This window comes from Colias philodice, chromosome 18, assembly GCF_061535455.1.
Source record: "Colias philodice isolate Cphi_HAF_F1 chromosome 18, ilColPhil1 Martin Lab GWU primary, whole genome shotgun sequence".
Lineage (NCBI taxonomy): Eukaryota > Metazoa > Arthropoda > Insecta > Lepidoptera > Pieridae > Colias > Colias philodice.
This window is the reverse complement of record NC_143103.1, coordinates 10,729,975-10,802,063: the sequence shown is the minus strand read 5'-3', so window position 1 is coordinate 10,802,063 and position 72,089 is coordinate 10,729,975. Positions and strand designations below refer to the sequence as shown.

The window sequence follows — 72,089 nt, the reverse complement described above, 5'->3', positions numbered from 1 at the left end:
TTTGTTCAAGAAATATGTTAAATAATTATATTTGTTTTTGATACCTTTCATAGATTGGATGAAATATTAGATACCTTATCTTTTTCTTATTAGCTATCTAGAGATATAGAGACAAGTAGATATGAAGAAAATTTAAATGTCTATTTGTTATTTTGTTATAATAGTTTTTACTTATTATATTTTAATTTTTTGGAATATCTGTATTTACATTTTTGTTTTTGGAAATGAGCTTTACATGGGGGCCTGTTTTAGATAAAAGGAACGTTATCATTCACAATTACTCTACAAGTTAGTTCGCAAAAGCTTTATAAAAGCTCTTGAAAAATACATATTATCTATATACACATATTTTAAAAATGAGTAAATTTCATATAAATTTTTCCACCACGGAAGGCGCCGGTCGGCGGCTCCTCGCTTCCTCATAACGTTATTATTTATACGCCAGAGCTTTGTAATTCATTGCAAATTAGATGCTATAAAAATATATCAAGTAGAATTATCGGTTAATAAATTGCTGATATATGCGACTGCCATTGCACGAGTGTGTTTGTGATTCTAATGTTGGAGCTTAAACACTAATTAAAAGTGGCATTGGTAAGGATATATCAAGGGAACTTGTAATTACTGATAGACCTGTGATAATTGCATTATTTTGTGTGTTGTGTTGAGTCAATATTTATTAAAGTCTAATGAATCATATCATCTTTAGACACAAACGACGCATTACGCTTTCACAGACGCATTATATTAGATTCTATCCACTTTTGTGTTGTGCTTTTGACACTCAGATGAATTGAGTGACGGCGGTGACATCTTAATAATTATATTTTTATATTATGTGTTTGGTTTTTTAACAAATCCCTTACTTTTAATTTTAACTATGTTGTTTATATTTAACTGCTACATAAAGTTCAATTTATTTGACTCCCATGTGAATTTAGTGTTATTTAATTTTCCTTGAACTACGATTAGATCGTGTACAATGTTACAAATATGGTTGGTACTTTCCCTCCGGGTGTTAACAAACGCTCCAAGAATGTACTAACATTATGCGCCCAATAATCAGATAATGTTTATCCATCGATCTATCGCTCCGAAACGGCGGAGCCAACAAAAGCGCAGACATTGTTTAGCTTCAAACAAAGAGGAGTTTTTAATTCTTATCTTCGGATCACGAGCGAGTCCGGGACGTAATTACTGAACCCACTGACAACAATGCTCAATCACTGCGCAACCTGCGACCTCAGGGAGAGAGCTTGTTGACAAGCGATAGCGAACAGCGAATTTTATATCTACTGTTACAACACAGTCACGTTTCATTTAATCCGATCAGTAATTTAATAATGACTGAATAATTCCATTCATTTTTTTTGTGTGTATAAACATATTTCTGAAAATGTGTCTCAAATAAATATTAAGAATATTTTAATCTGCATCCGTTTTATCTACGATAGTATTTTCTTAATGCAATAGGTATTTCTTTACTACTTTACCACTTTTTTAATACAATTTGGAACAAGACAATATTTGCCTTCCTATCGACATCAGAAAAACGAACCAACAATATTTCTTAAAGAACAGCTCAAAACTTTACTACGATACAATTTTTTAAATTACAATTATCAACTTATGAATCAGAAGATGGTACCAAGTATACAGTATACATACACAAACTGCAAATATTCATTACGTATTCTCTTAGTTCCCTTACGGCTAACATTAACCCGCTCTCGCTCCGCTCATCACAAGGCGCACCCTTACCGCGATGCCCGTACAGAGCGCGCAGCGGGACCCCGCTGACCGGCGACTATGCGATATTTGGCAACGGACGCGCCAACTAACACAAACTCTTGCGTAATATCGTTCCTAACAAATACTCGACATAGAGAATGTTTATGACTATTGGTTAACATATAGAGGTAGGAGGTAAAGTTTTTCAGCTTAGTTAAATTCAAAAGAATAATTTATGTATCGCTAAATTAATCATGCGCTTTATAACTCCATATAAATAGGTGTAAAAATTACGGGTTTTAAACAGACACTACATGTTATTTGCCTACTCGCGCTATTGTGCGTAAAGCCAATTCCAACTCATTGAAAATAAGTAGAGGCAGGATGAGTGACCTTTTTTATGAAAAGAACAATTTAAATTATTTTAAAACAGCAGGTGCAGGTGGTTGTAGTATCTATCTATGTAGTTACACATAGACGTAGTGTATAGTAAGTTCACCTGAAGCATAGCTGTAGTGTTGCCAAATTTATATTATGTCGTCGTCGTCGATACGACCACACGAACAATAATTAATTATGGTCAGTTGCATCGTATTCTAGATCAGTCCTGTTGCCTATATTTGACAATTCATCTTATTAAGTATCTCCTCATTTAGCAAAGGTATATTAAAATAAATAGAACAATTAACTGTTAAAACAGTTAACAGAGCAAGCTTAAATACAAATGCACAAAGCTGTTATTGACTGATTAATCTGTGAAGAATTATTAATGTTCTATTCAATTTGATAACACCGCAGGTACTGTTACATTCAATTATTAAAAAGAAGTAATCAATATACGTATTTGTTAAGAAGGAAGTCAGCGGGGGGCCTTCGTGATAAGAAAATACATCAGTCGTGATCGTTTCCCAATTAAACTGAGCCATAATTGATAGTGGCAATAAGTCAGGATTAATTTCCCTAAGCGCACGTCCGCACGCTGCGGCGGTCGAGCGCCGACTGGCGGCCATATTTCTTTCTCGATAAGGCTGTGATTACACTTGTATTACATCCTTACATGGCACGCTATCGATTGAATGCGCTTTGTTATAGACTTACCTTAATGGCTAGGGATAAAGATTAATCAATTCTAAACAATGTTCGAGTTAGTGTTAAAATTTATGCGAAATACATTTGTATTGTTAACGTATTGAAATTTATTAATGCCGGATTACATAATTTATCTAATAATTTGTTTATAAATATTCATTTGTAATTCATGTATCTAGAGCTATTTTATATCCGAGATTGAATGTACATTTGATAAATAATGCAACAAAACTAACAACCAAAATCTAATTTGTCGAATGGTACAGAAACAAATTTTATCCGTACACGATAAACTAATTAACTATTAAAATGCCGCCACGCGACAGAACAGCGTCACATAAAACGTGGGAAGTTATGGAGGAGATTAAAAGAGAAATCATGTTTTGTGCCCGTGCCGGTAAATACAACAAATTACAATCTTATACAAATACGTCTAACTTATGTTCTGGTGACACGTTCCAAGCCGCTCCAACCACTGAAGATAATCAAGCAAATAGAAAGTACTGTCTGATAACGGCCTAAGGATGGTAGAGATCCTGTAAGACTTGATGTCCTACGATTGGACTAGTAGGTATTGAGGTTTGCTTATGATGTAATCAAAGCCTGCATCCTTACACGTTACTTACCACCCGGTACTTGTTTCATCAATCCGCTCTATTTTCACTTTATCAAGCTTGACAGTTCGTGTATCCGGCCCATTACAGTAATTCTAATGAGAGCTGTGTCGTGAGCGCGACGCGGAGTCGATACATCGATGTAATTAACGCGATGTATCGATATATCGATGCAATTAACTCGCATCGATATCGACATCGCGTCACGGAATGAATATGCGATGTATCGTTATGGTGGATACGTGAGGTTCGTTTAGATAAGCTCAGAGGGCTGAGTGATGTTGCCTCCTAATTTGTAAGTAGCTGTAATTATGTACTTAGGGTATGCGATACGGTAGTATGCTGTTTGTATCAGAGCTCATGGAAGGTAGAGTTAATATAATCAGAGAGCTTCGTCATTTTGGTTGTTTTCATTCAATTGTATGGATGAAACCAAATGTTATTAATTGTCTTTTCCGTTGGAGTTCTTTTAATAATTTATGATAACTTAGTATTAAATTTTTATATAGTCTGAAGATGTTGTCAATGATTATATTTGCAAATATAATAATAATAATTTGTAGTGCAAATTGATTCACTATCACAAATGTTAATGATGTTCATGTTAATGTTCTTTGTACTTATCACAAATTAGATAAAATTTACTGAATAAAGTCAGATCATGTCTTCTGCAAATCTTGCGATTAATGTTGACATTTAACTGTAGCTCCGGGGACGAGGCCGCACACCGAGCCGCCACCAGCTGCTTAGTATGCTGTGCGAAATGGTAGGGCTGCCACTTTACACCTTTTAAACTATAAATAAAGTAAATAAAAAAAAACTATGGACTCCGGCTATAAATCCTGGACTAGCAAAAAGCGGAACTCAATATTATTTTTTAAATCAAATATCCTTTTTCAATCGATGTACTGATGTACTGCTAACTTTTCTAATACTTTTTGCAATTAACTAAAATATAAGTAATTTTAAAGGAAAATGTTTTTTTTTCTAACTACAAATTTCTATTTGTAGATAAAAAATAGTTGACATATAGGTAGGTAAATTGTAACCGGTTTATCTAGTAACATAAAATACATATTATATGTATCTACAAAAATTGTATCAATGTATTGTTTTGACTGGCAACCCTAGGCCTGGCCTGTACTGATATTCATCTATTCATCTCACGTACTTAATTGTTCAACTGCATCGAAAAATGCAGAGCCGATAAATTCACACTGAATCTCCATCGAATGAGTCTGTTAGGAAAAGGTGCGGATTAGTGAGATGGCTGCAGGCTGACCTGATTGAACCTCATGGAAAGTTGCTTAATGTTTTTGCTTTGTGCTTAGATAAGTAAGTGTAGTTTTATCGAAAGGGTGAAGTAAGTTGGTATATATAGATAGTTTTAGATAAGTAGGTAAGTTTAGTTTTTATCGAAAGGGTGAAGTAAGTTGGTATATATAGATAGTTAATTCTTTTTGTAAAAAATGGTTTATGAAATTTCAGAGTGCGATCAAATTTGTGATAAAAATGTGTGTTTTCCTTGTTTTTGCTACGAAATCAACCAGTTTTACCAACGTATAAAAAGTTCACTTGCATTGTAAGTCTAGACCCAAACAGTAATGTAAATAAAAATGTAATTGCGCGGTTTTGAACTGTAATTTGTACATTTTTCAGTCCTAAAAACACATAGGTACCTACCTATATAATAACACAAACTGACACCAGGGAATACCATATTATGATACCTATACCATATCTTATAGGATCCCTGGAAATTCGCACCCTTCATCAATTTCGCAAGTTCCAGGAATAGGTACCTACTACCCATCAATATGCAGAGAAGCGCTCATCCATCTCAGTCCAGTGCACACTGCGCTCCATTTATAACGCCTGCAGCCGTGATAAATGTCGGGCGACCTCGCTAGTCACTAGCAAGTAGGAGAGATGCAGCTATTGTTTAAGAATTTGAAGTATGCAAAGTTTCATCTGATTGACTGGGTCGCGGAAGTTGTACCCAGTACCTACCTATGTGTGATTCACACTAAGTGACGTATTTGTATTCAGGAAACAGAGGACACCACGGAACTATAAGATTTTGTTGGTTTTATAAAAATGAATAGCTAGCTCATAATGCCAAAATAGCATTATTACTTTTCACGTGATACACGTTCACGTTTACTCTTCGCATCATAGCCCTATCCTAATGTCGAATAACGAATATCATTCCAACAAATAATTGTCACCAAAGTCGTGGGCGGTAGCAATACTCTACGATTTCGGCTTTCCGTCCTATAACAAAAAACACACAATATACCATAAACTATCACATTACATGAAGCCCACAAATTAATGAAACGGAACCCGTGCCCGGGGTCACGTTGCATCCATTGTTCTGACCTGACCAAATCGCTAATCAAGTCGAAAGCACGCTTTCTCCAGCCAATCAGAGCCCAGCTCAGCCACGCCCCCCCGCCCTCCCCGCCCCACGCCGCCCAGATCTTCACGCTTCAGGGCACCTAGCATCAGCATGACTAACCTACAAACATTAGCTTTCTCACTAAATATTTCGGAGAGCAAACAGTAATTTACGGACTCTCTCCAACAATAAATAATGTTTTTAAACGATTCTATACAAATGTAAAGTTGATTTGGATATTTTTTAATAATTAGGGTTTATATTTTACATAAAGTAGGTAACTAGAAAAAGTATCAGCAAGATGGACCCTCGCAAGTGGACACATTACTAAAAAACTATGTATAAATATTTTCGATTTTTCTTGCCATTCTTATTCCATTCATTTTCAACCTCACAACAAAAAAGTAGGTACTTAGGTACCTACTTACGTTATCCCAAAAATCCTGTATACTATAGTCCATTATTAAATACTTACTTCGCCACACCTATTTATCATGATAACAATATTACCATTAACATTCACAATAATACAATGTTAATATAACTTCACAAAGACCCCCTCTCTAGCACACTGCAGTCCGCCTCACCACGCAGATGTCATGAATTAGCGAGGAGTGCCGCAGGGCAGTGTGAGAGAACTGGAACATTAGAATGTACTTATTAATGTAATCAATTCATTGCGGCCATAAGCCTCACGATTGCACATATTTTGATGAAGAAATGCTTGTACCAAGGATTGATATATTGTACCTACTATAAAAAATATTGATATCATTTCATACACCATGTAAATGTTAGATTTATACACCAATAATTCGTAATTAAAAGTTGTTCAATCATGGTTTGGTCTAACATACGGATGGTAAAACCCAATCGGAGCCACAGGCCAAAGCTTCAATAAAGAGTAGGTAGGTACATTGGCAAGCTATCCGTTGTCTATTGTGCGAAAATAGGAAAAACAATGTAATAATATAAGCGCTACATTGAGCGCAGGAACATGTTTTTAATATATGTATGTCTAATACTTTCTAAACTGAATTTGTTTCGGTTTTATTTGTTCTTGATGCTTTCCGACAGTAAGTACCTAGGTTTAGTCGCTACGAAAAAATTCTCTACCTATTCTTCCCCTTGTTAGAAAAACATTATTTAGTATATCGACCTGTATACTAAAGCTATAGCGTAGATATAGACTTTATACATAGACTTTATAGTCACTTGACTAGGATGTATAGCAGTAAAACACATTGAAAGGTCAGCTAATTAGAGTTCACGATATGAGGCGATTTCCGCGGCGCGGGCGCAGGACGGCTCTCCCAGACAAGTGGCCAATTACCTGCCGGGGTCAACGACTAGACTTAGATACGGCTTACTGACTGCTCAGTGGATATCGTAGTGATGTATGTTACTATTTAAAAATAATTATGAAAGAAGGATGTGCATAAATCAATAAAACGTTCGTATTTGAGCAAGCTATGTATAATAATCCTATGATTTTGACTGCCTAAGAGACTAGTTTTTATTTCAATAGCTATTTCGTTTTCACGAGATTCAACACAAAAAGAAATTGAAGCTAAACACAAAAAATACAAAATCCTGAAGATTCGTACTCAAATTCAATATCAAACACCATTCAGCCACAATTCATCTAGACTTCGTTTAGAAACGCTTTTGTCAGAATACAAGACAAAACAATCGTCTTGCAATACATCCATATGACAATGCCATAATGTCACCAACATTCAAAGTGATATCTCTTCGCAAATGCTCCGCACAGTCAGTAAGACGTGCGCAGGCGCATTTTCGAGCGGCTATTTTTAGCGGCGATATTAAACCTCTCATTTCTCGGTGATTGTTGACCGATAAATTGGCACTTCGCAAACAAGTACACCATCGCACTCGTGTTTGTTAAGCGCTCTCAATAAATAGGTACTTAATGGAATCACTGTACTTATGAACCATAAAACAATATTGCTTTTTGATTAAACTTTTAATTGGATTTGATTTTATAAATTAGAGTTGTTATAAATTTTGATTGAGAGAAAGCTTGATTTGTACGAGAGTTATAAAAACAAACTAGTTAGTTTTAAAGATTATAGAGTAAATATTTAATAAACTTCTGTATCTAGTTATTATTTATATTGCAGTCATTTTATCGAGTCACGCCACTCATTTCAGAAAATCGAGTCGAAATAAAATTATTTAAAAATAAAAAAGTGGCAAAAGAATTTACCAATATTTTCCTGTGAATTTCCATTATCGATGTTGTAAGTGAGCACCTATGTGATTTTTACACAGTAAAGAGTTGCATAATATCATAAGAATTTGACACAAACAATTAAAACCCTACATCGTCTGAAAATAACATAATATAATATGGATCAGATCTTCACACACGACACGTTCTGTTCAAAAAACAAAAGCAGTTTTAAATGTAAATAATAATTGCGTGCTAAATTGTATTCTCCCGTCGTGTTCGAGATCAGGTGTAAAGTGCTAGCTAGTGTTATCACATAAATCCAAAGACAAACGACGTCACGGCACGCCACTAGTGCTATCTGTATTGTAGTGGAACTGTTTCATGTTCTGATCATCTTGAACTGCGGACGCACGACGCAGTTACCTACCTTTTTGTAGAACAAAGAATTCACATGTTGCGATTTTTTTGATATTTTGCTTATATTTTGTAGTAGGTTCGATTTCATTTATCATTTATGAAGTACATATTATGTATAGTGCGTTTCACGAGAGAGTTCCCCTGCCGTTATGTTGGCATACCTGACTGACAAAAACGTCAAAGAGCTAAGAAGCGTTACAGAGTTGTCGAGATTTTCCGAAATTTATAAATGTTTTAGAGATTGGCATCATGCCGCATACGCTTAGAAGTGGTGAAAGAGAAATGGCTCTGTAACGCTTCTAAGCTCTTTGACGTTTTTGACAGTCAGGTATGCCAACATAACGGCAGGGGAACTCTCTCGTGAAACGCACAATAGAAAAGCTCATTTTATTAAATGTCAATATTATGACGTCAATTAATTTGGTAGGTTGATAAAGAATAACTTTTTAATGCGCGTAAATAGCTACAGGTCTGTAATTTAATGTTAAAGCATAGTTTTCCAGTGCACAGAACAACATTAGCATTAAACTGTTCATACAATAACAGCAGGTACCTACACGAAAATATTGTCGCCAATTTACCTTCATAAATTCATAATACCACATCTAAACTATCTCAACTCTATCAACGAATCGACATTTTCCTTATAAAGCGTGTTAAAGGAATCCGGGTGGAGCCAGCTCTAATGGACCCTATAATTGTTGCAGACTTCATTATTCCCACCGTAACTAATGACGCTCTTCCCGCGAACACGACGTAATGATAAACAGCCCTCCCCCCCCCCTCCCCCCACAGACCTCGTGAATACCAGAGATCGCAGAGATGGTATCAGTCAAAAACTACATTAAACTGAGAGGCATAAATAAAACTATCTCCGGTTGCAGAACGGAGTCCGCTTTCTGATGCCAGGATTTTAAGGCTGTTGTGCACGCGCGACCGGTCTTGGCTGTTTAATATTTAACTTCATTTGTTTGTGTACTTACATTTTTGTATTTCTTGTAATAACATCTAGCTCTATTGTACAACGTTGTGTCTTCTTTCTTACATATTTATATTTTCCATATAGTCGAGTATGGTTTTGACAAAAAATTACCATCGCCATATTATGTACTTGTAAACACACATCAAACTACATTACCAACTTTTGCAGCATATCCTAAAAATGCCTAAAACTCTAGCCTCTAAAATGAAAGCATAATATCATTACTAAATTATCCGTTATAATCTTTAAAGTAGGTAATCATTCATTTATTCATTGCGATTAAAGTCGCATCCCAGTCGCACATGCCTCACCGGCTCGGGCTCCCTAGCGGGCGCACGACCGCGCCCGCGCCGTGAGCCCAGCGCTATTACCCGTCACGCGGCCCATCGCGTAATATATCGCCGAACTGTTTCCATTTCCCTCCCTTCCCGCGTGATCTGCATAATGCGACCATCATTATGTCGTACACGGGAATGTTCTCTTCCAAACGTCACGTTTAATTCATAAAAGTGCACTAATGGGCGTTTCATTGCTTTTTGTTGGTTGGTTAGAGAATTTGTATGCAAATGCTGTTATGATAATGCTGCCTTGTTAGGTTGTATTTAGTAGATTTTAGATACGTAAAAAATGATAAGGTAAAAGCTCCCACATTCATTAAGTAGCTTTTTTTTATTCAAGTTTTCAGTTCATTTTAAGTCAAATCTGTAGTTTAAAGGATCAAGAAATCAAGAATATATTCTGAGTTAGTCTTATTTTTAAGAAGAAAAAATAATTTAAAACCATTCCCTTTATAGAAGAATATTTCATATATTATACTTGTATTAGAGCCAAACCATAAATAAAAATTAATGCCATTGATATATCCACGTAAGGTCAGAGGGAATAGTATCAGCTTCAGACAGAATTAACCACACTGTCGGCGTTTGAAATAATCGAAATATTAAATATTACAAATGCGGGGTCCTCACGACACGCCCAATCAAAGGGTCATGTAATCCGATATTCAGCCTTGTTAATACACAAATTATTGACTCGACAAGAATATTTTAAATTAGTCCTAAATTTCGGTGATTAACTGCGGCCGTAAACGGGCCGTTAGATTTAATGGACGGTTTATTCTCCGGCGATAAAGGAGGCAATAAAATGTATAGTAATCTAGTAATTACGACTGCTGTTGACAATGACGAATGAATGTGTATTGTCGGTATGCTGGGCGCTGGCTACTTTATCACATCCACTTTTTCCGAGTCTCGGCGTGTATGTTACGGTGTATTCTTTTTTCTGTTCTGCAATCTTCTTCATACTTTCGTCGGCTTTAGATAATCTGATCCTAGATCTGTTGACAACTTAATAGATAATAGGGAGACGCAAAAAATTGACATGCTCACTCAGTAGATTAAATGTACAGTTATTAAATACTCGTATTAGCTTTTTTCTTGCACGTTGTTTATGATTATGACCTCGAGTGCATTAAATTCAACGTGACTTTTATATTTTTTTCGACATAATAATTCAACAAATATCAAATATTTAATACAAGTTAAAATTAATAATTATCATGATGTCAGATGCTTATTAGTTACCTTGTTAAATAAGTACCTAGTTGAAACTCTACAATAATATTCTATACTAGCTAAGTAGTTTTATATTCAGATATTGACCTTGATAATAGTAAATAGGTATAACACTAAAATAAACTGAATAATAATTATAAGTATCAGTATATAATTCTGACTTTTTGCACACAACATGGTGTTATTAGCTCGAGCGTGGCGATCGTGGCAGAGGTCAGGCGGTCGGCCATCCGTCTCCGATCCAGACTGAACATTGCACAGTACTCCTGCCTTCTGTAGATTTTTGCTTATCAATCATTAGCTGTATATACCTTGTAATGGCTAAAAAAATGGCAATGGTTATTCATGAGATCGTGAGAAGTTTAATGTTTATAAAATAGGTAAGTACCCAGGGGTTTCAATATCGATTCATTAAAACAATGGTTATGAAATATGGATGTTAACTAACAGTCCGGGACTTAAAATGTTGAACTGTTTACTATGGGTGTAAAATAAGAATTGAAATCATAATATTTTGAAAATTATTTATAAACATTTTTAAAGAAAGTTATTCATTTAATCATTATAAACAATAACAATAGATAGGTACTGACAAAACCAATTTTCAATAAATGCCTTTCTTTTCAAATATTGTTAGTATCAAGTTACTTTTGTTGACGTTTGAATGTTAAATATACAAGATGAAAGCGATGCGCGTGCGCACACACATGAGTCTTGAAGATTAGCATTTTAATTCGAGATCATCGCATAGTTCGATTGGAGTCTGTGGTCAGGAGATAAGCGATTGATAAGCTCTTATTATAGATTGGTAAGAATAAACTTTTACAACCTCGTATTACTCGTAGTCTTAGAAGAATTCATAAAAGGTAAGTTAGCTACAATTAATAACCATTAATTGTGGACAGCTGTTACTAATATACATGAACTTTTGGCAATGGGTTGCAAAGCATAATTTTATTCTAAAAACTGTCACAGAAAAATAGCCAACATTTTGGATAGGTAGATTAAAGATTCATAGAATGAATCACACGGTTCTTGCTAAATAAATAAATGTGTAATTATATTATAACTACGTTTTACTTAAATACTCGCCCATATGTCATTATATTCACGACAGCGCACTTCGTGGCCGAACATCATGTTTATGTAAATGAAACCATTGTATCTCAACAAAAAGTTTCAATTACACGGCATGCCGCATTAATTACGTCCTCGGTCGGTCCGTCCGTCCGTCCGCAGGGATCACTCCGGCCGTCCGACGAACGTTCACCCCACCATACAGATTAATATATAAAATGTCGACCTCCCGGGGACTTAATTACGGACGTACGGACAAAAAATGTTATATATTGTGACAAAGGGACGCGGGGCGTGCCGCGTGATTGCTTTTCAAAATTATTGTCGTTTACTTTTTATAATAACTTGATGAGTGATATACTTCTGAGGGTCCAGTTTTTGAGCGGATTTTCGACCGCCTTAAAAGATGATTAGGTATGACAAATCGTTTACAGGATGCATCATGCATGATACTCGCGTATTTTATATTTTAAATAAATGCATTGTTTTTTACATAATACACTCAAATCGTTGGTTACACGTTTGCCGGTTAGAGATTTCATCAACATACAATAGTTAGGTGATACATAATAATTGTGTTTGATATTTAAAAAAAAATTACTGAGTACATATGTACACTATATTAAAATGAGAACCGTGCTTGCGTGCTATTTATTAATGTGCTAGGTATTAACTTCGTATCTTACATATTATAGGAACCAGGAAGATAGATTGTACGGGCACTATAAACGAAAGACTGTGCAGTCTATGCACAGAAAAGTTAATTTGATCTATAGAAAATATCTACTAACTTCTCAGGGGCCTTAGACAAAGTAACAATTAAAAAACGATAACGAAGTTAGAAAAGGCAAAAATGTATGGGATTGACATACGCCGCGTTAGATCACGTGGTCTATCTAATGTCAATCCCATACATTTTTCCTTTTCTAACTTCGTTATCGTTTTTTAATTGTTACTTTGTCTAAGGCCCCAGAGCCTTTATCTTCAAAGAGAAAGCCTCATTTATTTATTTCAATTGACTAAAAATGTAGGTACATATCATTACTTTCCTCGATCGGTTAGAAGCGCACAAGCCCTCACAAGTCAAAAGCTTTACAATTTATCTTGAACACCCAAGAACAAGGAACCTAATTTGTTAATATAATATGGGTAATATGCGATACTGGCTCCCTTCAAACCAATATTATGTCATCGCTCCAAGTTAAGTCATTAAGCTTTAAGATACGAAGCGATCCATTACAGAATCTCCATAGTTATTGTTCACATAAAAATGAGATTGTTTGTTAATTAACATTAACATAATTACCCGAGTCCGACCTCGTAAATTACTCCGGCGGCAGACCACCTGCGCTATGGGAACGGTACTTCTTAAATTATTCGGTTAATAGTTAATACGCGATAAGCCACTGTTTACACGGCTACTGTATAATATAGAAATGAAGATAGAATTAATGACTCTATTTCTAAATGCTTAATTATTCGGATCGACAATAAGACGAAAGATCACTTTATATTTTAAGTAGTCGGTACTTTCATTTGAAAAAGCTTTGATCACTATCTTTAATTGTCTGTGTTTTTCAATAGAGTATACAAAATGTGAAAAAATTACAATTAGGTAAGTATGTAAGTACAGCATCTAACCACACCACTGTTTACATAACATACACATAAATACGTCTTTTATTTACTATACGTATACACGCAAACCCTTAGGTATAATTTACATGCAATATAAACCAATCCTTTATTTAACACTAAGCACTAACCGATGCAATCGCTATCTAGATGCTTAAAAGGTGAATAAATCTAAGTAAATAGCTTATTAACTAGATTTAAGTGTACATGTCTGCGTCTGCTTCCGCAGAGCTCTAATTAGAGCGCAACGGGACGGTAATGTATGTGTGTGTCGTGTTATCGTCGCATCTGACCCGTGACGTGTGTATGGAGGTATGGCGGTGGTTTGGCTTCAATAGGTGCAACATGTAGCTGACACTTGGCACATGACTCAGGATGCTGGTTCTGCGATTTTGCTGTAGATAGTGTTGGGCTGCTTGCGAATGGATATAGTACATATATGTATAGATAGGATAGAAGGAACGGGTGTAAATTTAATCTTATTTAACTCTCATCTCCCAAGCAAATCTATTGTATGACGATTTAAAAGTTCTTCTAGAAAAAGTCTAATTAAATAAATGTTTGATTTTGAAGTATCATCAGTATTATCGTAGCCTATATGCTTCACGATTCAAGACTAGAATTTTCCATCTAATACAATTATACGCTTCATGTAGATTATATTATTTTAAGTAAGACATATTTTATTAATATTCTTTGTTATCTCTCACCTTTCTCACAACTGACCTATCATGAATATTTGTTGCGAAAAGCTTGAGAATTGTTTTGATTGATTTTCAAATTAAATACTTCATTGCTCAAATCACGATTTAAATATTACTACAAGCTGAAGATTGAAATGTAAGATTTTTATAGGAGGAAGTTAAAGAAAAAATTGAAAATATAAGTTTTGTAAATTTTTTAATTTTGTCTTTTCTTTTCAAACATAACATTAAAATCGATCAATCGGTGCAGTCACGTCCTCTAAAGCCCAGGCTGCGTCGTGTGAAGTAATGAGGTGCGATCTGTGATATCCCTCACATGCGACACGCGAGCGGTCAGCGGAGTCGCGGGAGATAACTTAGCGGTGATCAGGGACCCCGGACCTCGTGGCTCGTACCTACATAAGTTTTTGCTAATAGCTAAATCTATACTACCTAATATTATAAAGCTGAAGAGTTTGTTTGTTTGTTTGAACGCGCTAATCTCAGAAACTACAGGTCCGATTTGAAAAATTCTTTCGGTGTTAGATAGCCCATTTATCGAGGAAGGAGGAGCGGAGCAATGCGGGTGAAACCGCGGGGAACAGCTAGTAGCTAATAATGGAGGTTTACTTATTTAAGATAATATAGCAATGAATACAAAGGATAAGGTATATTTGATTTCAATAAATAAAAATAAACATGTACTTAGTTACCTAAGTAGTAATATGATAATATATTTTAAGTTTCGGTTACTTCAATGATACATTCCATAAGCAGATTGTTACTTCTGATAACTATTAATACCAACACGTGTGAATTTTTCATTTATAGCTTTCCAGAAAGCTTTTCATACAACATACATACAGTTGGCTTGAACAATCACGAACGTACTTTTGAAGATAACAAAAAATATAGGTATAGACCTACAATCGCGTTTTGATCACACAAAACGTTTATTTATCTATTTATACATACCTAAATAAGACATTATTATAAAGGAAGGGATGTATAATGTTTTTATTATCAAAAAAAGAATTGATTACCACATCGAATGTGCACATGCGGACTGCGGTGATAAACTATTAATTTAATCTATACCACATATTTGCTCCCCTAAACGTTTTCTAAACATCGCCCACTTGTTGCGGGCTTTCAATTGTGTACACAAATGAGCACATTTCATTGCTCCTCCAGTATAAATATAAATAAGTCTGCCTAATACATGGCGCAATGTAATGTAATGTATCCTGAATGGATCAGATTTCAATAGTTTTTATAAAGTTGGGGTCTATTCGTGCTTTGTTAATCCGATCGTGCGGGCAAGTTTTTTATCGCGTCAGCTGCACAAGTGCGCATTGTATGTGATCCCGCGACAGCCCGGATTAACAATTATTGTAATACATTTTTATTGCTCTCCCACTTGGCCATACGGCATTTTTTAGATTTTGCCACTTGCACTAGGGTTGGCAGTGAACAAATTATAAAGAATTTTGCTTACTGATTAATATGTGGGTTTATGTTATATTCCCCAATTCACCATACTTTTTTAATAATAATTTCAAGTTTTAAATTTCGTATGTTTACAACTTACCCATGCCTAGATAATGTTTTTAGTTTTTAACTTTTTACTATTAGGTACTACTTACGTGTGTTCTTTTTTTTTTGTTATACATATCATGTAAGGCACATGCACACGCGAATTCTTATTTATAAACTAGCTTCCGCCCGCGACTCCGTCCGCGCGGAAGAAATAAGATTTTTTTTTCTACGTATTTTTACGGGATAAAAAGTATCCTATTTTATGCCCAGGATAATAAGGTATAATTATACCAAGTTTCATCGAAATCGAACCGTTAGTTTTCACGTGATGCCTTCACATACAGACAGACAGACAAAAATTTTTTTTATCACATACATATTTGGGTTTGGTATCGATCCAGTAACACCCCCTACTATTTATTTTTCAATATTTTCAATGTACAGAATTTACCCTTCTACAGATTTATTATATATGTATAGATAAGGAAAAGTTTAGTTACCTTTATGTAAGAGTAGTATGAAGATTCATTGAATCAAGTTATTAAATTATTAATATAATAACAAATAAATTATTGCTTATTGCAAAACTAACAATTAAACTACAATCTGGCAACCCTAGCGGTTATTATATTCCCCATGATCGCTTGCCCCGAGGTAATTTATCTCTTTTATTCATTAGTTGTTGTTGTTTGGGCAGACGGCGTGAAATCGCATCAGATAGTCGAGATTAGAGCGTGCAATGACGACGTATAGCTTCGTGCTACCGTTACATCGGTGTCGTGACCAATTGGCTTTTAATGCATTTTACCAATAATTAACGGTGAATGTTTCGTGGTTTATAGGCTTTTTGAACTTATCGGTTGTGTGTTGGTTTATAGGTCTTTATTTTAAGTTGGATAGGGAAATTGGTCTACTGCATGATATAGAGCGGTGAATGCGATTGATTTGCAAAATGTAGACCGTATTAAACTAGAATGTTTATTCTAAGTGTTCTAAGTTGAAACTAGGTGCTGTGTTTAATAATTATTATTAAAATTTATAATATTTATTTCACTGGGACAAAATAGGTTACTAAGAACAAGTTCATTGCTGTGTATCTATAATTTCATACTAGAGTCTAATTAACAGCTGTTAACGCGTTAAATAACTTAGGTACGTCTATACAAGTAGTTATATCTAAATACAATATTACCAATTTCTTGTGTCTACAGTTGAAATTGCTTATAAAATAAAAATAATTCAAGGAAATGTTTCACAGGATAACAATTTACATGCGAGTTTACGCTCGAACATCATTAGTGTGACACGCGAGCGATACCCTGACCTTCCTATCGCTTCATTAGACGCTGTACTCTGTAGTCCATATTTCTAGTCTATGCTATGGACCGTATGGACCTTATTTGTTTAATTTTTGGCTATAAATGCCTTGCTATATAGTGCTACTAAATATTAAATACAACCATCTTAGTTAATGGTCTATTTCTAGATACAGTTCTAAAATGTACTACAGGTTGTCTGGCAGAAATCGATAAGAAGCGATAAGACCGCTTATTATACCTACTAGCTTTTCTCCTGCGTTTTCTAAACTAGACTAAATAAAATAATTAGCTGCTATGTTTCAGAGACCATTTTCGCTGTTCATTGATGAAAACAGAAAGAAAAATAGATTCAGTAGTTTTTGATTTTACTAGAACAAACAAAGACGTGGAGAGGACTTTGTTTTATTGATACGATTATTCGATTTTTTTATTTTATAAGGACTAATTTCTATAGAACTTTTTGATATTATATCATCAGATTATATTTCTACCCTCATATTAGCACGCATTTACTTTTCAAAAGTATTTAAAGTGAAACTTTTATTACATCATCTCAAACTTTTTGGTCTGTGTAGCGCATGTCGCGTGTATCGCGGCTGCCGAGTAGGTATACCTACTCGGCAGCCGACAGTCACGCGACATGCGCTACACAAAGCAGTGTTCGGAACCGTTCGAACAGTTTCACTTTTACCGTGGTTTCATAAAACCACACAACATTTTTTATTTATGTAACATGTGTATAAAATCTAAATATCTAATAGTAATATTATATGTAAATACCTTTTCAATTACCAACCTATACTAATGAATATGAATTATGAAGTCAGAGTGCAGGTAAAAAATAAAACGACCAAGTGTTATCTATTTTCTTTGATTTAATAGACATGTAGGATTACATATACATATTTATTTCATAAAACTATATTATATGCATTAATTTATCTGCTAAATGTGTTCTAATTGTGACTCAATGAACAAACAACAATTACATATACTCGCATACACTCTGTTACACAAGACACGAGGTGCGTCTTGCTGAAGCGACAGACATACAAACCGAATTATATTTACTATATATATCTATATATGGCAAGAAAACAAAGTTTGTACATAATCTTTGGCTGGACACTGGGAGCGTCTGAGGGATAAGCCGCGTCTACTTTTGAGGGTATATTTCAATTTGTGCGTAAAGCCGCTAGATGGAGAGAAAAGAAACAATATAATCTTGTATATATAGTTTATTTTATATATTTAAAACCAAAAATGATAAGATTTTAAACTGGGTATAAGCAGTGTCTCCATCTAGTGGTAACTTCAAGCGCTATACATTATCATAAATTAGTCTCTAAACAAAATTAAACATCAAATATAAAAAATACAAAATTAAATATAACATTATTATGCGTCAAGTATTATGTCATTTACTTTGAAAGCGAATATTGTACGTAAATTGCACTCGGTTTTGGCACAAAATGACCTAGAAGCACTTTCACAATATTGTAACAAAATAATAAAAACAATTACATATATTTTATTTTTATTGTGACTTACATTTATTCCGCTGGTGTAATATATTATTTTTTATTAATTTTACTTTAATATGTGCAAAAGTGCTCCTATATCTGCAAACTGCTAAAACTTGTGATTTAACATTATCAACAATTTCTCAACCGACACTCAAAATTAAGTAACACTCAAGCCCTAAGTGTTAGTTAACACTGAGTAGTCGAATAACTTTGCCAAAATTAGTATATTGTGCGATTTTATAAACATTTTCATATTAGTTACAAAACGTGGCTATAACGGGATTAATAATGAAATAACAATGTAAACGGAAGATCATTTAGGGTGACAACACACGGGCGATTCTGCGGCGCAACTGCGACAGTCGCAGCGAGTCGCCGAGTCGCCCGCTAACAATAAAATCATCGAAATTAGTCAACACATATAAAATTATCTTTCAAGCACCACTAGCAACGTTTTATGAAACTTAGAGAGAAAAATATTCTATCTGACGTCGACACACGAACGGTAAAATGCCATGACATTTCATATAAAAGTCAAGTTTAATTTATAGCATAAAATGTAGTACGAGTAATTTATACTTTGTGCGAAATGAAGTGAAGCTTTATTATAGTTCAAAATAACATTTTCATACTAGTAGCGATTTAAATTCGCGAAATATTCGCTCGTGTGTGAGACGCCTTACAGTTGAAGCGATAACACACCGCCCAATAAAATTGTTCTACTTACACAGCTATCGTAATACTTAAAATTAACAAAAGAGAATAATATTTAAATGTTAAAAAATCGATAAATAAATGTAAAAAGATTCCAAAAAATCGAATCGAAAACGACAATAAAAAATCGGTCGGAACGCAAAACGTACGGACGACGCGCGCACTAGCGCGCTGCTCATTACGATACACAATTATAATTCCCAATACATTATTAATATATTAATAATTAATTAATCAATACAAACAGACAGAAAATAGAATCAATTAAAGGTAACATCATAAATGTGTGTCAGCGCAAATCTAAAAGTTTCAGATCTCGAAATGGCCGCCCGTAAACGCGGCATCGAAACAAAAAAAGCACGTATCTAATAGTTCTATCCAGTCCAAACCGGTTAAATCTGGATAGAACCGGTTCAGACTGGATAAAACTGATTCTCTGTGTAGAGCTGACTGTTTGTGTGAACGTAAAGGCAAACGACAGACACACACACAACTAGAGGTCAAACAAATATGGCGGGAGGGTCGCGCGCCGCGGCGGCTTCTATTCGAGACATTAATACTACTCTCACGCGGACGGTTCCGCATTTGACCGCTTTAAAACATGTTAAAAAGTTTTATATTTTGTATCTTTGGTAAAGTTTAAATGTAGATCTTCACTAGTAAAATACATGAAACATGTTTTAAACCAGTCAAATTCGAACCCATTAATAAATAACTCCGTAAACCTAACACACATACAGCATACCGATAGGCCATTTCTTAGTTAATAAGTTCAGAAGTGCCGACGGCCACGCGACCCGCGACTCTACTTCTATTACAATAAAGACTACTCTAAATTAGTAAGATCTACTAAATAAACTTCACGATTACTAATAACGGTAAGATTCGAATTACATACACTGAGGAAATATGCTTGGAACGAACGCGGTCTTACTACACGACAGCCAATGGGACACCACCGGTGTGACGTCACGTCAAATGGCGGCTTCCTATTGGCTGAATTACGCTGTGCCACTCTTAGTATCCCATTATATATAACTAACACCACACTTCCTCTGAAAGACATTTTTACCCTATAATATAACAGGATACTAAGAGCGGTCCCACACTAAAGCACCAGTGTGATGCCTACAATGTTAAGTACATATAATCTCTCTCTTGTCCCACGTTCGCGCCAAGCGCAAGAGTTATAGAAAACTAATTACATGAGTAAGAAAGCGTCTATACATAAGGGTCGAACCTGCGCACGCGGCCGCAGTTCGAGACACCGAGTATCCCACGCGGTGCTACAACACGCCAGTTTAGGTGCGGTTGTGGCCTTATGGAGGACAAACTTACTAAAATCCAACAAACAAGAAAACATTGCACATGCAAAATTGCACAATCGCATTTCACTCACTTGCGCACATAACTTGCGCAAGTCTACGATAGCCACAAGCTCACAACCGCACCCCACCGACGTGCTCAATAAACCTATACATTAGTATCAACACCGAATAAAATAAAAATGTACCATGTATGTAGCCCACAAGCAACGTACGAAAAGACAACAATGCGTGGAACGCGGCCACTACTTGCGTGGCGAGAGACGATCATACCCATATCATTGACTCGAATTAAATAAAGTGGCATTTGAGGAAAAGAAAGAAAAGTCCAAAGTATTGATAGTAATATTATTTTAGAGAAAATATTTCTACCAAAATCTCATTGCCTTTTGAAATGTGATGAATCTTACTGAAGCAAAGTCGTTGTTGTTAACTTTCAGTGAACCTTTTATACAGCATGAAGATGAATAAAAACAATGTTTACATGCTTTCAGCTGATCTTTCATGTAGATGATAAAAACAATTAGTTTTTTTTGACCAAAGTGTCATAGAACTTTCTGGAAATATCCCCTAGCATGACCAAGTGATGTTCCTTCCACGCAAGTAGTGTCCGCACATAAGTAAATACATTACCCTAACGACTACATAAGCCTTAGCCGTGCTACCTCGCCGCTCGCTTACAACTAAACCTTTGGTATCCACTTAAACTATAATAAATAATACTTCCGATGTAAATGTTCAACACAACAACAGATCGCAGTTTCATAACAGCTGTTTAACACAATAGAGATTATATTATTTAGTACTCACAGTACCTACGGTTTAAATTGTTCATGTAACCGTTTGGTATTTCACGACAATATTAGTTTTTTTAGGATATTGGCACAGTATACAGATACAACCAGTAGGGATACTTCATACAACGCGTTCGAAATGACTCACGCACACAATCAAGCGTGTTTATGAGGATCGTAAGGGTCTCATAACTGTCAATTGTGATAATACCCTTACGATTCCCGTAAATACGCTTACGCGCTTAATTACTCTTAAGTCATTCCGGACGCGTTGTATGAAGTTTCCCTACTGGTTGTATCTGTATACTGTGATATTGGTGTGAAATAGCCAACAAAATACTGTATAAGGCGGACAGGACCCACTGAGTATTGTGAAATGCATATAGCTATAATATAACACAACTATGAGACTAGAAGCTGGATCATTCGGTCACGCGAATCAAACGAAAACGGGGCATTTTAGTTATTTGTGGATTTTAGTGTAACCAAGGTGTTTATGTAAGAAAGTTATTTTTTTCGCATAAGTTATAGCCTCAAATACGCTATTTATATCACACCATAAGCAAAATAAACTCGACGTACTGTCAAAACATTTCCCCGTTCCCGTTTGATCAGAGCGCGCCATAAACAATTCGTAAACGTAAATAAAAACCAAAGTCCAACTATAGTCCAAGAGACAATCACGAAATTGTCTCCCAAATTATAATTGTCTCTCCACGGCGCAGCAAGTGCACACACACACAGACACACACGCACAAACATACAAACACACACACCAACACAAATGGGGTTATCCGATTGCATCTTGCCCCATCACGTCGATACTACTACCCTATAAGGTCCATCCTTAATAAAAAAAATTTAAATTCAAAATATTTTTCTTAAATTCTGTTAACAGTTGAAACTATATATTTATTTATATGTTTTAAACCGAAAAGTGACCCCAAAATAGTGATATTTGTTCTAAAACGCTCAATAAAGAGAGACCTTATGCATTCGAGAGCGCATCCAACAAGATGTCCTTAGGTCGCGTTCACACTATGCGTTAAAATATTATTCAATATTTACAACAATCAATAATTGCTCTAACCTCTTTATATAGTTCATCTTCAGGGAAAATATATTTCTCAACAAACTAGGAGCTTAAGTTTTTTTTTCGATTTTTTATTTAATTTAATTTAATTTATAATCGCAATTATTAAGAATCTCTCGCTCGACGCGGCGGGTCGCGAAAGTACTTTCACACTTACTGACCGTACAATATATTGATAAAATTCGCAGTGTACATAAATATAAGATACTCCAAGCTGGAAGGCGGTCGCCTCCCCGACTACAGTTGAGGGAACATTATCACGAATCAACATCGAATACACCGGCGCGGGGGAATAACCTAACATTATACATCTCATACTTAACACTTATAAATACTTCATAAATTATATCTAAAAACAGATCAACGAGCAAAATATAATATTGGCTGGTATCCGCGGACAGAAACGTCATAAGAAACATATCAAGCGAACTGATTTGGCAACTCGTTTGTGAGGTATCGCGATCTTTGTGCGACACTTCACGGCCGCTATCTAATTTTACACTTTCCAATTTTTAATTCGATTATTTTTTCAACATTGGCAGGCAATAAACAACACTATTCCTTTTTTATAATAATAATAATTTTTTTATAGTAATAATATGGCATCTGTTCAGTTTATTTCGGAACAAACAACGCCATCTAGCGGCCGCAAGTGTCACTATATACATACTTGTTACTAAGAAAAAGTCGAAGAAAAAAAACACGGAAGAAGCGAGCGTGCCGACCGCCCGAGCGCTACACTAACCTACGCTACGACAGACAGACGTACATTTAGACAAAACGTACGAAACCAACAGAAATAATACTACAATAAACACCTGACTAGAACCTTCGAGAACTTTCGCACGTGACGTCACGTGAACCATCCAAATTCTTTAGTGCGTTACACTATGTTTATATTATATGACTGTTTTATCAAACTAGATTCTTATACAGTGTAGTTTCCATGCTTTGACAGATAAATGTTAAGCATCAACTCTTCTATTGGAAATTAATATATTTTGAACACACCACAAGTTAATAAGATCAGTGATATTTTTACGAATCTTTGTTCATCGACAGATTACACCACACCGCAAAACATTATCATAATTCCAACGATCATGTCAAAAAACATGTAACAAAAATATAAAATAAATCGTAAAACGGTTACCATGTTGGTAATAATAAATATAAAAATCTCAACTTATCCAATATAATATTATACTTATTCCCTTAAACATTGTGATGTAATATTTCGATACATAATTGTGATTTTTAACACAAATGTAGATTTTTTGTAAAGTGTTTAGTTAGTGAGTTACGACGATACGCAAGATTTTAGTCCAATCACAAGTCAGGACGTGATAAATACTGCGCTGCTATTGGTCGATTTTTGTCATGTGTTCGAATCATTTTTTACAACTTTATTAGTTGGACTAGCTTCTTTCGTGATTGGTTGATTGAGTTATAAGTGCATTGCTATAAGTTTAGCGAATAGTCTGTTATCCATGGAAGTTTTCTGACTATTTTTTATAACAACTTATATTTACAAGCAGCAAACATTAGCCTATTGTTCATTCCAACACTAGAATATACTTTAATATTTTTTTTTATATATGTGTATAGACGTATCGTCGTAACCCACGCGTGCTTACCCACTGCGCGTGCGCGATACATATTTGCGCGTGCGTATTACTCGACAGTACGATGGGCGCGTAGTGTGTAGTGTAGTGTAGTGTATAGTGTGATGTGGTGTGAGTGGTGTGTGTGTGTGTGTGTGTGTGCGCGCTCACTGCGGGCGCTCGTGCGGCTGCGGGTTGAAGTCCGGGTTCACGAACGAGAAGCCGCGGAATTCCTCCTGTAAAAGTAACGTTTGATTGAAGAAATCGTATTTGTATTGAAGAAAAAAAGACGGGTTGCACTGGGGGAGTGCCGGCAGAAGTGAAAACTTGATTATTAACGTTGAGCATGTTTGATATTTTGGAATGGTATCCGTCTTACGCTTTTTCGATCAGGTCGCGTGTCCTGACGCGAGTTTAAGATTTTATACCCATTACAGAAAAAGTGCTCAACGCTGCTAAAGAAGTTTTCACTTCAAAAATTATGCTGTGATAATGCAATCAATTTCTAAGGTACTTTGCTATTTTGAAAGATAATATTTAATGCGGATTGGTTCTGATTATATGTCATTAATTTTTCAGTGATTTGTATGTGATGGCTATGGGTTGGACTTGGAATGATTAATGATTATGAAATAGTTATGTGATGGCTATAAGAAGAGACAGCCACATGTTGGCTATAGGATATTTACGTAATGTATATGAGTTGCTATTGGATGTGTAATGGGATAATTAGCTACGAAATATCTATTCGCCACTTGAAATAGTTGAAGTGTAGTGTCGGTGGCAAACGGAAGAACTATGTGACGATTCAAAAGTGCTTCTAAAAGTGTAATTGAATAAATGAGTGAGTGTTGAGTGTGTAGTGTGGTGTAGTAATTTTTTAATTTTTGCATGCCAATCAATAGGCGATTTGTGCTGAACAATGAATTACGTAACATCTTTATATCTTCCACATTTTTTGCAAAATAAATCATTTCATTTAATTACCTGGTTGATGGCCCTCAGCACGTCGGGCGGCACGGGCGTGAGGCACGGCTCCTCCTTCGTGAACTCCGCGTCGAAGTTCGCCGCTTCACGCTTGCTCTTCTGCAATCACAATACAGATTATTTGTATTGGTCCTTATTGTCCAACAATTGTTAGTTGATTAAAGTGATAAAAAAATGGAAGCAATGTGATAGAAATTCCTCTTATATAAGAATAACAATAGGATAGATTTTGATATTATTGTTATAGCATTGAATAAATTAGATTTTATTTTTAAATAGAAAAATATTGGTCTAGGGGTCACGGGTGGTCGACAAATTAAGCGTCACCCCGATAAGGCGAAAGGCGCGGGTTCGAATCCGACCTCGTGATGGATTTTTTTCTATTCTTTAAAAAATTCTCCAGATAAATTTTATTCCTCTGTCTTTTCTTTATTTTAAATAAGGAAGCGCATGACCACAATCTCGCCTGATGGAAAGCTAAGATGTGGCCTAAGACGGTACACGCTTCCCTAGTAGGTACCCGTTCACTGTACGCTTGAAGAACCTTAATCCGCGTATAAGACGCGGCACGTAAGTCTAGCGGTGACCTTCAATGTTTTACGGCAAGTTCGCCTTTATTTCGTTCAAATAGATCCCCTCCACTTCAAGGTGAGCGCTAAACTTAGTAGCGCGTATACAGGTAGGAATTTAAGTAAATCTCGACGAGTATCGTTAAATACAGTAACCTTGGGCCGGAAGGGCGGGCGCACAGTGCGGCGCGCGAGCGCGTCCCAGTCGATGTCGCGGAAGAACGCGTGCGCGCGGATGCCCGCCTCGCCGCCCACCACGCCCAGGCGCCGCAAGGGGTTCTTCGTCATGAAACCTGACCACACACAATATTAAATAATATATCAAAAAATTGGTTGTCTGTAAAATCGGTTCACTGACGATAGTTAAACGTGACGACGTCCGATTATGCTTCTTTATCGCTCGTTCCGCGCTCTCATTTGCACTTCAAGCCTTACATGGAACGCCTCAGAGCGAGGTAGCGCCGCATAAATCATGTTTTTTCGTGCGTGCAGCCGGCTCTATCGAATTATAAGACGTTGTCACGTCAAAACTAGCGCCGCTCCACGGTTTCACCCGCGAGACTCCGCTCCGGTCTTACAGTAGAGCCATTTTAATAGGCGACATTTGACAATTCAACAAAATTCAACAACGTAACTTAGTAACGACGGCACAGAATAATATGTCATTTCGTTTTGTTAGAACTGTACATTTGCTTAACTTTTTTCAATTACAATTACATATTTATAATAATTATCACCGATACGAGTAATTTTAATGTTTGATTTTACTAATAAACCCTCCTAAACATTATTAACAATTTCTGATTTAGATTTATTATTCTGAGAACTGACACCGCTACAATGATGTGTCAGATAACCTTTTCTTTTTAAATACTAAAAACGTTACTTTAAAAATCGAAATCTGATATCTAGAATCGAATGCAAAGATTACTTGTGAATATATATATTATATATTATATATCATATTTTTAATTTTTTAGTATTTGTCGTTATAGCCAGTAACGGAAATACATCATTCGTGAACAGCTTTCTAGCTATCACGGTTTGAGATACAGCGTGGAGACAGACCCTTGAGTATGGCGACGGCGTCCTTGGAGAGCCAGACGGGGTAGAGCACGTCGTCGTGCAGGATGCTCTCGAACAGCTCGTCCTCGTTGTCGGCCTCGAAGGGCGGCTGGCCGGCCAGCATCTCGTACAGCAGCACGCCCAGCGCCCACCAGTCCACCGACGGGCCGTACTCCAGCTCCTGCAGGATCTGCACACCAAATTATTTATATATTTGCTTAACTAGCTCTCCGCCCGCGGCTTCACCCGCGTTTTCAAAGAAAAACCCGGATATTTCCCGTTCCCGTGGGATTTCCGGGATAAAACCTATCCTATGTGTTAATCCAAGTTACCCTCTATATGACATATACATTGTATACTCCAGTCAGTCAAGACAATCAATTCACAATAATTCCAAAAGTTTTCAAACATCGGTCAAGCGAATGGTACGTACACTTAGATTGGTTGCAAATTTAATACGTGATATGAAATATTATATCGAAAACTTCCCCAACTTTGCAGAACTTTTGGAATTTTTTTCACGACCATACAGCAAAAAAATAATTTAATTGCAATTTTAACAATGTTCCGGACTGCGGACAAGGTTGCAAAATGAGATTTATTGTCGTCCCAATGAACCATTCACTTGACCGAAGTTTGAAAAATTTTTGAATTAAGTATTGTTAAATTTTCGATTTCGAATGTCGATTCTGACTGATGTAGTATGCTAAATTTCATTGTAATCGGTTCAGTAGTATTTGCGTGGAAGAGTAACAAACACACACACCTCCTCACAAACTTTCGCATTTATAATATTCTGTGACACGAGACACGAAATTAGCTCATATAGAAGTCGAAAAGATACGTAGGCTATATTTCGAGCTTTTGCTGGATCTATGGGGCATGATAATAGTAAATTAAGTCAGATAATGGAGCGTATTCGAGCTCTTGCACAATCTGTTATACAACAATAGCTTATAAACAGTGCTAGGGGAAGTAATATTGTTAAATTAACATAACATGGACAATTAATTTATGTATTTTTGTTTGAAACAAACCCACTTACTTGGTACATTTGTTCAATATAGTAAAATAGTACATAATCTCATTATGAAAAAATAAAAAGAAAGCAAGAACTATAATACCTTATTACTAAGAAACAAAAAGACATTCATGATCCAGAATTTTAATAATGTGACAAATAAGATACTGTTTGTAAAAGCTTACCTCAGGAGCAATATAATCCGGTGTTCCGCAGAAAGTCGTAGTGGTTACACCGTCTGAAAATAATAGATTTTACTTAGTAATAATGATCGAGTGAAAAACATTAAAAAAATTATAAAAGTACGAAGACGTTACAAAAATAAATCGTGTTTGAAACGTTAGCGTCTTTAATTTCTAGTAATAACAGTTGGTTTTGCTAAGAAAAGAGAGAAAAAGCTTCCTTAGAGATGAAAACGAAAACTAGAGCAAATATAAATTGTCGATTTTTTTTAAACTCATTTCGAATACAAAAAAGATCTGCCAATAGCCGTACAATATAAACTACCAATCACGCTCAAACGTTTTCGCTACGTTGTGTTTTGCAAACAGCAATGACAAAGTGTTCAGTGAAAAACTGTCCAAATAACGTATAATGTTATATTTTAGGTAAAACCTTGCTTTAAATATAAAAAAAAAACCAACAACATGATGTTTTAAAACATTTTGGGGTTAGGGAATAAATTTGACTGACTGCTTGATCTATCAAATACACGGCCCAAAGTACAGGATCGATCGAGTTGAAATTTGGCAGAGGATTGATAAAAAAATTTAAAATGAAAATTTATGTAGACGTTCAAACGCGTACAGGAGGTGTGCTTCATTTAAAAAATATCCACTAAAATTGCAATTCCATCGTGTGATAACAACACAAAGCGTAAATTATATAGGGTGTCCCAAAAAGTAGTGATGAACGGAAGCTGGGACTTGGGAGGTAGAGGACCTAGAGGGCTATCCGAATCACCCCCATGTATGTTATGCGATTTTTCGTATTTTCGGAGTTATGACGTTTTTTTCAATTTTTCACCTATCGCCGAATACGATGATATTTTCACTCATGGTGACGTCAATTGTTGCGCTAGATGCTTGATTTTTTTTTTGTTTGCTAAGCTGAAAGATAGGCCAATTCAGTATGGTAACATTTACTATCGTTAGATCTTCAAATGGAATAAAAAGAGAATAAAATGCCAAGAAATATAAAATTACCCAGTATGTTCACCACTTCAAGGGCCCGTAAAAAAATAAAATCACATAAAAATAAAACGTGCCCGGGTGACGTATCTATACTTTAAAAAAATCATTGCAAGCGTTCCTACAGCTACATGATATTTCATAGCGTTACATCTGTGCTTATGGCCTTTCACGATACTTCTGAATGGATTCATATACCTACTTGAGTTTGGACATTATAAATAAGCATATTATACAGGGTGTAATCGTTAAGTGTGCACAAGCGATTATTCCGTAACTATTGCAGATATCAAAAAACTTTAAACTGATATCGAAAGTACTTAACCTAATGAGTAAAATGGCCATAATAAATTTTTAAAAATAGAACGAGAAATAACCAAAAATGTTACATTAAACGCTCCCATACAATTTATTTCCCATACATTTTGTATTCATAGTAGATTTTCGAAGTGACGTCCTTATTGTGCAATACAATGAGGAGGTCTATTTACAGTTTCTAAATGAACTTCCCTCCAAATTTGCGAAGTAATTAAAGCAGAAAACCAAAAAAACAAAAAAAAGCTAAAATCTTTCATATTAAATGTATAGGTTGATCCAAAAGTAATGATAATTGGGTATTTCCTGTGCACATAAAAATATAAAATAAATGTTTTATGCTTGCTCATGTAATCACTAAGTTATCACAAAAAAATTATATCTACAGGCCACGTTTCCAAGTATTAACATTAATTTTAATGTGAACAGTGCGAGCCAGAATGTTTCCCGACGAAAAGAAGAAACAACGATTCGACATTTAGAGGGTGAATTTCTAAATTTTTATTGAGATCAGGATAATTTTTTGTCACGATTTGTGACCATGGGTGTTACCTGGGTTCACCATGTTTATGCTGAAACCAAGAAACAATCAATGGCCTGGATGCGAGCTTCCAAAGTGACGGTGAAGATTTTCAAAGTGAAAATTAGTGGGATAGATTAATGCCGTAGTTTTTTGGGACGCTGAAGAAATGTGGAATATTTTAAGAAGGTAGCCACTACTACACAGGGCTCTTACTACACAGACCAAATTAAAAGATTGCGGGTAGGTTAGTAAGAAAAAGAGACATGGCAAACTTCGGTCTTGAATGTTGGTTCACCAAGACAACGCACCAGATCACAAAGCGTCAGTTGCGATGGCTGCCAATCAAAAATCGGCATTGAAAATGCTTGAACACCCACCCTGTTTGTAAGATCTAGCTCCTAGTTAATTCTATCTCTTACCTCGGCACAAGAAACACCGTCGATACAAGAAATTTTAAGACGACAGCGAAGTGATGGCCGATTTTGAGGGGTTTTTGTAGATGAAGTCAAAGTTTTTTTTTTCTAAGTTAAGGAAAAAAAATATCGAAGTATATTATCTAGTTAGAAGACTATCTAGTGAAATACATAATTATTTTAACTGTAATGACCTAGTTTAATATTGATTATCATTACTTTTGGATCAACCCATGTACATGGGATATTCATATCTCATACTAAATGTATGGGAGGGTTTAAAGTTAATTTTTTAGATATTTCTCGTATTATTTTTAAAAATTTATTATGGCCATTTTACTCATTAGGTTAAGTACTTTCGATATCAGTTTAAAGTTTTTTGATATCTGTAATAGTTACGGAATAATCGCCTGTGCACACTTAACGATTACACCCTGTATAGTTTAGTAAAATATGACCATCACGTAATATAACTCTCTGCTACGCACAACTGTAAGCCAAATGTCACTGTGTTATTGAAAATCTGTGCCTGTCGCGAGCGCAGTCGCGAGCGACAGGCACAGAGATTTTCACACAGAGATTTTCACACAGAGATTTTCACACAGAGATTTTCACACAGAGATTTTCACACAGAGATTTTCACACAGAGATTTTCACACAGAGATTTTCACACAGAGATTTTCACACAGAGATTTTCACACAGAGATTTTCACACAGAGATTTTCACACAGAGATTTTCACACAGAGATTTTCACACAGAGATTTTCACACAGAGATTTTCACACAGAGATTTTCACACAGAGATTTTCACACAGAGATTTTCACACAGAGATTTTCACACAGAGATTTTCACACAGAGATTTTCACACAGATTTTCACACAGAGATTTTCACACAGAGATTTTCACACAGAGATTTTCACACAGAGATTTTCACACAGAGATTTTCACACAGATTTTCACACAGAGATTTTCACACAGAGATTTTCACACAGAGATTTTCACACAGAGATTTTCACACAGAGATTTTCACACAGATTTTCACACAGAGATTTTCACACAGAGATTTTCACACAGAGATTTTCACACAGAAATTTTCACACAGATTTTCACACAGATTTTCACACAGATTTTCACACAGAGATTTTCACACAGAGATTTTCACAGAGATTTTTACACAGAGATTTTCACACAGATTTTCACACAGATATTTTCACACAGAGATTTTCACACAGAGATTTTCACACAGAGACTTTCACACAGATTTTCACACAGATTTTCACACAGAGATTTTCACACAGAGACTTTCACACAGAGATTTTCACACAGAGATTTTCACACAGAGATTTTCACACAGAGATTTTCACACAGAGATTTTCACACAGATTTTCACACAGAGATTTTCACACAGAGATTTTCACACAGAGATTTTCACACAGAGATTTTCACACAGATTTTCACACAGAGATTTTCACACAGAGATTTTCACACAGAGATTTTCACACAGAGATTTTCACACAGAGATTTTCACACAGATTTTCACACAGAGATTTTCACACAGAGATTTTCACACAGAGATTTTCACACAGAAATTTTCACACAGATTTTCACACAGATTTTCACACAGATTTTCACACAGAGATTTTCACACAGAGATTTTCACACAGAGATTTTCACACAGAGATTTTCACACAGAGATTTTCACACAGATTTTCACACAGAGATTTTCACACAGAGATTTTCACACAGAGATTTTCACACAGAAATTTTCACACAGATTTTCACACAGATTTTCACACAGATTTTCACACAGAGATTTTCACACAGAGATTTTCACAGAGATTTTTACACAGAGATTTTCACACAGATTTTCACACAGATATTTTCACACAGAGATTTTCACACAGAGATTTTCACACAGAGACTTTCACACAGATTTTCACACAGATTTTCACACAGAGATTTTCACACAGAGACTTTCACACAGAGATTTTCACACAGAGATTTTCACACAGAGATTTTCACACAGAGATTTTCACAGAGATTTTCACACAGATTTTCACACAGATTTTCACACAGAGATTTTCACAGAGATTTTCACACAGAGATTTTCACACAGAGACTTTCACACAGAGACTTTCACACAGATTTTCACACAGAGATTTTCACACAGAGATTTTCACAGAGATTTTCACACAGAGATTTTCAAACAGAGATTTTCACACAGAGATTTTCACACAGACTTTCACACAGAGATTTTCACAGAGATTTTCACACAGAGATTAACACACAGATTTTCACACAGAGCATTTCACACAGAGATCTTCACATAGAGATTTTCACTCAGAGATTTTCACTCAGAGATTTTCACACAGAGATTTTCACACAGAGATTTACACAGATTTTCACACACAGATTTTCACACAGAGATTTTCACATGGAGAATTTCACAGAGATTTTCACACAGAGATTTTCATGTGATTTTATTTTTTTACGGGCCCTTGAAGTGGTGAACATACTGTGTAATTTTATCTTTCTTGGCATTTAATTCTTTTTTTTATTCCATTCGAAGATCTAACGATAGTAAATGTTACCATACTGAATTGGCCTATCTTTTAGCTTAGCAAACAAAAAAAAATCAAGCATCTAGCGCAATAATTGACGTCACCATGAGTGAAAATATCATCGTACTCGGCGATAGGTGAAAAATTGAAAAAAAAAGTCATAACCCCGAAAATACGAAAAATCGCATAACATACATGGGGGTGATTCGGATAGCCCTCTAGGTCCTCTACCTCCCAGCTTCCGTTCATCACTACTTTTTGGGACACCCTGTATAAATGAATGATTGTAGCATGACGCACCGATGATGCCCTCCTTGCACATGCCGAAGTCGGCGAGCTTGCAGTGCCCCTCGCTGTCGAGCAGGATGTTGTCCAGCTTGAGGTCGCGGTAGATGACTCCGTTCGCGTGCAGGAACTGCAGCGCCAGCGTCACTTCCGCCGCGTAGAACCTGCCGGCGGAAACTGGTTAGTGGCCATAAGTGTAACGTGTCTTTTGGTAACGTGCCACAATTGTAACGTGTCATTTTTGTAACTTGTTATTTTTGTAACATGTCGTTTTTGTAACGTGTCACAAGTATAACGTGCTACAAGTGTAACGTGCCACAAGTGTAACGTGTCATTTTTGTAACGTGTCACAAGTATAACGTGCCACAAGTGTAACGTGCCACAAGTGTAACGTGCCACAAGTGTAACGTGCCACAAGTGTAACGTGTCATTTTTGTAACGTGCCACAAGTGTAACGTGTCATTTTAAGTTTAACATGCCACAAGTGTAACGTGCCACTACACACCTGGCGCGCGGCTCGTCGAACTTGCGCGCGCGCTGTATCTGGAACATGAGATCCCCTCCGTCGACGTACTCCATGACGAAGAACAAGCGCTCGGGCGTGTGGAAGGCGCAGTGCAGTGCGGTGAGGAACGGGTGCCGGGCCGCCAGGGCCAGCACGCGCCGCTCTGTGAGTGTGCACTCCACGTCGTCGTCCTGGATGATCGCGTCCTTCTTCAGCACCTTCACCGCGTACACCTGCAGCGCGAACAAGTATATTGGTGGATGTGTTTCGAAAAAATGAGCTCACAATGCGCCGTGGAAGTAGTGAATGAACTACGTGGTGAAGATGGTGTTTCGTTACCGTGTAATTGATCGTGGTGTCTATTATCGATGTTTGGCATAGAGTATGCAAACAAAGGTTGTCAAATTATTTTGCAACTGACATGCACCACGACAGTCGACACTTGTACTTCCGCCCTCGATCGAGCCGCTCATCTGCTGTGGCGGCCATTGAAAACATGTGTATCGCAAATCGGATAATTGGCGTAAATTCATCGAGTGCTGCAGCATCTCAAAGGTGCATTGTTTTTGCTGCTCACTATTTCTGAACATCGATTTTGTGTTAACGAAATTTTCCCTAATGTAGTAGAAGCCACCCGCTATTTCGGCTTGGTGCGATTCTACAATTATTGGTGTTATGGCTGTTATAACACCGCTCCCTACGCGTTGTGACAAGCACAAAATGACCAAGTAACGATTAACACTTCGCGTCTGTCTAAAGAATGAAATAAGTAGGAGATAGACATTGTTATGACACAAGAAACAGAAATAAAATTGAAATGCCATTTTTCCGGCTAGCTAAAGTTAAAAATTCATTTATGGGTCAAGGCTTTTACAACAGAATTCCTCATAATATTAAAGAGTTTAGTAGTTCTAAATTTAAAACTTATATAAAAAATGTACTAGTTCAGCGAGCCTATTACAGTATTAAGGAATATATGGACGATAAAAACCCATGGAGGGTTGTCGCGTAAAAACCACAGGACAGTTCTTTGGCATATCACTATAAATTATGATGTTACTTAAGTAATTTGTAAAATTAAATTGTAAAACTGACATGATTAAAAAGAGTAACTATGGAGTTTCTTGCCGATTCTTCTCCGTAGATACTGCTTTCCGAATCGGTGGTAAATGTTAAAAATATGTACCTATGACGTTTCAAAAGTGCTTCTAGAAGAAGTCTAATTGAATAAATAAATATTTGAGTTGAGTTTGAGTTAAGCCTGTACGTAGTTAAAATATGTGCGTCTGTAAAAAAACATACAATAAGCTGAAATACTATCATCTCAATTTTTATAATTCGAAAGTATACATTATTATTTGAATTTCACCTAAAATCAATAAAAAAAAGGTGTATATCGCGAAGACAGCCACCAAGTTCTTTAACAAATGGCAAAATAATCTCACCTCATCGGTGCCCTTCTTCTCAGCGAGCATGACCTTCCCAAATGAGCCCTTGCCGAGCACCTTGATGAAATGGAAGTCGTCCAGAGACACCTTGTGCCCGCCCGTGCTCTCCGACCCTGTACCATTTATAATATAAAATATACATTCCAAGTTTTAAATATAATAAAGTTGTATTAGACCATTGCACTATGTGTTTTTAGGCCCGAAAAAGTTTCATTCTTGTTTTATTGGAAATATCTAAGGAGCTTCTCTTTTTAAATGCACGAGTAGAACACCCAGAGTTTTATTTCAAACACGCGATTTTTAAAAAAATATTTAAAATATTGGAATTTTCGCGGCCGACTGAGCTAAATAAATTCGTTTAAAAAAAATAGATACACTAGATAATTTATTATGTTGCTAATATATGTAGTGATTACAGGCGCAAATTATCCTTTTTTAAAATTTTCGATATTGTCGATAAAGGCGAAAGTATTGTAATTTTTACTGATTTTCGTTTTTATTTTTTTATATTATATGCAGGCGTTAGTAGAAGCTCTGTTTAGTACCAAAAGAAGCCTTAAACTGAGGGCTACATGTGACAAAAATACCACATTCTAACCACGAAGTTATTACGAGATATAGATTTTCAAAGAATTCAATGTCAGGGTTGACCCTAGTAAAGAAAAAGTCAAAGCTTTTTTTTAACAATTATATATATTATATCATCTATCTATCACCAAGTTTTTGTTTATGTTTTAAGTCGTTAGTTATAGTCGATATTTTAATATTATTCAATATATTATTATAGGTAGGTAATCCATATTATGATCTATTACATATAATAAATCTGTAGAAGGGGCTGTTCAAGTATTACGTAAGCAGATTTCTTACCATTTTTTACCCCCCCGCCCCCCTTGTCATCAAAAGTAAGCAAAGCCCTTACCCCCTCCCCCTATGCTTACGTAAACATTTGTATTTTTTAGTAATAAATGTTTTTTTATATTGTTATTTTTAAAATAGGAAAATACATGAAAATATTAGGTTTAACTGATACACATAGAGTAAATGACAAAAAAATATAATCTATACAAATATTATAAAGAGGAAAGGTTTGATTTTTTGTTTGTTTGTTTGTTTGTATGAATTGAATAGGCTCCGAAACTACTTGGCAGATTTGAAAAATTCTTTCACTGTTGGAAAGCTACATCATTTCTGAGTGACATAGGCTAGGTTTTATCCCGGAAATCCCACGGGAACGGGAACTATGCGGGTTTTTTTTGAAAACGCGGGCGAAGCCGCAGGCGGAAAGCTAGTCAGAAATAAAGAACTTATCTAAAGCGCGTCACACACGGTGAAGATACTATAATATTTTATCTTAAGATACGGTAATATTTTATATTATAGTATCTTAAGGTATCCGGTATCTTCACCGTGTGCGACGCGCTTAACATAAAGAATATTTTCGGAACACATTAACAGTCCATAAAACCTGAATCCATGATTCTAAGTTATCGTTGACATTGGATTGCTGCTCAGTGTTGTGAGTCTGCTAAATAAAACCAGCGTTTAAATATTATTGAAAGCTTTTCCCCATAGAAACCCTTCACATACAGATATTGAAAACACCGTGTATTTTGTGACTAATTGCCGAAGTCAATCTTAAGAAATAAAATATCAATCATTTACCTTTTTACTTTGAGATAGGCCATCATATTTTTTCTCATAAGTCGTTTTAATTGTTACGGAACGTAAAGAGAAACTTTGTACTTATATTTACTCACCTTGGAAAAAAAATGAAGCAGATTGGATTTATTTTTAGTTGCCGCTTGCAATTCTTCTTAGATACAATAATATAAAGTTCCTTATCTGACTTTGCTTGTAATTTATAATTTCGCCAAACTTCGTTAACTAACTTTTGTACATTTTGCACTTTCGTCCCAGTATGAGATTTTTTAAAACTTTCGAACAGTTTTTGGTATAAATTGGATTTGACAAGTGAATAGCGCACGGTAATTTCCCTAATGCGCGGTAATTCCCCTAACCAGTTCTCAAAGCGAGTGCCTACGCATTATATGTATTGATTGCAGGAATCCCCGAAAAAACTTAAATAACTAACGATGACGTAATCATCATCTAGACCCCCCCACCCCCCATGTCATCCAAAATAAGCAAAACAGAGACCCCCCCACCCCCCCTTGGTGCTTACGTAATACTTGAACGGCCCCGAAGGGTCAATTCTGTACATTGAAAATATTGAAAAAATAAATAGTAGGGGGTGTTACTGGATCGATACCAAACCCAAATATGTGATAAAAAAAATTTTTGTCTGTCTGTCTGTCTGTCTGTATGTGAAGGCATCACGTGAAAACTAACGGTTCGATTTCGATGAAACTTGGTATAATTATACCTTATTATCCTGGGCATAAAATAGGATACTTTTTATCCCGGAAAAATACGTAGAAAAAAAATAAATCTTAATTTTTCCGCGCGGACGGAGTCGCGGGCGGAAGCTAGTATGTAATAAATTAACTTAATAAAAAAAATCTTAGATTTTTAAGACAATTCAATAATATATAATTAATACTTGAAATAAATCTCCTTTTTCATCAATATTTTGAGCATTGATCATAGTAATCTCATTAAAAGTCAAACGGAATTAACGGTAAAACATTGACAACCTTATCTTTGAATTCTTTGAAAATCTATATCTCGTAATAACTTCGTGATTAGAATGTGGTATTTTTGTCACATGTAGCCCTCAGTTCAAGGCTTCTTTTGGTACTAAACAGAGCTTCTACTAACGCCTGCATATAATATAAAAAAATAAAAATGAAAATCAGTAAAAATTACAATACTTTCGCCTCTATCGACAATATCGAAAATTTCAAAAAGGGATAATTTTGCGCCTGTAATCACTACATATATTAGCAACATAATAAATTATCTAGTGTATCTATTTTTTTTTATACGAATTTATTTATCTCAGTCGGCCGCGAAAATTCCAATTTTTTTAATATTTTATTAAAAATCGTTGAATAATATTAAAATATCGACTATAACTAACGACTTAAACCATAAACAAAAACTTGGTAATAGATAGACGATTTATATAATTGTTAAAAAACAGCTTTGACTTTTTATTTATTAGGGACAACCCTGACATTGAATTCTTTGAAAATCGATAACTCGTAATAACTTCGTGGTTAGAATGTGGTATTTTTGTCACATGTAGACCTCAGTTCAAGGCTTCTTTTGGTACTAAACAGAGCTTCTACTAACGCCTGCATATAATATAAAAACATAAAAAGGAAAATCAGTAAAAAATTACAATACTTTCGCCTCTATCGACAATATCGAAATTTTCAAAAAGGGATAATTTGCGCCTGTAATCACTACATATATTAGCAACATAATAAATTATCTAGTGTATCTATTTTTTTTATACGAATTTATTTAGCTCAGTCGGCCGCGAAAATTCCAATATTTTAAATATTTTTTTAAAAATCGCGTGTTTGAAATAAAACTCTGGGTGTTCTACTCGTGCATTTAAAAAGAGAAGCTCCTTAGATATTTCCAATAAAACAAGAATGAAACTTTTTCGGGCCTAAAAACACATAGTGCATTGGCTGTTAAGATATTGTTAGTGCCTAAAATATTAGGTGCATTTTTCTGTTTCAACCAGTGCTTTTTAAGTGACTTACCCATAAAATCATTTTTTTTAAACGATACCATTTCCATAACTGATACGTTGTGACACTTAACAGCAAGTATTTTATCAAAATCCCAAAAAATATTGAATAAATAACATCATGAAGAATTTCATCCGAAATTTTGAAATTACACATCCTTTTGCATAACAATTATCACACCAAAGTCTCCCAAACTACCAAGCGACCAAACACCGTGTACACCGCAATAGTGAACAAGCAGACAAACAAACAGACAAACACCTTGTTTGAACCCGAACACGTCCTCAAGGTCGTCCCACGCGGAGGACCACGCGGGCTCCGGCGGCGCACCTATACGCAAAAACATAACGGAAAATGCAACAAAAACAATGTAAAAAGCAATAATTTTCCATTGGTATGTATTTCTATTAAAATACATTTATGAAGTAATTTATTTTTTGACCATTTGAAAAGTGGTTCCAATGACATTTTTTTTTATTTATACTCTTAAATATGATTACAATGGTTTGGTTTTGCCCATTAAAATTTCTTGTTTCCAGCATAAGCAATTATTGTTATTAAGACTGCACTCAATCACAAAACTCAAGTGAGATGCATATTCTTGCGAAAAGTGCTTAGAAATCCAATTTTCTTCAATCAATTTAAAGTTATTGCTGCCAAAATAAAACACAAAAAAAAAATGGAAAAAATATAAAAAAATCAACAAAACACAGCAACATCCCGCCACCGAAGCATCTGTATGTATGTACGTTTGTGTGAACCTTGGTAACTACTGAATATGTCGCGCAGTTCCTCCCACTGAGACCCCCACAGTTTCTGGCCCTCCTCCAGCTCTATATTACATTGAACAATAAACACACAATACATAACATGTACAAATTGCAAAAAAAAAGAAATAAAAAATTATCTTTTAAACATATTTTTTCAAATCACAAAAGCAAACATCAAGAAACACTTAAAGATGAAAATATATTACTACAATACATTTAAAAACTACTCAAGTCTTATTCACAAAAAAATTATGTACAGTCCGCAAAAAAAATCTACCATACTATAATAGTAATAAAATGAAAACTCTAGATACAGTTATGCTATCCCGCTCTAATCGTGTACAATCGAAAGAGACAAGTGGTGTACAATTATGTACAGTCCGCAAAACTATACTATACATATATATACCTATATATATATATAATTATCAACCAATTAAAATTCTAGATACAATCATGCCATCTCGCTCTATAACAGTACAAGTGAAAGAGACAAGAAATGTACAGTCAACAACTAAAGCGTTACCTTTGTCATCTTGCCGCTCGTCCTTCCCGTCTTCGGGCAGGAAGTCCGGCGGACCCTCCAGCATCGGAGTGTTCAAGTACTGCAACAATTTCATATCATAGTGTAATATACTGTTTATTTAAAAAAAAACTTTAACAACAATACATATCTATAATCAAATGTATGGAAATTATTCAACTGCTGCTTCCCAGACAAACACCGTACACTTGTTTTTGATAAAAAATTATATGATGTATTAAATTTTTAAGCAATACGTCTTTGGGATAACTCAATGCTGGATATATTCAATCGAAGTGTCGTGTTTGAAGTGTCGTGTTTGAAGTGTCGTGTCATTGAAGTGTCGTGTGTGAAGTGTCGTGTTTGAAGTGTCGTTTGTGAGGTGTCGTGTGTGAAGTGTCGTATCTAAAGTGTCACGTGTGAAGTGTCACGTGTGAAGTGTCGTGTTTGTAGTTTGTAGTCAAAATATAGTTAACTAAAAGTATTTATATATGTAGTTAGTGAGGTATGTGGTGCATTACCTTGGAAGCTCGTGGGCGCGGGTTCTTGTCGGGCGTGATGCCCATCTCGCTGAGGATCTCGGCCATCTGTTTGGTGTTGATGCCGCAGTTGTTGGCCACGTTCTTCTGGCACCGCTTGTGCACGTTCATCGAGCACACTGCAATATTGCCACAATATCATATAAATACATGTTCAGTAGTTGGTGTGTTAAATTATCACAATATCATATTAATACAGTGGTTGGCTAGTTACGATGTTAAATGCAATGTCTTTGTTCTGTGAGATGACAGCACTGTACATTGTACAACACCTTTACTGGGTAACTCCAAGCTACAATTAACTTTCGAAAATTGAAGTGACTTAATCAACTAACTGTTACCCATTCCGTGTAGTATTCATAAAATTCAAATTATATTCATTTGCAAGAACGTAACTAGTAACAAATTACGGATGTTTTAATGCTAATACATTCAACCCATTGATTGGATGTGCAAATATTCTTGCGCATTATTTTTAAGCTATTGCATAGCTTCTATCGCGGGCCTTGAGCGCGGGGACCGAATCCAGAAATTGCGTAACGAAAAACCTCACGCTCCCCACTCCGACGGGCGCGGAGGTGTGGCTTGAAGGCATAGCATGCAATAGCTTTACCGCGGCAGTCCCCGAGTGCCACACGTCTTTTTTTTTTGTTATTGAGAATAGGGAGGCGGTTGACCACAATCTCGTCTGAAGTTAAGCTGAGATGTGGTCTAAGATGGTACTCGCTTCCCTAGAAGGTACCCGTTGACTCTACGCTTGTAAAATGTTATGTTTTTGTTCTGTCATTGTGTTTATCTGTCCATCTATACAACGAGTCTCACCCTCGCACTGCAGGCCCTGCTTGATGAGCCCGTAGAGCAGCGAGCCGCAGTGGTCGCAGAACGTGAAGCGCTTGTACGAGTGCACCACGAAGCGGTGCGGCACGTTCACGCTGAAGCGCTGCCCGCCGGACGCGCACGATACGCTCTGCTGCTGCTGCAAGTTACAAGTGAGTTAATTAAATAATAAGTTAAGATAATAATCTACTTATATAAAAATAAATCGGCTTTTCCTTCCTGACGCTATAACTCCAGAACGCACGAACCGATTTCAACGGTTTTGCATTCGATGGAAAGGTCTCGGGCTCCGTGAGGTTTATAGCAAAGAAAAGGTGTCTCTGGTGGCGAAACGGAGTTCGCCCGGTTTGCTAGTAAATAATAAATAAAATCTTTATTTGAATTCATACATTAATTTGTCACGTTAGATGGGGATTCAGGCCCCTTTACTAGGTATAACCTGTATTAAGGGGACCTAAGATGGTTTGTAAGGTGTATTTCATGTCAAAACATATGTAAAAACAGATGTCAACACCTACAAAAACAGGTGGTGTGATCAAGAGATCATGAAAAATATGCCCAAATACCATATTATCATGTTTGAACATTGCAAGATAGTGTATTTCATATCGAAACACTTGTAAAAACAGATGTTAACACATATAAAAACAGGTGTTGTGATGTTAAATCAAAGAGATTGTGAATAAATTGTCTAACCACCATGTGATATTTGAAAATTACAAGATGTGTCAGACCATTATAAAAAAAAGAAAGAAGATTTATGTAACCTTATTTCGTATAGATAAAAAATAATTGAAATTGATCTGCGAACAAATCTGAATACTTCTTTTATACGTTAATCTCCCAATAAACATAAAATATAAAAATTCTTACCTCCTCACGCATGCCCGGACACTTGGTGACGACGGACGAGTGGCAACGCTTGTGCACCACGCAAGTGCAAACTGAAATATTATATAATTTATTGTAACAATAAATATTTTTTGTGGGTATATACAGAATATTATATACGGAAACTTTAGAAAAAATACATCAAAATGTTCCTTAATCAAAACTTTACGAAAAATTTCAACAATTTTTCTATTGAAAAAAAAATGTATTGAAAAAACTTATAGGATCTCACCTTGACATTGATATCCTTGTTTTCCGAGGCCCCTGTAAAGTAAAAAAATGCTATAACAATAATTCTTACTTCCTTAAAAAGAGTAGCAGAACAAGTTTAGAAGCTCTATTGACATTTGTCTAGTAACATGATTATATACATATGCCCTCTTTACCATTTCCAGTGCGATAACAACAGCTGTGCATATGATTTAAAGTCATTTAAATAACACTTTTAGGTGTTTTATACTCATAATATTTTTTTAGTTGCTTCTAGAACCTACACATACACAGAATATATTCAAGTGTTTATAAGTGTCGCACTGACCAGATGAACTCCCGGCAGTGCGAGCAGAAGGTGGGCTGCCGCAGGAAGGTGGCCATGAACTTGTGCCCGTTGACCTGGTGCACGCGGCGGCGGAGCGCCCCGCGGCGCCGCGCGAACCCCGCGCCCTCCTTGAACTCGCGCCGCGGGCCTGACGCACTGCCGCTCACCACGCCCACTGACATACCCGTAGTATTACATCACTTATATGTGCTAGCTTAATCAGCCGTTTAATTAAGAGGCTAGGCACTTTATTAATTATGAAATAGCAAAGATCATTGTAGCCAAAACTCTTAATTAAACTGCTATTGAACTACTGGTACAACATGTTACAAAAAAATGAAAAAAATATTAAATAAACAAAACAAATAAACAAGACCAAATCCAAAAATAACCTTCAGTGATTTGAAACAATGCAAAACATTAAAATATTTTATTTAATGATACAGCCTTCTTCTATTAAATTGAATGTTCAAGACAACTTAATAATTCATCAATTACAATGTAATTCTTTATTTTTAGAATAGATTTAAAATATTTAAATTTCATTATGTTCTAGTATTCATATATTACAGCATATTAATTATGTTATTATAATTAATACAACTTACCTTGAGAATTCCATTTCAGATCTATTTTGAGATGAATTTTTCCCTGAGGTTCTAGGTCCACCTATAACAAAAAAAAAAGCTCTATTGTAGTCTCATAATCTGAAATACATCTATACTAATATTATAAAGCTGAAAAGTTTGTTTGTTTGTTCGAACGCACTTATCTCGGGTCCTACTGGTCTGAGTTGAAAAATTATTTCAGTGTTAGATAGCACATTCATCGAGGAAGGCTATATAACATCTCACTAAAACCAACAGGAGCCAAGCACTGCAGGTAAAACCGCGGAGCACAGCTGGTATAAAATAAAGTTCAGAGTCTTGAATGATTTTTCAAAGGTTTTTCAATATTTTCAGATCTATTTTGTTTGTTAAGTATATAGCAAATCAAGGATAAAGTAATTATTCCAAGAGGAAATTATTATTCCTGCATTTGCAATATTTTTCATTGGTATTCTGCTCCAATGTGTTGTAACCTAATTTTATATAGGTCACCACAATAAATTGACAATTCATAGATCAGCACAAAGGATTTTATGTTGATCTGTATTGGTACTTAACTAGATAAATATTTCCTTATTTTTAGAACAAAAATATATAAAACTTTGCTATTCATCAATAAACAATTTCAAAAATTCCAATACCATCAATATTGTTTTATAATAAATATATCTCTACATGACAATAAATTATTCAATCAACATAAACTAGCACATTAACTATAATAGCCATCAAAAAACAACAAATCCCATAACTCTTGAAAAACAAATAAACGATTGCATCAGCCATTCAAAATTAGAAATACACATCAAACTATTTTTAGTGCAATTCATTATTTCCCAATAACTGGCACCAATGTTAAAAATAACATCATTTAGAGATATAAGGAAAAGACAATGTTTATCTCACACTGATTCAGTTGATGAAAACAGGATGCAACATCTGTGACACATTATGACTCTTAGCGCTTTTATTTATTCTTATTTTAGATACTTTTCAATGGCAAACATTCCGCGGGAATTATTTGTGTCATTAAAATTTTCACTTAGTTTTTATATTCATAACAATTTTATTAGGTGAAGGCAATAGATGAAGTACAACATGGATGTGTTGTTAGGTAGACTCAAGTAAAGTATTATGAAATGTTTCGGTAGGTCATAGGTGCAATATAACTATTTTATAAATTAAAATAATTAAACTTTATTATGAAATTACAAAAATTCACAAGATAAATGTACTTACTGGAATATTTTAATGGAAGTTTAATTTGAACACACAAACATTCATGAGTGAATTGGTAAATACTGAAACTTTTAAAATAGAAATAAACGATAACATTTATCAACATAAACAAAAGATAATGACCTCTTTTGTACATGACGTCTTATAATATGATTGACAGTTTATTGATTAGATTGATCTTAGATTTATGTCAGTTGTTCTCTAGGTGTAAAAGGAAGAAGTATTGAACTCACCCAAAAATCAGTGGCATCTTTTTCTCGATGCATGAGATCTTCAAAGGGAATTGTGCAGTTTGCCACAAAGTCATCTGGAGGTATTGCAGCATCATGGAAAACAGTGATACCCAAACTAAAAAAAATAGACGCATTTTTATCAATCAGACCAAAATTAAGTTGTCTCCAAGTATTCTAACTTATTATACATACTTAGTTGCGTTCTGAACTTCGTGAATAAATGTTTCATTCCATACAGGGTCAAATGTTTTTGGTTTCGTGCTGGAGCGGTCTAAATGGTGTTCATCGGCGTCGATCGACACATACGGGTCTATTGGCTGATCGTCTGCAAAGATATCGCGTATTTACAAAACACCAACACCCATTATAGTAAACATAGGTAATAAGATTCTTTTGTGCGCAAACTTTAATACGTGATAACTTTTTGTGTAAAGGGTCGCAAAATATCGATGATGGTGACTGTAAGGAATGTTTACAGTGCACGGTGAACTCACCAGGCTTCCCGAAGGTCATATTGTGCCGTTTCTGAAAATCGGTCGGTCGAAGGCCCGTAGCCTCACACACCTTTACGCGCACCGTTCCGCTGAACATGGTGGCGGAGACCAACGAGCCCTATCACCGAGACCGCACCGCCACACTTCACTTCCACATTAAAAACCCAATAAGAATCATTGAAGGTGCTTCATTATTTTAACAGAAATAGAGAATTGACAGCAATAAGATCGGCCATGGATGGATGGGTTTATTTTCTCTATGGTCGTAAGAGCGTTTTCACATTATCCGATCCGATATCGGATATCGGACGCCGATAGCCGATATCCGATATCGGGTACAATTTTCCCTTTCACATTGTCCGATAAAATCCTTCCGATATCATCATGAGTGTTGCCAGAAATTTTTAGAGAAAACTACACTAAATTGCCAGTTGATAAAAAAGGTATAATTAAAGAAAATTCAAATGATAGATCATAGTTGTACATACATTAAAAATAACTACGTAAAAAAAAAACAACTTCAAAAAAAGAAAAGTAAAATGTAAAAAAGATTTGATATTTAATTACTGCATATTATTTAGATGTGCTATTTACTAAATAGTTTTGAATTTTGATATCGGTCATTTGTATAGTATATGTTAACACATTATAAATTAAATAAATTTATATCAATACCTACTACAACCTAGTATTAGTTAATAGTTTTAGTAATACATATTATGTATCAGTAAATACCTTTCAAAATCTATTAAATGTATTTTTAACAAGACGTACCTAGTCATTTAGTCATTTTTTCACTATATATACATTTATAAAAGTTCATGTAGTACCTATGATAAATTTATTATGTGACACAATCTTTGTTCACATTTTCTATTCTTTTTCTTATTACACTGTAAATAATATTGTCACCCGTTCAAATATATATTTTATAATATGATTGTTGTAATTTCCTGTAAGTAAAGATACATAAATTATTTTATTGTCATAAGCAATTATTTTAGAATTAAGAGTTTTCAAATATTCTTTGTTGTTAATTCAAAATAAAAATAAAATCGGTGTGAAATCTCCTCCTTTTTTTGAAGTCGGTTAAAAACAAAGCACTCAATGACAACAATAGGTACAATAAACAGCACAACCACAGAGCACAACCAACATCCGAGTAGGAGGAGGAGCGAGGCAGAATGAGTTAAAATAAAGATGATAGACACTAATATTTTTGTTTACTTCAGTTCAGCCAATTACCGTATATTTTAATACGGTAATTAAAATAGCTGCCGTATAAATCGTATTTTTAATGCCTATAAATACTTAAATGTGTGTTTTCTAAATAAAAAAAGGTTTCTTTTAATAGAAAGGATTTTAGGTTAAAGCAAAGAATTTTTTTTAAGATTTAGCGCCATATAAGAGTGAAAATACACAAACTAGTGCTTTTTTGCTGTTGGTATACTGCCTTTTCGAAAATTGAATTGGCAACACTGAACATTATCGTCCGATAGCTCACGGGCATATCGGTGTCGGCTCCGATATCCGATATCGGATCGGACAATGTGAAAGACAGGCACATATTTCATACATTTTACTTCCCTCCGATATCGGATATCGGCTATCGGCTTCCGATATCCGATATCGGATCGGATAATGTGAAAACGCTCTAATGGTTCCCGATTTTGATACCAAATAAAAATTACAAAATTGTTTTTGGATTTTCACCGCAGATATTTAAATTAAATTAAATATTAATTTGCGTTTTGTAAAACGAAATTAATAGTGTTTTAATAAAAGCTATGATTAAGGATTTTTTTATCCTTAATAAATCGTAATTAAATATCATTAATTTATATATTTTATTCAAGTGAATGTGTATAAAATTGTATTGATCACCAAAATCTAATAGCAACTGCATAATATTATTACTATTACGACTCCGTAATAGTTATTTACTCAAATAAACTTTAAAATAATATCAGAAATTAACTGTATTCATCATTCATCAATAGATATTATTGTATTTTAATATTTAATACTTTACAGATTAGAGATTAGGGATAACAATACATACATGCAATACATGCTTGCATTTATGCTCTAAGCAAACATGTTTTTTTGATAGTTAATCAAAATTACTTTTTTGTGTTTTATACAGTACATACGTGATACATAACTAATCTTATTTGTGATTTTAATAAAACGAACGCAACAAGTATCGATGTGTCAAATTGTAGTTGACACTTGACGTTTTATGATTTATCATAGAATAATAATTTATTGTTGTGAAAACTGAAAACAAAATTGCGTTTCAAACCCAATTAAAATTTATAGAAATAAGACTTTGTTATTAGCCAAATAAAAAGGTGATACTTATTGTTTCTACAACAATCTAAAAAATGGGTTTTCTAACGATTTTGAAGAAACTCCGGCAAAAAGAAAAAGAAATGAGAATATTGATGCTGTATCCTTTTTTGTAAACAAATGTTTTATATTTACAGGTTTTTTTATGTGATTATTTATAATAACCATTTATTTTTATGTCTATTAGCATTATATGTATAAAAACACGCTATTTTGCATATAATTTCTTTAACAAAGTAATTCAGGGGACTGGACAACGCCGGCAAAACTACAATATTGAAACGATTTAACGGCGAGCCAATCGACACAATATCTCCAACTCTAGGGTTTAATATTAAGACGTTGGAACACAAGGGTTATAAATTGAATATTTGGGATGTTGGAGGACAAAAATCTCTCAGGTAAAAAGGTCATAGAAGTGAAATGTTTACTTACATAAGTAATCTATACATATATAAATCATACATATATAAATATGTTTGTTTGAACACACTAATTTCAGGAATTACTGGTTCGATTTGAAAAATTCTTTTGGTGTTAGATAGCCCATTTTTCGAGGAAGACTATAGGCTATATATCATCACCCTAGATTAACAGGAGCGCAACACTGCGGGTAAAATCGCAGGGCAGCTAGTTATGCTATATAGTTCATAGATAAATGCTGCAGTTGCATCTAGGTTTCTTTAAAATTGTATTGTGTTATAAATAATTGGGTGATGAGTCAGAGAAAATTTTTTAGGTGTATGTTTTAAAATATTAAACTTCCTTATTGATTGACTTCTTGATGTGTATTTTTTTCGTACTGTTAAATCGGAAAATTATTTATTTCGTGAAAATAAGTTTGTAATAGATAAACAATAACAAGCTTGCATTTCTAGGTCATATTGGAAGAACTACTTCGAAAGTACCGATGGTGTGGCCTGGGTAGTGGACAGCGCTGATGCTCGGCGGCTTGCAGACTGTGCCAAGGAGTTACACTCACTACTGCGGGAGGAGAGGCTGGCTGGGGCCACTCTACTTGTTTTGGCCAATAAGTCTGACCTGCCTGGTGCACTTTCTTTACAGGAGATTAGGGAGGTTAGATGATTTTATATTGAATTTCAACTCCTGGCTATGGTTTTAAGTTAAATAATATTGCTAAGCAAGACAATTACATGAAATTATATCTCCCAAACTGAAACTCAAACATTTATTTATTCAATTAGACTTCTTATAAAAGCACTTTTGAATCGTCATAACATTTTTCATTTATCACCTATTCGGAAAGCAGTATCTATGGAGAAGAACCGGCAAGAACCAGAACCTTTATCTTTAGAACTTTAATTTTACAAATCTGCACAAATAGGCTTTCTGTTAATTAAAAATTATTCTTGTTTTAAATAATATAAAGAAGACTTTGTTTGTTTGAACACGCTCAGGAACTACTGGTCCGTTTTGAACAACTCTTTTGGTGTTAGATAGCCCTTTTATTGAGGAAGGCTATATATCATCACGCTAAGACTAACAGCAGCGGAGCAATGCGGGTAGTAATTAATAATTTATATTTACTATAATCTATACACCTGTGTTAAAATCTAGAAAGTATAAAAAATCAATAATTATTATTATCTAAAAAAACATTGCAGGCACTAGATCTGGACAGCATCAAGTCGCACCACTGGCGCATCGTGCGCTGCTCCGCGGTGACCGGCGAGAACCTGCTCGACGGCATGGACTGGATGCTTGACGATATAGCTTCCAGGATATTTACACTTGATTAGTTTTAGTTGGTACTGTGTTTGTATAGTGGGCTTGATATTATTTTGTTACATGTTGAACTAGTTTATAATGATGAATGTTGTCTTGTTACAAAGGATAATATGTGCAGATAATACAGATGCATTTCTTTTTTTACCTCGATGACTGAATAATGAATGATTTTTGAAGTGAAACTTCTTTATCGGGGTTGGACAAAAATTTAGTGTAACAATTTTGCGTTACGCCGTACGCGTGACATTTTTGCGTTACGCCATACTCGTGACATTTTTAAGGTCATAAAGAAGTTTCACTTCTTACGTGTGTACTCTAGTACACGCATACATTTTTTTATCTTGTAGTAGTAATGAATGCTTGTTTACCAGATGTGCTGAATGCACTCAGATAATATGCCGAATGCTGTTACTCCGAATCTTTTCATTGCAATGTCCATCCAAGCAAAACAGACAAGACTGATGAGTCTTGCATTTATTATATTAGTATATGTAATGTTATGTATGTAGTATACATACATACAAATAAACATCAATTACAATTTCAGTTAGTAAAATTATTAAGTTCATAATATCAAGCCCAATATTTATATGAACCGATGATACCTATCTATATTATTATTAATTGTTCTCAATAGTATATTTTTAATTAACTGCTGTATTTATTGAAGTGAAACTTCTTTATCGGGGTTGGATAAAATTAAGTGTAACATTTTTTTGTTACGCACCATCTTTTTCTTATCCCTACCACGCGTGATTCGACGTACTTATTTCTGTAAAGTTGCATATAGTAAATTATTTTTTGAAAAATAAGGTCATAAAGAAGTTTCACTTCTTACGTGTGTACACTAGTACACGCACACATTTTTTTATTATTTATTAACACTCGCTAAAATAACGAAAATATAATCGTAATTTGCTAAAATTTCCACTGAGTCATTTTATATTGCCTTTACTTCTTGGCATCTTGTAATCAATCTGAAATCCTATAATAGCATTTTTTTAAATAATAACCTTGTCTAAATAAGCACTTGCACAAATTTTATGTTCTTGAAAGTATAACACATGTAAAAAATCTGTGATCGCTTTTTTAAATAAAACATTAAAACAATTTGACTGTATTGTTTTTTATTGATTCACTTAACACAATATCAAGTACCTTTTATTTTTATATTACACTATGAAACACTCATACTGGCCAAATGATAAAATTTTTCAGTACTTGGTTTTAATTCAGTTTAGTTTTCCGTCACTTTTTTATAACTATAGTTTTAACTTATCACTTTGAGTTTGATTTTAATCAGCATGCATCATGATTCATGATAAAATAAAAGTCAGTTTTTGTAATAAAAAAAAATCTTCTAAAGTAAACCTATATTTTCTGAATGTCGACTTTATAAAATTACACATCCGAACTTAAATCTGCACTTTCAATACAAACTTCCTTATAAATATAAAAAATACCTATTCCAGGCCTAATGAAATCACATATATACCTAATTTTCGTAATCAAAAGCACACTCCAATTAGTTTATCATTTGGCCATACAGATAAAGGTCCATTTAGACAAGGGGAGTTTTATAAACCAGTCTTATGCTATCTCTGTCTTTCGTATGAAAAACGACAAGGACAGCATGAGACCAGCATATGCTATCCCCTTGTGTATATCAAGCATTAGGAATGTTCTGGATTATCGGAATCTGGTTTTTTCTCTTCTACAGTTTCAGCTTTAGGCTCTGGTTGCGGTATTTCTTCAGCTTTCTCTGGTACAATGTCATTTGGTACAGTCACATTTGGTGCAGTCACATTTGGTACAGTCTCATTTGGTACAGTCTCATTTGGTGCAATCTCATTTGGAACAATGTCGTTTTGCTCAGTGTGATCTGTACTGGTGTCCATTTTGATTTCTTCCGGTTCTGCAACTAAAAGACGTTATTACGGTTATGTTAAGAAATGAGTTATTTGAATTTACTTGCTGTAATGTCCCAGCCACACTATGCTACTCGTCCTGCTACTCGTCCTGCTCCTCGTCCTGCTCATCGCGCTGCCGCTCGCCTCGATATTGCCGTCTGGCACACACTGCTCTACTCGCGCGATTAATCGCGACGCTCTTCACTAGAGATGGGTCGTCGACGTATTTTTCATCAACGAGACTAGATCGTTAAATGTCGTTCATCAACTAGTCGTTCAACTAGTTAAAATCTTCGACTAGTCCATGTGTAAAATAAATAACTATTATTAAATAAATTCTTAAAACAATAAATTCTAATCTCAATAAAACAATTAATAAATGTTTATGCTTTCTTACAAAAATTATACTCCCTAAAAAAGTATTACTAAAAAACTTATTATCGTTTGTTTTTATAGTTTAAATTCAAAACATTGGTCTTGTAAACCAAAAATATTTTTTTTTATAACTTCAAAGAAAAGAATTTATTCTTATCAATAAGACTGTTTAGCCGTTGAGTCATGAGTGTACTTAAAGACGGTTAATTTAACTAGTCCGTTGATTCCATGACGCCCATCCCTAATTCGCACTCGTATTGCCGGTCCTTTGACTCGCGCGCAAAAGCCGACAGCAGTGAGCAGGACGATGAGCACGACGAGTGGCATGACGAGTAACGTGGCCACACTACGTCCCTGCCTACTTCCCTCGTCACTTCCCATACCACTCGTCGAGTCGTGTGGCTGGGGTATAAAAGTTTTACATGTGATATTGTGCAAAATTATAACTGAAACATATCTATTTTTTACCACATATATTTAGGATGTAGGCATATTTTCAATATATTGTGGTTCCATGAAAAAAGATAATAAAATTACTCACTTACTGATCTGCAATCAAAAGCCTAGATTAAAAAAAACTTAAAAATAACTTTGAGCCTATTACTTTATCTCAAAAAAATGTTTTATTATATAAACAACTACAAGGGTCCCTAAATCTTACCAGCAGTAGGTTCGTGCTCCTGTTTCATGTTCTTATCATCATGTTGGTCGTCTGCATCACTGTCTTCCTTATCGTCAGCGTCCATTGCGAATTTGTCTCGCTTCTTATTGCCGTTTTCTTCCAATTCCTGCAAATTTAACAAGTTTTACATAAAATATTAAACTTTTATCTCATAAATAAATTAAATAGAATCCGGGTAAGTTGAATCAAATTGTTGTTGTTTATTTCATAGCATAAGTGCTGTTTTCTGTTTATTGAGAAATGATAAACACATTTATGTTACAATAATAAAAATATTGAATGAAGTAGTAGCTGCAGGTAGCATTTCGTTATATGTAAGATAACTTCTAGAAGCAGAAAATTCTTACTTAAGCCTTCATTGGTGTCATTGTTAATTAAATGTATGTATCCTTCTTTTTTCATTGGAAAAACAAATAAAATATTTTTTTTTCTTTTGACTTATTTAATTTAGGGCTGATTTTTCAATCCTTGGTTAAAACATATTCATCGAATAACGTATTAAACTACCATTTCAAAAATGTATTCTAATTGTCCGTATATGACAGTTTACAGGTGACATTTTAAAATGTTCGTGTAATACTTTATTGGACGGATAAATTTTAACCAAGGATTGAAAAATCGGCCCTTAATCAATATAACTAACATGAACATGCTGGTCATGTGGCACAACGTCATGCGGATCGTTCTCCTTAGCGCCCGGTTTCTGCCGCAGACAGCGCTGCTCTATTCGCTGCAACTCCTCTTGAAGTTCCTGACGTTTCTTCGCCATGCACTCTGTTAAAAGTATTATAGACTTTAGATGCCCGTCTATCAAGTACCTCATAATACTGTAAATGGTTATAGGAATTATTTCGGTTTGAATAACTTAAAGATGTTTGAAAAATCGAAACGAAATGACAACAATGAGGTAGGATTCGAACCCGCGTCTTCATCACCCAGTAATTAACATCTAATTACTAGCCTTTTCCTAAGTTTTTTAAACAAAAAATAATGTAATGGATGTACATTTTACATCCATTACATTATTTTTTGTTTAAAAAATCATTTACATCCATTACATTATTTTTTGTGTTAGATCATCATCTCATTTATCGTGGAAGGCTATAGGCTATATATCATCACGCTACGACCAACAGGAGTGGAGCCACGGGGGTGAAACCGCGCGGAACAACTAATTTTTAATATTATTCATAGTTAATCTGAAGTCATACTTGAATTTTAATAAATATTATTGGTTAGATTATGCAAAAATCAATGTCAAACTGGTTGACATTACTTACTGCGATATAATGGACCATATTTAGCTGGAAACAGTAATTATTTGATAATTGCTTTTATTAACTGTGTTTTATTAACAAATACTTGTGTCAATATAAACATTTTATACCTATTTCGCTTACCACTTCTCTATATTTGTGGAAATAACGTCTTTAAATTTTACTGAATAATGCTTTATAAATTAACATTAACTTCAGGATCTTTCAAAAGTAATCAATAAATATTTTCATCAATGAAAAGAAAAAATAAAGACCATGCAGCAGTGCAGTTTTTAAACCTAATATTCTTCGAAAACCACAAGCACTTACTTTCATGATACTTTCTACTAGACATCAACTTTTCCGTAGCCTTCTCAGACATCCTCTTAGGCAGCCAGTATATGTGGGGCTTTGCCTTGGTCAGGATAAAGTTCCCGAGGCTGCGTTGCGACTCCTCCCACTTCTCGAACTCTTGAACCCTCATCATCTTGGCTTCTAGCGCTTTGATTGTCGCTTTCTTGTGTTCCCGCTCCGCAAATAATACTCGCCTCTCTTTTAATTCCCTTTCCTTCTCTTGCCGAGCTTGCTCCTCTATTTTTCTTTCTACTTGGGCTTTTTTATCTTCCTGTAATTTGTGAAATTTAAAATAGATTTGGGTTTACAAAAACTACTTTGATCTATTAAAAACAATTACCTACTTATTTATATTATATACTAGCATTCCGCCTGCGGCTTCGCCCACGTTTTCAAAAAAAAACCCGCATAGTTCCCGTTCCCGTGGGATTTCCGGGATAAAACCTAGCCTATGTCACTCAGAAATGATGTAGCTTTCCAACAGTGAAAGAATTTTTCAAATCTGCCAAGTAGTTTCGGAGCCTATTCAATTCATACAAACAAACAAACAAAAAATCAAACCTTTCCTCTTTATAATATTTGTATAGATGAGTCAGTTTAAAGTTATCTTCTTCTTCTTATATATAAAAATGAATCGCAAAATGTGTTGGTAAGCGCATAACTTGAGAACGGCTGAACCGATTTCGATAATTCTTTTTTTATTATATTCCTTGAAGTACGAGGATGGTTCTTACGTAGAGAAAACGTAAATATGTACCACGGGCGAAGCCGGGGCGGACTGCTAGTATTAAATATAATTAAAGCAAATGCATACATTTCATGATAAAAGATTAAAATTTAACTGTAGTTTTATCATTTGTATCTTTATTTTACAGCTAGGGCATACTAGAGCAAACAACCTCATGAAATAAATATGTATGTAATTACTTTAGTCTGTAACACAATCTCTTCCTGTTTGAACTTTTGCAGGGTCCCCAGAAGTGAACCGAAAATTCTCCTATTTCTAGTCCTTGCTTGCTCATCATCCCCCTGGGCTCGCAGGACAGCTGCTCTAGTGGGGAGCTCCCTGCACACTGCTGAAGATACCCGAGTTCTTTTGGGACCTGGTGCATCTTCCTCTCCATCACTATCATTAGTTTTTGCGGATAATCTGGAAGCAGTTAAAATTATTAACAGCTATGTGGGTGGATAAAAATAAAGAAATTTTATATTGAATGGAAATTAAACATCCTTACAAATTGTTGTTTATTTTTAATTGTTGTACATTGCTAAACAGTTATTAAATTAAATTGTATATTCACCTGCTAAAAACAGTTTTAGTTTCATGTTTACGTTTGAAGAATTGGTCGTCGTTCTTATTTGCTTCTGTATACGAATTTCTGCCGCCTAGCCTAGGTCCTCCTCTAGAGTGATCACCGAAAGGATTGTATCTACTAAAAAGTAACAATAAAACGTAATTATGTTACCAAAAAACTATGAAAACTAGCGATGAAGCGACCTAACTAACCTTTCATTATTGTATCGTCCTGATGTTTGTACTATTTTCTTTATGTTTTCGTCTAATTTGAATAAACTATTTCGCTCATTTTCTAATTGTGTACGTAAAGTACTAAATGATAAAGCCACTTCTGTCCCCATAATTGTAAAAATCGATATATTTCTGAAGAAAAATTACAATTTATTGCTAAAATCACAGGTTTTAAGTTTAGGTTTTGACTTTTGACAGTTGACTTAATAAACAGATAAAAATATACGATTGTTTTTTTTCTTCTGACAACATTTTATTTACAAAATATTGTGCACAATAATTTTAGGTGATTTTATTAGATAAATTTTATTAATTTTGTGAGAGTTAATTTTAACGATTTCAACTAATATGAGATAGCTTACTACTTTTATTTACTAGCGATACAAGAAAATAAATTACAATGTTACTAATAGAGGGCGCTAGAAGATAAATAATTGTATTCAAGTAAATTTCCGAAAGCCTCAACCGTTGGCCTCAACATAGTCAAACAACATCTCATTTCATTCTCTTAAGGGGATTACAAGAGCTAGCTGAAATTGAGTGACTCGCGCACACATTAACACAATCGACGACGGTTAGTGGTTAACAGGCCTCGGCCGGTAGTGTCGGTACACAGGCGGTTCACGCACACATGCGTACGTTTTTGGTTTGGGAATAAGAATTTGCGATTTACACGAAATCTATTGATTGGACTAAAAAAATAAAACGAAGTTTTTTTAGTATGTTGCTTGTAGAATTATTTGCCGTAAAAACAGAATGATTGCATGTAGTTTAGTATGGTTTTTAAGTATCAAAAGATTTTTTTAGAGGTACCTTTGTGATTTTTTTCTATCGAGTAAAATAAGTTGTATTGTGTTTTCAGCACGATATCTAACTAGTATATATCCTGAATAATATCATATATTTGTCTGAGATTTTTTACTACAGTTAATCATATACTTTAAAGCATTATAAAACTCGAGTTTTGCCTCGTTTAGCTCTTCTAAGCCCCTTAATTAATTTCATCACATTTCATGTTGAAATAAAAATGTATAATGTTGTCAATGCTTTTGTTATAGGTGCGATTTGTTAACATCTTGTTAACATGGATGCAAACTCGATGCAAAGTATCAAATTAACTTGAGGCTGAAATTATAAATTAATGGAAACGATATTAAAAATAATCTAAATACTTATATGGTTAGCTTATTTTTGATCGAATATTTCACCGGAAAAATAAAATATTATATTATGTTTATTGCAGTGCAAGAAAAGTCGTAACTAAAGCCCATAGATGCCGATGCTGTCATGCTGACAATATTGATGGTGCAGGGTGCTACATAGGTTCAACACACAACATAGTTACAAGCGAGAGGTAGGTCCCTAACATGTAGGAAGTAGGTAGCTCTTTTCTTCAAGACCCCACTGCATTATTTTTGGGGACACTGTACTTACGCGGAAAGAAGGCGGAAAGTAGGTAAAATATGATATGGTTAAATTGCAAGCGACTCGATCTTCCATTTTCGTAGAAACACAACATTTATACACAAACCTAAAATGTCATTACGAACCTAGACAGTGATGAATGGTCTCCAAGAGTAATGTTGTGATGAAAACCTCAATTCGTTGTCAGTTAGTGACAATGGCATAGCTTATAAATCAGTCCATCATTGGTCGCCGACAGGTCTGCGATGAGTGGGCGCCTGGCCACGGACGAGAAATTAAATACCTACTGTTTTATATAACCATTCGTCTATTTGAATATTTAATTGCGCGTGGTAATTACATTCTGATTATAAATTGAGGAAGTTCATAATGGCATGATGTAGATTTTAATAACTAAGTACATGTTGTATCTTCATGTTTCGAACTTTTGATAAAAGCTAACATTGCATTATGTATAGTTCTTAGGTTTTAGACAAACAGCTACACGACATAATTTGTACCAACATTGAGCGGTATCTATTAAACGATGTTCCCGGCCAATCAAGCGCACATCCTTATTTCCCGAGAGTGAGTAAAAAAGCAATTAGCTGAAATGTCCCGCGGCTAAATCCGTTCGGCGGGCAAGCGTTCAGCCGTGCTATGAAAAATGGCTGACACTGCGCGCCGCTTTGTGCGGAATGGCGAGGTGAAAAGTGCTTTGAACGTGTCATCAAATAAATAATCAAAGCATTCTATCTTAAATTCAATATCCTGTGTAAAAGGCACCATTTAAATTATTATTATATACCTACGAATACTGCGCCCTCCTGTTTTTTTTATTGAATTGGATTTTGTGTCGTTTTTTCATTTTCGTCTGTATACCTAGGGTGCAAACTGCAAACTAACATACGGAATAAGCTACTTTATTAATTAAAGTTAAAAGTAAATTGAAATTGGAAAATATATTGACTTGCGACGTATACATATGTAGGTAAACAATAAATAGAAAATCATTTATAAAATATTCTTAATCCTTATTACAAAATAATTACGCATACCTAATATTTTACATATTAATAATATTGTTTAATCACTTCTGTGCACGAGTGTACAATAAGATAGTAGTGTTTGTATTAATTCCTGAGTACATTTTTGTCGTGCCTCCTCTCGCGTCCCTCCGTCACGCTGTTCCCGTTATTGATGTGCCGCCGGATGGACCGCTACTGATGCGGTTGCACAATACTGATATTTTTAGATTATAATTGTGTATGACTTTGTTTATGGTCGATTATTATGTCAGAAAATAAATAAATCGCTGTAAATTTAAAGACTGGTAACTCTTTATATGTAGATCAAATGTAGATATGTATGTACCTCATTCTCTAAACATGTGTGAGATAGTGATTTTTTTTGAGTTGTTTGAGTTTGTTTTTCATATGTAATAAATTATCGAATCATGTCCATCGAACAAAAAATAAATGAACACATAAATACATTAGATTTATAGTTATCTCTCAATCTGTACCCAACCGTTGGTAGCAGCAGTAAATACTCCCGCGTATTTAGAGCTGGCAACACAGGCCGCTCGACTATTTACACTTCAATTAATCTCGGCGGGCCAAGCACCCTCACGAGTTATGACAACAATAAACTTAATTCGTCCCATCTCCCATTAAAATGCGGCGACAATTTATCAAGTTGTCGTGTTACGATCAAAGTGCTGCCACGCCGTCGCCATTTCAAATCGTTTGCCGCCAAAAACGACCTCCATCTTGTTTGTTTGTTTGCCGCTGTCAGATGGCGATGAACGTGGCGGAACAACGCGCGATTCTCAAATAAAACGCTGAATAATCGAGTGCCTAATTAATTATAGCTCTGCCGTGGATTGTTTGTTCATTTCTTTATGGATATCGACTTGTGAAAGGTATCAGGAACCAATTTGAATATATTGGTTAATACTTCCTTTCCGTTAAAAAATATTCTATACTTTATAAAAAAGTTCTCTGTTCTAGATATTTGTTTTGATACCAAAATAAATCCCAGTAACGTTGCGGATAGGTGTCATCATTGAAAAGCCTTTTTAAATCTCAAAATTGGGTACCTACCTACTTCCCTGGTAAGTGGTAACCCAAAAGCACTCTTTTATTATTTACAGGTCACAAAGCAGTTCAAATAAAGTTTAAAAATAAATTGTTTTAAAGTACCTACAACCTACCTGCAAATGATTATACTGTAAGTTTAAAATAACAGCCGGAAATTATCAAAAAGTTACCCTTTCAAATAATATAGTCCGTAATTTTTGCACCATTTACAAACCGTAATTAGGTATTATGTGATACAGTACCAAATAAAGTACCTACCTAAAACCTATGTACTGTCATTCAGTCTAAATAAAATCAGATAGGTAGGTAGGTACCTATGTAGGTACCTACCTACTTGTAGTTGCGCTTAAAATACTTACAAAATATGCATGAACTCATACTCATAATATATATCTGTATCTGCTTCATAATCAGTACCTAATTATGGAACAAAATAATGTAATACAATGTTTTTTAAATACATATTATTTTCAATGTTCCGTCTCTCTCTACTTAATTAAGCCCAACGCACACAGCACAACGCTACAGGCTACAGCGCACGTTCATTTGGGCGGTCAGCGTAGCGTTAGCGTGCAGGTACGCAACATATAGCAGCAACAAGGTGTGTCGCGCCGCGCAACATCGCACCTCGTTGCCAAGCAATGGCCGTTATAATTGATATCACTTGAGTGTAATTGGTGTTGAATACGTCGTTATATGGATAAGTGATTTGTAATTAAAATATATTTGCATGTTTACATAATAAGCTGTGGCTTGAAATTTTAGGCGAAATACTTAAGACAATAATCAGTGTGAAGAATTATACCAAGGCCGCGAGGTTAATGCTCTATTATTTAAATCAGTAGTTTTCACTATACTTTATTAATATTTGAACAACGAAATACATATTCATTAATTTTTATTTACCATTCGCTGACATATATAAAGATACGATAGACGATAGAAAGATATCTTAATGTTATTATCAATGACCGTATCATCGAACCAGTTGAAAAACATAATATTAGATATGTAACAACATTTAAACTATTCTTCACTAGACACGAGCACAATAAATTTGGAAGAGCATAGTTAATTAGATAATGGACAGCTGAAAGGCTATTTCTGTGCGAGTGGCAGTTGGAGCGAGATGAAAGCGCGGTTCCGCGAAGCGTCGCGCGAGCGGCGGCGGTCGCGCGTCGTCGCGCGTCACTGGCGCGCGGTGGGACGCCGGCTTTATATTTAACATCAATAATAATTCTCAAATTGAATTATAAATAAGATTTGTTGGTTAGATTGTATAGTAATTTATTGGGATGGTTGTGATTGCGCGTTTCTGAATTGTTTCTGTGTTTGATCCTTCTAAAGATATCTAAGAATAAAAGTTTTTCTGAAATTTTAGATTAAGATTCGTTTAGTGGTTTAGCTGGTAGAGTGGTTTAGATTAAAGTAAAGGACCTTATATAACAGTTCGGAACTCAATTTCTAAAAATAACAGGTCAGGCCATAATAAATATGAATATGGTTATCTTAAAAATGATCAATTTTGTTCTCTGACCAATATCTTTTATGAAAACTTTATTATCCCTAACTATGATCTAATGAACTTTAACAATATGAATACCTACTAATATAAATGTAGTCCCGCAAATAACACAAGATCTAGGTAGGTACCTACCGTTCACCGACTCCGTTGCCAAACCACTTCGCGTCGCTTGCGCACTGATGTATCGGCTGTCACATGATGTAGGAATTGTTACATTACTGGCTGCTAACAATAGATCATATTGTTATGAATGACTTGTAGATTTGAGTGGAAATCTTAAGTTCAGTAGGTAGGCACCTATCTATCAGTAATCTATTGATTCTGTAAGGTATAAGTAATGGAGAATATTCTTTCCAGTGTCCTAAAAGAGGAGGTACCTACCTATTTAAGTTTGAAGGACTTAGGTTTATATTACAGTAATATGGTTTCATGCTGGCTGAATTTGCAAGGATGGGTATGTTGGAGAGAAAAACGAATCAATAAAAAGAAGTAACAAAGTAAAGAAGTAGGTATTAACTGAGTTTAGTACCTATTGGCAAAGGAAGCAGTTTTGTATTAGGTGGCTGGTACCTATTAGTATGAAGAAATCAACACAATTCTATAAAATATATAAAGTTTCGAATCGTGTGTTTATTGATGGTAGATCTATCCTAATTCCTATCCTGCGTACCTACCTATAGGCTATAGGTATACCTACTATATAGCAGACCCTATACTTAGTTCTATAATTAATGTTCTGAATGCATGCTGCTGACTACCAACGATTAAGAAAATTAACACACAGAGATAATTTTAAATCAATAGACCTCCTAAAATAAATCTAACGTATACCTATTTCTCATAGGTAGGTACCTATATCTGAAACAAAAATGTTCCTACGATATCATATGAAAAGTATTTTAATAAGTTACATAGCGATCGCGTTTCGTGACAGACAAACAGACAAAGAGACGGCGCCGGCGAATCAGGAGCATGTGTGACAAACAAGCCGACACGACATGTGACACTGATAGGGAGGGCTGGTCGATATCGATAGTTTCTCGTTTTCTCATATTGAGCGATGGAAACATATCGGCTCGCTAAATGCAGTCTGCAGATATGTATTCAAAAAAATCAAATTAAATAATATAAGTTCATAACTAACACAATCGCTTTTAAAAATATAATACTGTTTAACATAATTTCAAATTTGCCTAACTAAATAATATGAGTTCATAACTACCACAATCGCTTTATTAAGATTATACTCCACTTATATTATCACACCTACCTATAGGATGTGAATATGAAGCACTCGATTTATGGATATAATTACAGATAGGTAGGTAGTTAGTAACTACCTACAAAGTACAAGAAATAACGAGACAACAAAACAGGCACAAAGCAGCTTATTTAGATATTATGAACTCCAAACCTATCAAATGAAATAATATTTACATAAACAAAACTCCCACTTCCCAAAACATCGATATCACACATCACTAGCGGCAGTATGGCGGCGCTTTGATATCGACACCGCGCTGTCAACTCCACGGCGATGAGTTTCTGACTGATGCCTGAAGTATGAACAGTAGTTGAATGTCGCAATTTCATAAGATAGATAGTTACTTGGAATTTGTTTTATTTATTTTATTGGAGACGTAGAATTGATATTCAGAAATAGGTAGAGATAAACGGAAGCAATGCTAAAAATAATTGTAGGTATCTACTACATTGTAGGTATCTACTTATATTTTAAAGTAACAATGTGCAATTATAACCAACCACAGTATTATCACAGACGAATAATAATATACCTACTACGTAGGTAAACAGTATTATCAAGAGCAACATATTCAATTAGAAATTATCAGGTATAGGTAGGTACCTACCTAATCTAAAACCTAAAGGCTAATTATTAATATATTAATAGTACCATAGTACCTACCTATTAATTAGGTACTAATCGGTACCTCTTATATTCAGTAAATATCAATTATCACACCTGAATTTACTGTAGGTATACCTAAATCAGTAAAAAATCAAAGATATTTTATTTATTTAGTAATATACCTACCTACTTATACTTAATACTTCTTTATTTCTAAGCGCTTGTAAGTTCCAATTATCGCAAAAATTTAACTTAATTACAGAAGCTAATTAAAACTACGAGATACCATCAACTTCCGTTGTCTTCACCCTTTATTCAACTATCAAGCTAAAATCAACTATAAACCAAGAACAAAAGATTTAAAATCCTACATCAGTTTTGTTTCATCAACGATTTCTGACAATCAAAATAAGAATTGCATTCGAAACGGCAACAGCGCTCTTAAACATTTGGAATTTGAAGTTCAAAATCCTGTGACGCAAAAGACAACGGACAAATATGGAAGATCGAAATTGAACCTATCTTGGTATAGAATAAGGTGTATTTCAGGTTGTGTGATGAAGAGGGGCGGGAGGGGTATTAGGGCTGGCGGTGAAGCGAGACGCCCGCCGCAGAGATCACAGGAGGCTGCGGCATTTATTGAACTATTTATAGGGCGGACATACAAATGGGTACTTTGAGTACACGACGGGCGCTTAGTCGCTCACGGATTGCGAGGGAACCACATATAAACATTACAGATTGGAGATGGGAAAAAAGATGCTTTTGTCTCTAATATAGTGCGGAAATGGGGAGAAATGTTTTTCAGAATGAATGTCAAAGACTCAAACTTATTTATTTACGTTATGGTTGGACTAGGTATAGTAATAAGAACGAGGCTTATTTATGTTCCTTAACCTGATCTCTGGCATAATTATTATTTAAAAATATTAATAATATGCAAAATGTTACATTGCAATTGTTATGATTTTAAAGGAGCAAGGATATGAAGTTAAAACTGATGGTAAATTACAATTTTTCTGTATTTTGACGATTCAAAAGCTCTTCTAAACGAAGTCTAGTTGAAAAAATAAATGTTTGGGTTTGAGTATTTTAAACATTATTCTAAACTTAAGCCTAATTAGGATAAAATGGCGAAGGAAGAAAGTGGAAACATAAAATTTTTGCTTGAATGTAATGTAACCGAAATAAAATATCAATAAAGAGCTTGTTTGTAAGGAATGAAATGCAAATATCGATACGCTGGTAGGGCTGCCAAATCAAATGGACATTATACTTAATAATTATTTATACGTAGGTACCTAAGTATTTATTTAAAGTATCATAATCCTAAATGGGTACTTACTTATAGATAAGATACCTATCTAGGTACCTATGTATATTTAAAAGATTGTTCGTCCTATTTCTATGATTCATTTTATTTGTAGGTTAAATATTTAGGTACTTTAGATGATCAGTCCTATCTGTTAGCCTGATAGGTAGATACCTACTTTAGCAGGCACCTAGGTACAGAACTTAGCTTCCTACAGGAAGACTTTTTCTCACTAAAAATATTTTTTTCGTGCATATCCTACCTATCTTTCTATCTCATAGGTGTTAACATTTACCTACCTATAGACTTATATATTTTCCCTACATTTTATAAAAACTTCCCTTGCACAGCCCTGTCTCGCACACAATAAAGCTGCGCGCATTGTATTTTCCCGCGCTGCGTGGTTAACGTCTCTTTGTGCCGCCATTGCTCCATTGTGACGTTATCTTAGCGGTTTTATTGTTACCGATAATTCTCATAAATATTCGTGTGCCAGTGATGCGATTTTTCTAGATTTATTAGGTACTAGTTATATGTACCTACTAAGGTACATGATGATAGGTAGGTACCTATTCACATGCATTCATTCAAGTCTGATGTCCCTAGGCACCTACCTACTTATCTAGATACTTATTAAAATTACAATCCTCTCATTTGTAGACCGTAGGTACCTACCTACATCCCGTGCACGAATTCAGGCGTATGATAACTGATAACACTCGCATTATTTTTTTTTATTTTAATATACCTATCTATACCTACTATCTAGGTACCTATAACTTATGAGAGGTTAGCCTTTATTTGAGGCACCTTAGAGGTAACTAATATAGAATTAGGTAAGTAGAGATAGAGAAAGCATCCTATGCACCTAGTAGGTAGGTACCTACCTACTTCGACATAGATATTTATTATTTACCTAGGTAGGTAGGTAGATACCTACCTATATACCTACCTAGGTAATTTTTATACCTATAAGGTTGTAACAATTTTAATATTTATAGAAACTTATACCTACTTAAATCTATCTACTGAATCTGAAGGCTTTCGAATTTGATGAAACTGAAGGCATATTGCTTTGTTTTTTATTTCCTTTCCCGTTCCTACAGGCTACAGCCAGCCAATTTCCTGAATGTCGTCACATCACGTCGCGACACTAAAACAGTATAGCAAAAACGTCTTAATTACGACAAATACTTGCGATACGCGTAAACTTGTAAAAAATACTGTTAATTACCGCGCAAACAACAAAAACTTATGTTTGAACCCGCCGCGGGCGCACCGTACAAATTGCTGAGCCGCAAATGATGCGCATCGCGGTTGAGCTCAAAGCGCCGCTAAATATTGTATCTACGATTGAGGAATTTCAGTTGAATATGATTTTTATTTGCTTTTGTGTGTGGGTTTGGTGCGAGTGGATATTTTGAATTTTCATATCCTAGATTTAAATTCTACCTAATGTGTTACCTACAGTGTAAGAAGGTAGATACAGCCAATATATTATTCGGATGAATATGGTACCTAGGTATAGGTAGGTAGGATGCGTATGTCTTTCATACTGGCACCTACCTATTAAAGAAAATACCTACTATTTTTCATGAATAAAATTTTACTTAGGTAACTTACTAGGTACCTATCCCTGCTGATGGGGTCACGGACGAATTCTACCTAGGTATACCTACCTACCCGTGGCCCTGTCGTTGATGCGGCTTGACGGAACACAGTGGGGTTTTGGTCGGTAGAAATCCGACATAACCCACGGCCTCTTCCCCGAAGGCCGTGGGTACCTATCTATGCAAGATTTCCCCACTTATAAAAAAAAGGTTAGGTACCTACCTCCATGCATATTATACCTAAGTCTGGAGACTCTGGACCATGTTTATTACCTATGAGTTGATTATCAAAACAAATTATACAATAGATAATTATGATAGTGTTATTTGTATTGTGTGCACGAAACAACTTTATAATCGAGTTAACATAAAACAATCGTTATCCATTGGAACCTCAAAATTCAATTTAAAAAACTTAATTTAAAAACGCATTTCATATCAAAACAATGAAACGATATCCTTATCTTTCCGCCATAAAGTGTTAACATAATTATTAGCTTACATAAAATATCAATTACAATTCACTTACACCGCACATAACACTATGTACCGTCCCCCTCCCCTCAATCGACCGCAACCAACCAAACGAACAAACAGTCACGCTATCACACTCCACCTAAAACTATTTCCAGCCCTATGACAATAGGATTAAAGTTCAAATCATTTTCTGAAAATAGAGGAATGCAGCACGCTTCAAATAGAAGGCGATACGGAAAGGAAAGCGCGGGAAATGGAGCGTTGCGATTGGCCGGCCGCGTCCAATGGCGGAGTGGGCGGAGCGAGTGCGCGTGCGCACGGGAGCGCGACGCGGCTGCAGTCGTGCAGCGCTCGCCGCGCGGGACGGACGCATGGTGCGCGAGTGGTGTGTGTGTGTGACATGATGCTGGGCGGCATGGATGGCAAGGAGTACGGCGCGCTGCACGCCGCAGCCGCCGCCGCGGGATACGCTATGGAGACTGGTGAGACGATTCTTCATCACGAGTTGTGAAAAGTGCTTTTGAAAGGTTTCTACGTGAGTTTTCCTTGGTGACTTTCACCATAGTAAAGAGGAGAAAAGCTTTGGTTATATTGATACGAAAAGATTTTAGAAAATAACTTTAACTTAAGAAACAAACATAAAAGATGACTAACTTGAAATAGCTTAATTTGTGATGAACAGGATGGATTTCCATTGTACGTATTCCAATAGATTCAAAGCAGTCTCATTATACTCTGTCCATTATATTATTTGCTTTTTGACAGCTTCACGCCTATGTAGGATTGTATTGTCTATGTTAAAATGTCATACAAATAATTATCGTACTTCATGGACAGGTCCCGCCCACTTAGTGATGCCTACACAGAATTATTCAATGATGGGTCGATAGATTAAAATAATCGATAGAAATACTCTGTAAAATATATCCGATACATAAAAACTCTTCTATTATGTTATATAATTTAAACGCAAAGACAACCAAATTGTAAGATAGAAACCAATAAATAATAAAATATTAGTTTAGTTTAGTTTTAACATACAATGCATAGATATGTGGTCTTATTATTACATATCTTATTAGTATGTTTACGTTGTAATTATTATTTACGTACCTGATTCGATTTATGATAATATTTTGAATTTATAATTGAAATGGTATCACAATCGATAATCTTTTGAACATCACTTCTGGTATCACCCGTCGAGCTGTCAAAAAGCAATTCTTATAGTGGACAGACTATAGATTTAAAATAGGAAATATACCTATCTATATCTAATCTTAACATTATAGCTGCATCAGGTTATTGTGCCATTGCCATTGTGAATCTTCAACCTATGTAAAGATCATCATTTTTCACACCACCTATGTTTTCTTTTCACAGTTTTCCTATCTAGACAATTAAGTAGGTACCTAGTACGTGTCAGATGATGAAGCTTTGAAAGTGAAAATCCCTTGTCCTGCTTCATAGGTAGTTTATATAGGTACCTACCTAGGTAAGAAACTACCTAAAGGTATACTACGATGTACCTACCTAAATAAAAATCATTAGGTAGGTACCTACCATGCGTCCATGGTCCATTCCATTCCATTCCTACCTACGCATTTAAATTTATAAAACGCATAAAATACCTATAGGTACATACTTACAAACAGAAATCGGTTATTTACCTACTCTTCGCAGCATTTCATCTCAGGAGTTAACTGATGAAAAAATTTTCGTATCGGTTAAATAGGTAGGTAGATATAAGGTACCTACCTACTTAGGTACGTTCGGTAACCTAAGTAGTTAATCAATTACAAACGCACACCACAGAAAGAACGAACTCTCTGTTTAAAATTTTTGTTATTTGTAAAAACAAAAGAATTAAAATTCTGTTGTCTACCTAATAATAAATAATTTAGCAGCTTTAGCTAATTTCCTACCTCGCAGTTTTCCCGGGTTTTTCCAGTCTTAGCATGATGATAATACATTAATACCTATAGATATATATTATAGCCTTCCTCTATAAATCCACTAGGTAGGTAGGTACTTTTCGAACAGTGAAATTTTTCAAATCGGACCCGTGCTCTCTGAAATGAGCGCGTTCCAAAGAAACAAACGGCCGGCCTTTAGCTTTAAAATTTAAGTAGGTAAGTACCTACCTATAGAAGTATGGATATTGATGTAACGAATCGAATGTCTGCAGGAATACTCTCTATTCTGTCTAAAACAGAAACTGGTACTTTTACGCGTCGTATATTTTCCATTTCCAATTTCTTTAGGTAGGTATACAGGGTGTCCCACTGTTGGTATACTAAACTCAAAGGAGGTTATAGTTTTGCATACGCTGATCAGTACCTACGTAAAAAATACTTATAAAATTCCAGACGCAGTTTTTTTTTTCAAATGTTTGAATTCTTAAAACTCTATGTGTACCTACACCCCTAACATGCAACCCGCCCAGGAGCACGCCCACCCATTTGCTAGGCACGAAGGAACTTGTATAGTTTTGCATACCTACACTGATCACGTAAAAAATACCTACTTGAACAACAAAATTACATCAAAAAAGTTTTGCTATAAAATTTTTCCTGAAAATCCATGTTTTCTCCTCTAGCTTCGCGCAGCCGGCAAATCCTACCGCTTCGCTATTGTGAGCATTTTGTCTTTGCATCTTAAACGATAGGTCACGTGCTGGTAAAAATCAAAGCTGGGCGGGTTGCTTTTTAGGGGGTACACATAGAGTTTTAAGAATTCATCTATTTAAAAAAAAATTCGTCTGGAATTTTATAAATATTTTTTACGTAGTCAGCGTACCTACCTATGCAAAATTATAAACTCCTGTGAGCTTAGTATACCTACCAACAGTGGGACACCCTGTATATTAAAATTAATATTAATAAATGTACTAATGATTTATTTAGTATCTACATAAACTAGATTTCCACTCGGGGCTTCGCCCGCGCTACTACTTATTCATTGTACCTAATCGGTTCAGTACCTAGTACATACTTCCGTGAGTAACAAACATCCATCTCATATAGGTAGGTACACACATCTAATGCAATGAATCCGCGGGCGAAGCTGCGGTTGGAAATCTAGTTTATAATATTAGTAGGATTATGAATTTATGTATACCTACTAGTACCTATGTATTTATCTATTGTTACACCTATATTTGTTTACAACAAAAATAAATACAGGTAGATATAGAAAATTTATTACTTTCATGTAATTCAATTTACTAACAATTTGGTTGCAATTGCAATACCAAGTTAATATCAATAACGCTATGCAAAAATATACCTACTTAACAATAGAGGGAGCTAGTGACGTGCGAGTTATCGCTGTCGATAACCCGCTGACCCACGATAACTGCGCTGCACTATACACGATTTCTAACTAAAACAGGTAATAAATATCGATAAATCCCACGCGTATTGTTAATTGATTGTTTGTTATAATAAATCATTTTATGAGAAAAAGCTTATTTTAATAATTTATCGTGTAAATGGTGGACAATTTGGTTCTAAAACTTGTTAGCTTCTAAATAGGAACTCCAAATATGAACTTTTGTTCTGTTTATACAATGCAAGCAGCATTGTATAAACTATTGCAAAAATGATTTCATGTATCTACAATAAGTACATATACACAAAAATTACCGTATAAATAATTTGTCATATTTTAATCGTCTCTCGTGAAGATAATTATATAAATAATTGCCTGATGTTTATAAACATTCCATAGTATTTATTAAATAACCGAAGATTAGAGATATAATAATCTGGAAACGTAAATTATGACGTACCTACAGCAGCAGCTTTTTAATTGCGCAGTTGTATGTTACGTTAATTTTATGTTTTATTTCGGTTGCTGACCGGTGGGAGTCATAGGACATAGGATACACCTAGAACCTATTTATTTACCCTGTGGTGAACACAGCTTTCAAGTATTATTTGTAGGTACTTATATTCTTAAATTATATAAGAAATTACCTCCATAAGTTCTGTTATCAATTAGTGTCTTAGTATAACTTTGCTATATTACAATTTGGGACTCATTTGAAACGAAACTGTAATAGGTATTCGTAAAGTTTTTCATTATCTGCGTAATGCCCTTAACTCTGTGAGAACGAAGATGTACCTACAATAACTGAGATGGATGATCTCTTCAACTTATTGGACAAAGGGAATCACTTTTATTTACGCATAAATAAAAGTCACATAAGTCAACATAATATCATTCATCACATACATTCGTAATCCCAATTTATTGTAACGTAATCAAATTAAACGCATGACTAGCACGCGACTCAATGAGCGCGGTGTGACCCGCGGCGACTCGGTTATCGACTTGACCTTTTATCGATATTAACGTCACATCCCTACTGATTATTGTTTAACTTAAAATATGATGTTGGTTCGTTGATTTGTGTATAGTTCAATGTTTGAAAGGGTTTTCCTGAGGTTTCAGTAAATAGTTTTAGCACATACCTACTAGCAGGTTTGGTCGGAGTCATTTCATTACCTGGCCTAGGTACCTAGGTACTCATACACCCATCTGATGTAGGTACGTACCTAGTAATCTATTAGGTAATATTCATCAATTTAAACTTAATATGATATTATATCGTAAAATGCTTATTAATCCGAAAGTTAAGTTCCTTTAAACTTTACGGATTGTATTTATTTAGGTATTTATAGATAAGTAGGCATCCCATTAATGATGATTAGCCAGAAATAAGAAATGTACCTCTTCACCAAATAAAATCCCGGAATAAGTCGCGGGAAAAATGAAGTTATTTGATTGATAAATTATTGCGTCAACGCCGCGAATGCATTTTGCGTGAATGGTCCTACTCACTACATAGTATACATAGTAAGTATAAAACAAAGTCACTTTCTCTGTCCCTATGTCCCTTTGTATGCTTAAATCTTTCAAACTACGCAACGGATTTTGTTGCAGTTTTTTTTAATAGATAGAGTGATTTAAGAGGAAGGTTTTAGTTAAAGCCGCGGGCGGTAAGCTAGTGTTGCATAATATAAAATAACGTTTAATGTATGAATAGGTAGGTACTATGCAATTTAAGAATAAAACTTGATTAGAACTTTTAAGATTGATTAAGCCGATGATAGTATAACGAAAAAAAATTGAATTACCTACCTTGGACTCTAGGAAAAATTTTTGTAATTTGACAATGTTAACTACAACTAAACAGTTAACACAATTAAAAGTAAAAATACTTTATTTCAATGCATAGGAATATAAAGAATGAAAGTACAAATAATATTTTAATAATACAGAATAACTAACACGCATACTATCGCAAGTTATCGGGAGGTTATCCGTGCGACGTCAGCGCACGAGCCACGGCTTAATTACTGACTTTAATGAATTCTAGCTTTTATTGTGAGTGTAAATATTGTGAAATATACATTTAAATACTCTTCTTAATTATAAAAATGTTATAGATGTTTGGTTGATGCAGTCAAGTCATTGCCGGTAAAAACGGCAACTAAGGACGTTACGTTGGTCAAAACTATCTACTTTTAACAGAAAAAGTAATAAGACTAGGTACAGGCCCATGTTGAAAAAGTTATGGGTCATTTGAACCACCAGGTGACCTATCTAGAACGATATAAGAGCATAAAATGAATGTTAAAAATAGTGTTTTTTCTTAATATGTGTGTGTATGTATTATCTTACAAGTGCAATGTATGATACATAAAGTTTGAAAAATCAGATGTTTTGCACGAAGTGACAGTAGTACCCACCTCAACGCTTCGCTTATGAGGCGTGCAATAATAAGATTCAGCACTATGTCCAACTGAGTGCAGATGAAAATTTGAAAGTACAGGTAGAGATTTTTTCCCCTTGTCTCCATGATTTTTGTACGGCGGAATAATGGATTAAAAACAGTATTTTTAGTTAAACCTAAGTACTTTTATTATGCATCTTGATTCTTGATCTAAATTACTTTACTACTTCAAGTATAATTAATAACCATTAATCTTTTAGTTCATGTACCTACAGAAGTACCTAGGTACCTACCTTCTTATTA

At 34.9% G+C, this 72,089-nt stretch overlaps 4 protein-coding genes across 8 annotated transcripts in view; 2 read left to right on the top strand and 2 right to left on the bottom strand.

Annotated features, from left to right (window-relative positions):
• Positions 1-18,113: 18,113 nt before the first annotated feature.
• Pkc98E (Protein kinase C) lies at positions 18,114-45,796 on the bottom strand. Of its 3 annotated transcripts, XM_089706259.1 has the most exons (20): positions 45,538-45,796; positions 45,236-45,368; positions 45,044-45,158; positions 43,572-43,632; positions 42,964-43,138; positions 42,658-42,689; positions 42,408-42,478; positions 41,520-41,673; positions 40,680-40,816; positions 40,162-40,240; positions 39,627-39,698; positions 39,127-39,195; positions 35,195-35,310; positions 33,750-33,982; positions 33,260-33,408; positions 28,142-28,194; positions 26,939-27,125; positions 26,027-26,163; positions 25,302-25,400; positions 18,114-24,550 (listed from the first exon to the last, which is right to left on the bottom strand). In XM_089706259.1, exons 1-20 carry the CDS (start codon positions 45,632-45,634, stop codon positions 24,482-24,484), a joined length of 2,238 nt encoding a protein of 745 aa, XP_089562385.1. In that variant the 5' UTR covers positions 45,635-45,796; the 3' UTR covers positions 18,114-24,481. The 3 variants fall into 3 exon arrangements, with proteins under 3 accessions (XP_089562385.1, XP_089562386.1, XP_089562387.1); XM_089706260.1 differs by lacking the exon at positions 39,627-39,698; XM_089706261.1 differs by lacking the exons at positions 39,127-39,195; positions 39,627-39,698.
• A 1,997-nt stretch (positions 45,797-47,793) lies between these two features.
• On the top strand, positions 47,794-50,310 carry Arl2 (ADP ribosylation factor-like 2). Its single transcript, XM_089706676.1, has 4 exons — positions 47,794-47,989; positions 48,135-48,290; positions 48,768-48,966; positions 49,515-50,310. The coding sequence occupies exons 1-4, from the start codon at positions 47,925-47,927 to the stop codon at positions 49,647-49,649; spliced, it is 555 nt and encodes a 184-aa protein (XP_089562802.1). The 5' UTR covers positions 47,794-47,924; the 3' UTR covers positions 49,650-50,310.
• Positions 50,311-50,748: 438 nt separating this feature from the next.
• Positions 50,749-55,930, bottom strand: Pnn (desmosome associated protein-like protein pinnin). Of its 3 annotated transcripts, none has more exons than XM_089706354.1 (7): positions 55,723-55,930; positions 55,517-55,648; positions 55,143-55,365; positions 54,192-54,486; positions 53,249-53,379; positions 52,585-52,711; positions 50,749-51,559 (listed from the first exon to the last, which is right to left on the bottom strand). In XM_089706354.1, exons 1-7 carry the CDS (start codon positions 55,851-55,853, stop codon positions 51,312-51,314), a joined length of 1,287 nt encoding a protein of 428 aa, XP_089562480.1. In that variant the 5' UTR covers positions 55,854-55,930; the 3' UTR covers positions 50,749-51,311. The 3 variants fall into 3 exon arrangements, with proteins under 3 accessions (XP_089562480.1, XP_089562483.1, XP_089562481.1); XM_089706357.1 differs by having other exon boundaries at positions 53,255-53,379; XM_089706355.1 differs by having other exon boundaries at positions 55,517-55,645.
• A 10,465-nt stretch (positions 55,931-66,395) lies between these two features.
• LOC149480765 (paired box protein Pax-1-like) overlaps positions 66,396-72,089 on the top strand; it is a 31,762-nt gene continuing 26,068 nt past the window's right edge. Inside the window, exon 1 of the mRNA XM_089706672.1 lies at positions 66,396-66,525. Coding sequence (XP_089562798.1) covers positions 66,444-66,525 — 82 coding nt within the window. The 5' untranslated portion in view covers positions 66,396-66,443. The remainder of the gene's footprint in view (positions 66,526-72,089) is intronic.

Excerpts from the sequence above, each read along its gene's own strand:
- Pkc98E (XM_089706259.1), bottom strand. The coding sequence starts at position 45,634 with ATGTTCAGCGGAACGGTGCGCGTAAAGGTGTGTGAGGCTACGGGCCTT. Across the intron at positions 45,159-45,235 it reads GAAGTTCAGAACGCAACTAA|TTTGGGTATCACTGTTTTCC; the intron begins GTATGTATAATA and ends TATTTTTTTTAG. Across the intron at positions 40,817-41,519 it reads GCAGGGCCTGCAGTGCGAGG|TGTGCTCGATGAACGTGCAC; the intron begins GTGAGACTCGTT and ends GCAATATTGCAG.
- Arl2 (XM_089706676.1), top strand. The coding sequence starts at position 47,925 with ATGGGTTTTCTAACGATTTTGAAGAAACTCCGGCAAAAAGAAAAAGAA. Across the intron at positions 47,990-48,134 it reads GAAATGAGAATATTGATGCT|GGGACTGGACAACGCCGGCA; the intron begins GTATCCTTTTTT and ends AAAGTAATTCAG. Across the intron at positions 48,967-49,514 it reads CTTTACAGGAGATTAGGGAG|GCACTAGATCTGGACAGCAT; the intron begins GTTAGATGATTT and ends AAAACATTGCAG.
- Pnn (XM_089706354.1), bottom strand. The coding sequence starts at position 55,853 with ATGGGGACAGAAGTGGCTTTATCATTTAGTACTTTACGTACACAATTA. Across the intron at positions 55,649-55,722 it reads GGACGATACAATAATGAAAG|TAGATACAATCCTTTCGGTG; the intron begins GTTAGTTAGGTC and ends GTTACTTTTTAG. Across the intron at positions 55,366-55,516 it reads ACTAAAACTGTTTTTAGCAG|ATTATCCGCAAAAACTAATG; the intron begins GTGAATATACAA and ends AACTGCTTCCAG.